Source organism: Silene latifolia, chromosome Y, assembly GCF_048544455.1.
Source record: "Silene latifolia isolate original U9 population chromosome Y, ASM4854445v1, whole genome shotgun sequence".
In the NCBI taxonomy this organism is placed as follows: domain Eukaryota; kingdom Viridiplantae; phylum Streptophyta; class Magnoliopsida; order Caryophyllales; family Caryophyllaceae; genus Silene; species Silene latifolia.
Genome location: NC_133538.1, coordinates 306924765 through 306996853, shown reverse-complemented (window position 1 = coordinate 306996853; position 72089 = coordinate 306924765). Strand labels below are relative to the sequence as shown.

Here is a 72089-nt window from a genome sequence, read left to right as displayed (position 1 = left end):
CATCTTTGCAATGGAAACCAATTTGGAGAGACACTTCATTGCCCAAGGTGCGAACAAGATTTTCACCTCGCTCACTAACGAGTTCTCAAAAGCACCGAGAATCGTTACTTATGAGCATACCTGTCGCTTCTTTGATGCGAAACTCAAGAAGGGCCAACCGGTTAGCCCACACATTCTTAACATGATTGATAATGTCGAGAAATTTGAGGCACTTGATTGCAAAATCAGTGAGAGCATTGTCATTGACCGAATGCTTCATTCTCTTCACGATGGTTTTGCCCTTTTCAGGGCGAACTACTACATGAATGACTTAAAGACAAGTCCTCAAGAGCTATACTCACTTCTCGTACAGGCCGAGAAGGATATGACATTGAGTGGGAGCATGAAACAGGATGTTCTCACGATTACCAACAAGGGTAAAGGTAAGGGCAAAGCTCCAGGCGACCTAACTGTAGGTAAGCCAAAATTCAAGAAGTCAGGAAACAGTAAGAGTGGGCCTGGTGAGACTAGTGGCTCACAGGGCAAGGCAAAGAGCAAGGGCGGTGACATTGAGTGCCACCATTGTCACAAGACTGGACATAAGAGGAGGAACTGTCCCATGTACCGTGAGGACATTAAAGCAGGCCGCGTCATTCCTGTTGGTATGTCATCTTATATTTATATGATTGAGATTAACCATGCAAGTTTCGGAACTTGGGTACTTGATACTGGTTGTGGTTCTCATCTGTGTAATCATTTGTAGGGCCTAAGAAACATCACACCTCTCGGAAAGGGTGATGTGGACCTGCGAGTCGGGAATGGAGCTAGAGTTGTTGCTGTCTCGAAGGGAACATATGTAATCCAACTCCCTAGTGGTTTTGAGTTATTTTTAAATAACTGTTACTATGTACCTAGTTTGTCTTAGAACATTATTTCAGTTTCCGTACTTGATAAAGACGGATTTTCATTTTTAATAAAGGATAATAGCTGTATTTTCTCTTTCAATGAAATGATTTATGGCAAAGCACATGAATGGAATTTACATCTTAGATCAAACCACGGAAGTATTACACGTGAATAATAAGAAATTAAAGGTTGGTGACAATGATCAAACCTATCTATGGCATTGTCGAATGGGACACATAAATGAGAAACACGTAAAGAAACTCGTCGATAATGGGACTATTCCCGCATTCGAATTTTCTACATATGGCACGTGTGAATCATGTCTCATTGGCAAAATGACTCGAATTTCCTTCAAAGGTGTTGGAATGCGCGCTAGTGACCTATTAGGACTCATACATACTGATGTTTGTGGACCTATGTCAATTACCGCTAGAGATGGCTATAGATATTTTATCACTCTCATGGACGATTTGAGTAGATACGGATATGTCTACTTAATGAAGCATAAAAGTGAGTCCTTTAAGAAATTCAAGGAATTAAACCGTTGAATTTTGAGTAGATACAAGATAGCTTCGGATGATAACATCGCGGACCCTTTCACTAAACCGTTGAATTTTGATAAGCATGAAGGGCACATTATTTCCATAGGAATTAAACGTGTTCCTGAGTTGTAGTAGTTGATTATGGATTTGATACATTATCTTTTTCATATACTATTTATAACTTCATCGTTTTTATAATATTTTGTTTTTCATGTGGATTGTACTGACAACATTGAACGCCACAAAGTGAACTAAATTACATTATATTTTGTTTGGTCCGTAATCGCCTTATTGAGCTGATAACTCTGGCTATTATATTGTGCAGTCGATTGATGGTGGGTTCAACGAGCCATAAGTCAATCGGTTGACTGATCGATCACAGATGCGAGATTATAACGATACCTCGCAGGACAAATTTTTGTGACAACGTGATGGAGTTCTAAATGTCTAAAAACATTCGGTGCCAGGTCGTGGATAGGACATCCATTGTGTTCCTAGAGTCGATTCTTTTGACTGTCGACTGTCTCTTGAGATTAAGGCAGTTTTTGGGTGACTTTGGTTTCTTTCTCACGGTCTGCCGTAACTGGAGGCTAAGTAGATTTTTTATGGGTCATTTCATACTGTGCTTACATCTGCAGGATTCGAGTTAAGGAAAATATCCAACCTTTATCAGGTATAGTTATTTCTCAGGGCCACTCGAGGAGTTGTAACTGAAATGCATGGCCATGCTCGAATGATGATTCGTTTATCAGTTAAGTTACTCTCTTGTCGGGAAAACCACTCTTGATACAGATCACTTGTAAAATACGACCTTTGTGAATACAGATTTTGCAAATTGTTTTATATTGAGTGGGAGAAAATTTAGGATATGAGAATACGATTATCGCACATACACTTGTGAGGACATAGTGGGAGTTTGTTGGAGCTTGTGTCCTCCAAAAATTAGTGTGATAACATTTGTAAATCTCTTAAAGGTTCACAAGGGTATACTTCGTATTTAATCAGTTGATTAACGATAACCTAATAACGGTTGGCTTGCTAGAAAGTTTGACGTTATTATCATACTGATGGCGGTGATCAACTGGTCCCTAAAAGTCACACCTAATGGATGTGTTTGAAAGATGTGGTTATGGAAATGTAATCACATTGATGCCTTATATGACTTAACAGTTAGTCAACGTGTTGATGAGACGATTATTTAATGCCGATTAAATAATATTAGCTGAGACGAATTAACTGTCAATTCGTAAATTGAATATAATAAGTTATATTTAATTAATGTATATAATGTTAGCTTAGACGAATTAATATGTTAATTCGTAATTAAATTTAATCGGTTATATTTAATTAACTAATTGTAAACATGCGATATTTATAATTAAAGTATATATTATACGATATTGTCATTATAAATTATTACGATGAGCATTAATATATCGATTGCAAAGTCGTTGTATGTAGACTTATTAATCCGGAATAATATAAATAGCAATTTATAAATAATACACTAATTGTATACATTTTGTAAACTACCAAATTATTTTGGTAGGTTGACAAAACCGAAATAAGAAGAAAGCTCCTCTTATCATTCGGTGATATGGGCCGGAAAAATAAAAAGAAAAATCGACCCTCATCACTCCTTATACACGGTTTAAAGGGAGTGAAGGGGAGAATTTTTCTAACCTAATTTTCTAACTCATTCTTGCCTCTCTCATCAAAACACAAAAACACAAAACCCTAATTAATTTTACAGAAAATTTGGGGATCGATTCTAGCAAGAAGCAAAGGGCATATCTCATATCATCTTGGGTGCAACTGATAGGTGAATATCATTGCGATATTGTTCTTAGGCCGATTTTGCTAGGACCGAAGGTTGTTTCTTCATTCTCTACTTTTGTTTATGCAATTTATTTTATGACTAGTTTCCATCATTATAAATTTCGTTATAATCCTTAAAGTTAAAGGGATGCATACAGATAAATCCCACAGTATTCAGTGCATCCAGATGGTGACAAGTTTTATAGGGATCTTAAGAACACGTTTTGGTGGCCTGTGATGAAGAGGGAGAAAGCTGAGTTTGTGGCTAGATGTTTGACTTTCCAGAGAGTCAAAAGGGAGCACCGAAGACCGCAAGGTAAGATTCAATCTCTTGAGGTACCTGAGTGGAAATGGGAATCTATCTCCATGGATTTCATTGTGGGGTTACCGAGGATCCAGCAAGGTAATAACATGAAATGGGTGATCGTTAATCGTTTGACCAAGTTAGCTCATTTTATTCCCATGAAAGATACGTGAAGTAAGGTGCAGTTGGCAAATGGCTACAAGAAGAATGTAGTGAGGTTACATGGAGTGCCAAAGGAGAGTGTGTCAGATCGAGATGCGAGGTTCATTTCTCGGTTTTGGCAAGAGTTGCAGGAATTGATGGGGACTACCTTGAAGATGAGTACTGCATTTCATCCTACAACAGATGGATAGACAGAGAGAATAATCAAAACCTTGGAAGACATGTTGAGGGCTTGTGTGATGGAGTTTGGTGGTAGCTGGGAAGATAGGTTGGATCTGATAGAGTTTTCTTATAACAACAGCTATCACACGAGTATTGGGATGGCTCCGTTTGAGGCTTTGTATGGGAGGAGATGCAAGAGTCCGATTTGTTTGGATGATAACGCTGAGGCAGTGATTTAGGTCCACAGATGGTACAGGATATGGTTGAACATGTGAAGTTGATTCGGCAAAATATGAAAGCGGCACAAGACCGACAAAAGAGTTATGCGGACTTACATCGTCGGGACATTGAGTTCCAAATTGGGGACAAGGTTCTTTTGAAAGTGTCACCTATCTGTTGGGTGATGCGATTTGGTAATAAAGGGAAGCTAAGCCAAAAGTTTATTGGCCCTTATGAGATTTTGGATCGTGTGGGAGAGGTTGCTTATCGGTTAGCTTTGCCACCAGCTTTGAATCGCGTACATAATGTGTTTCATGTGTCACAACTACGGAAGTATGCGAGTGACCCTTCTCATGTGCTAGACATTGAGAACATTGAGTTTAATGAATCCTTATATTACCTTGAAGTGCCAAAAGATATCCTAGATCATAAGGTTTGCAAGACTAGAACTGGGGAGACATTGTTGCTAAAGGTTTTATGGTCCAATCACAACATTGAGGAAGCAACTTGGGAGGCGGAGGAAGCTATAAAGGAAAGCTACCCGTCTCTTTTTAATTAGGTATGTGTGGTGATGGGGAGGTAACCATGTTTCTTTTATGGGGGTAGGAGATGATCGCATAAGGTTTTGGTACGGTTTTATGTCAGTTTTGATAAAGCTAGTGTTTGTTTTGAGTCATAATAAGTTGTGTTTGAGTTTTGTTTTTTAGTTTTAGTTGTGTCGTTATATTATAGTTGAGTTAGTAAGTTTGTTTTTCAGTATGGGTTTGAAATTCGGGGACGAAATTCATTTTTAAGGAGGGAAGTCTGTAATACCTCATATTTATGAGCTGTTGGGTACTCTATCAAGTATGGCTCACTCTGTCGAGTAAGTTAGCTTTGCATTCTGGTACGTTCTACCTGATGGGTACTCGATCGAGTAAGGGCAACTCGATCAAGTAGGCGGTACTTGATTGAGTACCTTAGTTACTCGATCGAGTATGTCAGGTTATACGAGTTTTTAGCCGGGTTTGATAGCAACACGTGAAAAGTTATATAAAGTGAATTCGTCGGTTCTTTTACCTTTTTCTCTTATTTCTATACTTTTTACAAAAGAAAACAAACAACGTCAGTTTTTCTTCTCGCATTGCTATTAAATCAAGGGGCTAGGGTTGTCGGATTTCAGAGTTCTTTATACCGTTGAGATCATCGTATTGTGGGTAAGATCCTTGTACCATTTTTATATCAATTCGTTAATATTGTTTAAACCCTAACTGGGTGAATTAGGGATTATTGGGATTGTTCATGATTATAGATTGTAATTATATGATAATTTGATTATAGGAGGTGATTTCATAGAGGAAGTCTTATGATCCGCTGCTTGTGTTTGATAATTAGTGATTTCATTTCAGGTAGGGTTTCCCTACTCAGTTATTGTGTAAATGTTATACGATGGTTATTTGGTTGATTGGCATGTTGATTATATCGTAATTGGTTTTGGTATTGTTTACATTGGTATTATGATTAGTTTTTGTTTGTCTTTGGTTCGCGAGGTGCACCCTCAGCTAAGTGGAGTCACTTACAGGAGTGGCTTCACGCCCTTGATTCGCCCCTTGTGTTTCCCGTCACAAGAGGGATGTGCACATTAATGGACATGTGTTATTCGTTCGATGGAGATGAGCGGGGCTTAGGTGGGAACGGCTGCGGTCCCCCGCTGGCGATGTGGAATATCTGTTGCGATGGATATTCTGGGAGGGCTATGCACTTTAGTGTGTAGCCAGATGTTTGGTGATGTGATGGAGTTGGGGAATGGTGATTATGTACATGTCTGTTGTATTGTCTTATATTGTTTATGCAGTAACTGACACCGTTTAAATGTTTTGAAAACTGTGGTAATCCGTTCAGGGATGGTGAGCGGTTGTTTAGCAGGTATAACTTGGATATGCACGGGATCTAGCTGGGGATGAGTCACCATGAGTCAGAGTAGTAGTCTTCCGCTATTGTGTCATAACATTTTGTTACTTTGGTTGGATTTTGGTTTTGGAACAGTTGTATCTTGTTTTACAGTTGGTTTTGATGTATTCGCTTTAAACTTATTTACTTAAAGTACGTTTCTGAAAGATCTAATTTCATTACTATGCCTCGGGTAACCGAGATTATAGCATTCTCATGCGCTGGGTGGTTTTGGTAAGGCACCTTGGTGAATGAGAGTGTTACCAGAAAACACACGACACTTTACTCGGCCGAGTTAGCCCTATTCGGCCGAGTAACAAGTCCCAGAAAACCGTGGTATTACAGTCCTAGCCTGATTATAGCTGCCCCTCTTCTGACTCGACTGATTACCGCCCTCACTTTCAGCCTTTCTCTTCTCTGCACTCTTTTCCTTGGCCTCCTTGGTCAAGTCCACTAGCCTCTCAGCTTGACCCGTCCTTGCATAAACCACTTTCAGATCTGTGAGTACCTGAACTGGTAGTCTATCCATGATCTTCGGTGCCAACCCTTTCTCAAAACGAAGAGTTAAACTCCATTGACATGGTTGCATATCTCCACATATCGTGACAGCTCGATAAACCGGTGATAGTACTCTGTGACGGTCATGTTATCAGCCATTGAAAAGGAATCGAACTCAACTCTCAACTTATGGCGAATGTGCTACGGAACGAAGTGATATCTTATAGCACTCTTGAAACCTGCCCATGGGATCGCAGGTTGACCCCAGTTCCTGTAGTTTACCCGAGCCTCTTCTCTCACATTCTGCCACCAAACTCTAGCCTCACCCTTAGGTAGAACACAGCCTGTTCTATCATCATCTCCTCCGGACACTTAACTACCTATAACACACTCTCCATCTCCCGATGCCAATTATCAAGCAGCTTTGTCTCACCAATGCCCTCGTAAGTAGTGGGGTGTAAGCAAGAGATGGTGGTGCTCTGCCGGGATGCATCCACCGGTTTCTCTTCTCCCTTACCCACATTCTTGAGTGCTTCTATGAGCGCGTCTTGCTGCTCAATCATTCTGTCAACCTAATCCAGAGTCATCTCAGATGCTTGAATGTACGTGGCTGATCTCCTTGGCGGCATTTTGAGGTGATATAACCAAGATATTTGTAATCATATAGCCTACGTCTCAAATTAAACAGAACACCCGCCAAAGAAGTACTCGGCCGAGTACCTGGCAGTACTCGGTCGAGTAAGAACTACTCGGTCGAGTACTGAGACTACTCGACCGAGTATCCTACTCCAGTAGGTGACCTCCAAAACACATAAAGCATACTCGGTCGAGTACACAAGGTACTCAGTCGAGTACGCCCCGCTCGATCGAGTGCCCCTCTTACTAGGCGGAGTGGTCATAACCAGCAGCTACTGTTTAAACTCATATACCCACACTCGGTCGAGTGCTTGGCTACTCGGCCGAGTGTCCCCAACTCGGCCGAGTAACCGCCGTGCTCGGTCGAATCATGCCAAACGGACTACCCTTCGACTGAAAAACGCATATAGCTAATCATATATCCTTCCTAAACATATAACTATGAATCGAAAGCCAGGTAATAACATTCCAACATGCTTCATATCATCCACATTGCTCAATATAGATGAAATCATATACTCCATTCCATCCAACAACCTTACAAGAAACATTATATATAACACATGTATTGATTTCCTAAGACACTCCATAGTGACCGGTTCAAAGTTGTGAGGGCCAAAATACGGCTTTGGGACGTCTCCCAAGCCTTTGCGGTAGCTCCACACAACTCATCCCCGAGTTCATTTTAGTTAGACACCCTATGTTCATTTTGTTCATTGGTTTAAGTTTCCAAAATCGTCGCTCTGATACCACTTTGTAACACCCCCATATACCAAGGTTCCTTACCAAGGACCACCCTAACATATAAAGGTGCTACCATCTCGGTTACCGAGGTAAGTATATCAAAAGGGACCATCAAAGAACAGTCAAATAACTGTAAAGTTAACTTATTACATTATCTCAAAACTATAAACCAAAGTATAAAGAATGTAAACCAAATACAACTCAAAAGTATCTAAGGACTCACGACAGTGGAAGTTAAGACTCTAGGTGATGACACTCCCTTTCTCGATCCCGCGGCTATCATACATCATCACCTGTCAATAAATTGCTCACCAACTCCGAATGGATCACCATAGTTTTTTAAAACATAAACGGGGTCAGTTCACTGAATAATCAAGATAGGAAATCGCAAATACAACCAATACAATCCAATCCAATCATAGAATCATCCTCCAAACTCCATTGGTAACCAGTAACAGACTACACAGCAAAGTGTGTATGTAATACTACGGTTTTCTATGTCTATGGGTACTCTATCGAGTGGGCTTACTCTATCGAGTAATTATGTTTTTATACGAAATAGTAGGCTACCTGCTGGGTACTCGATCGAGTATGTTGGGCACTCGATCGAGTAAGTGACATACTCGATCGAGTGAGTGAGTCTTACGGGTTATTTTAACCGGGTTTTGTTAATAACGGGTGATTAGTATAAAAAGACTCCGTCATTCTTTTTAATCACTTTTCACCTTTTCTAAAACCTTTAAAGATAAAAAAAAAGTTACGTAGCTTTCATTCATCGCGTTATTAGCAAATCCTAAGGGCTAGAGTCGTCGGATCGTTCTGTTCTTTACGCCGTTGAGACCGTCGTATTGTGGGTAAGCTTCTAGTGTGATTTTTATATCGTTTCATTGATTTTAGTTGAAACCCTAATTGGGTAATTTGGGGGTTTTGGGGAGTATTATTGATGTTAGATTGTGATTGTATGATTTTGTGTTTATAGGAGGTGATTTCATTGAAGAACAATTTTAATTAGCTGATTGTGACAATCTTGGTGGTTGCTTTTCGAGGTAGGATTTTCCTACTCAGTTATTGTATAAATGATTATAAGATGGTTGATTGGCTGATTGGCATGATGATTATAACGTAATTGGTGTTGGCATAGTTTTGAATTGATATTGTGATTGGTTTTTGGTTTATGTCATATTGGATTTGGAGTTGGTGATTGTTGATTGTATGGTGTGGTTGTTTTATAATTGTCTGTGGTTTGCGAGGTGCGTCCTCGGCAGAGTGGAGTCACTTACGGGAGTGGCTTCATGCCCTTGATTTACCCTCTATGGAACCCGCCATGGGAGGGGATGTGCACATTAAGGAACATGGTTTATTCGCTCGATGGAGATGAGCGGGGCTTAGGTGGGAACAGATGCGGTCCCCCACTGGCGATGAGGAATATCTATTGCGATGGATATTTCGGCAGGGCTACACACTTTAGTGTGTAGTCAGATGATTGGTGATGTGACGGTGTTAGAGATTGTGATTGTGTGCCTGTTGTTGTTTATCTTATATTGTTTATACAGTAACTGACCCCGTTTAAATGTTTTAAAAACTGTGGTGATCCATTCGGGGGTGGTGAGCAGTTGTCTAGCAGGTATACTTTGGATGCGCAAGGGATAGCTGGGCATGTGTCACCACGAGTCTATTAGAAGTCTTCCGTTGTTATATTGAACATTGTATTTACATTAGTTAGTTTTGGTTTTGGAACGGTTGTATCATACTTTACAGTTTTGGGTTTTGATGTATTCACTTAAAATATTTTATTAAAGTACGTTCTTTTATGGTCTATTTGATATTCATTGCCTCGAGTAACCGAGTTGGTAGCATTCTCATTCTTTTGGTGGTCCTGGTAAGGCACTTGGAGTATGGGAGTGTTACAAAGTGGTATCAGAACGACAATTTTGGAACCTGTAACCAATGAACCCAATGAATATAGAGAGTCAAATTAAAATGAATCCGGGTAGGAGTTGTAAGGAGCTAATGCAAAGACTCAGGAGACGTCCTAAAGTCGCGAACTCGCCCTACAAATTTAAACTGGTCACAATGGGGTGCCATGGGATCTCTATGTGCTTGTTAATATTCTATTGCATACATATTAAATGATGTGTTGCATGAATATGTTGGATGGATGAGTGCTATGTGGTTGAATGGAGGTGTGGTGGAAAAGATGAAGGTAATTGTTTATGCTAACATGAACTGTGGTTGGGGTCGCTATGTTTTTACTAATGTTTATATGTATATGATGGATGATATTTTATTTGGAATTGTTGGAAAAGTATATGAGAAGGATGAATGATGTGGTGGAAAAGGGAAGTAGTTCATATATGATAATATGTGATGAATAATGATGTTGCATGATGGATGATTTATAATGTGGCTATACTAGTAACATGTGATTAGGGGATGTGATATGATTATACATGATTTTGTTTGCGTAAAGTTATATAATAAGTTCATATACTTGTCTACTATTGTATCATATGCACTTGTTAGATGAAGAATGTGATTGAAATTGAAGAATTGATTAGAAAAGATGGAGTGGCAATTGCATGAGAATATGAATTTTGTGATTAAGAATATGTTTAGGTGATGAAGTGGATTTGTACTATTGTTGTATTAGTAACATGGAAATAGGATTTGTAAGGTATGAGTATGTTTTGTTTTACGAAAAGTTATAAAGTTAAAGCATGCGGGTAGTACATGATTGATAAGTTGAATGTTGTATGAGCATGATAGATGTTATTGTTTGGCTTTTGGTGGATAGTAACATGTGGTTAGGGATAGCGGTTTTACAAGTATCGAGTCGCTTTTATTCCCTTTGTTGATAATTAAGTTGTTTTAAAGAGAAAATCAAATAGTTATGTTGTTTAATTATAGAGGAGTTGTCTTTAAAATGTTATAACTTGAGATGTAAATATGATTTTGATGTGAATAAAATTGGAAGTGATAGCTTGTTCTTTTACGATTCTAGCGATAGGTCACACGCCCAAAATGACCAAGAAACGAGTGAAATATGACCGTTTTACGAAAATTGGGCAATGCTGAGAAATGCGTAGGGTACTCGATCGAGTGGCCCTTACTCGATCGAGTGTACCTCTTGTTACTCAACCGAGTACACCTTACTCGATCGAGTAGCCCTGGTACTCGATCGAGTAGGGTGTACTCGATCTAGTGACCCCTGTTTTGGGTCATATGCTTATCTTTTGACTTCGTCGCATGTTATGTTTAATTCAAGGGTGTTATTTTGTTTCTTTATGCATTGTTTTACACATGTGTTGGTCTTGATGCGTAAGTTACCCAATCTTATGATGTAAGAGTAGCACCTTATGGTGGTATGAGTTTGGTGGGGAGGACATGCGTTATATGTGGTCGTGATGGATAGTGGAAAAAGGAAAGGGAAGATTGATGAGTTTATCGAGGCAAGGACCACGTTTTGTGTGATGGGGTGAGTGGTATAGTCGTGTATTGAGTAATGTAAAATTAAATAAAGATGGGTAAGGGGGTGATGTAAGTTTATGGAACGTGAGAATGAAAAGATTGAAATGAGGGATGCGAATGGTGGTAACTAGAGATGTTTAAGGATTATGAAGGGAGAGAGTTATAACCGGGTTGGTTAAGAATATATGTAATGGAAAAGTTGTTGTAGATAGATGGAAAAGAATGGTGTATAAAGAGCTTAGATTGAGTTATGCAGCAATGTGGATCTGTAGATAGAGATTTAGTTTGGGGAATTTGGTTTATCAAGAGATGGAACTAGTGTGTGATTTCCTTGGGCAATTAACGGTACGAAATGAGTTTTGATTCCTAAAAAAATGGAGAGTAAACTTTGCTTGTGTAGACGGATTGGTGACAAGTGTGAGTGAGTAGAATGATGAGAGAGGACCCATGGTAAGAAAGAGTGAGAAGGTACCGAAATAAAGTAATGGAATTTGAGTTTTGGAGAACGAAAAGGTAACCAGATTACCAGAGAGTTAGGAACAAGGAGTAAGGAGATGAACTAATAATTGGTATTGTTGAGTGTAAAGGGAAGAGAATGATGAAAGTAAGCTGAGAAAATGTCGACCAGAGTTAAGGAACATGAAAGTAAGGAGTCATGGAAATGTGTGATAGCATCATGAGAGGGTGTGAGTTAATGGTTATATAGGAGTTTCAGGACAACATGTTAGCCATAAGATTCGAGGAAGTAAGGGGAGTAAAATTTGGTAGAGTATTTGCACAATATGAGATTTTGGTGGTGAGTTAGGTGGCGATACAATTAAAGACAGAATTGGGATGAATGTTCAGGTAAATTTTGTTGATGGGTTTGATGTTCGTTATTTGGGATGTTAACCGAAGATGGGAAAGAAACCGTGATATTTAGAGATGAGTGTAAGAGGTTTGATATACGAATAGTGGTAGTGTTGAGGTGTTGTCACTAGTGGTTAAGGGTGATGATAAATAGGAAAGATAGCCATTCTAAAGAGGTTGATTTTGTAGAGACCAGATTGATATGTATGGTTGTGAGGAAGTATAAGATGTGGTTATATGAGGCGGGTGCTAGTAGTTGAGTATTGGCGGCATGGTTATATTTGGCAGGAGGTGATGGTTATGCGAATGGGAGAATGTGTTATGAGGGGCATACGAGTTAAGCTCGGGTGAGAGGTAACCTTTATCAGGTGGTAACTTACGTGATCAGGATTGACTAGTTGGATGTGTTTACGGGTCTAGGATGTGTATAAATGTTTGTGTGAGGTTCTGACCTCACGAGAAGTGGTATGATGTGATAGTTATAAAGTTGTCATCTGAATGTTTTGTAATATATGTTGAGTAAGGTAACCTCGTGGAATGATATTCAAAATGTAATAATTTGAGTGATCTGGCATGTCTAGTTAAATTTCCAAGCGTATTCATGATATATGTTTATTCCGTGAAAAGGCATAGATGATATTCATGAGGTTCTTATCTGTTTATTCCGTGTAATATGTTGCGTTGTGATCTAGTAAAGCGGTTTTGAGTAGTTTTATTGTCCGAAGAGTTATACTGAGTTAGTGTTTATCGGAATTGTGTAAGTTGCGATGACTATCGATGTGGCTGTTGTACCTCGGGTGGTGATCCGGGCACGGTACTTCGTGTTGTGATGCGGATATTTTCGCGTTGCGATTCGGCTGTTGTGGCGGTGTTGCAATGCCGTAATCGGTTGTGGTGGAGTAGGAGGGATGATTACGATACGAGTTTTCAAAAGTCCAGACCAGTTATATAGATTGTTAATTTGTTTGCTGCTGCTTCTTGTGAGTTTCGGTTGGACATATAGACGGTTGTTTTGTTTATTGATGTTTCTTACTAGTTTTGGCTTGGGAGTGAGGGTAGTATATGATATGGAAGAGAGTTGCGCATGTGGTCGTGGCTGTCATGGTATTGTGATATTCTGTTAATGGGGCATAGTTGTGAGAGGTTGTTAGATTACTTGTAATCTTCTTTTAGAGGAGGCATTGGTTGACATAGTCGTGGTAAGTGATTTGTAGAACATGTGTTATACTGATCTGGATGTTGCAGGTGATTCACAATCTTTTATTGAGACAGTGAGTATAGAGTGTTGGGAATTAGTATCATGTTCAGTTATGGATGAGTTTTGCGACAATAAAAGGAAAGAACTTGAGGATCTAGTGTGAGTGTGTATAACAATTGTGGACCGTGAGTATGCTTTTGGTGATAGGTGCTTTCTATAGTGAGGTATGTCGTTTTGCGATAATGTGAAAGAGTTGGAGTATTGGTTATGCTAAGGATTTTGAAGTATAGGTTATGTGGTGTGCCGAATGAATTGAGGTATGGGAACTGTTAGAGGAAGAGAGACCTAGATATGGGAATGGTTGTAGGTGTTGAGGTCATAGTCAGTTATCGTTGACATGCGGTGGTAATGAGGATTTTGGGAAGTATAGCAAAGGATTTAGTATTATTGAGTTACGAGGACGTAAAATTTATCTTAAGAGGAGTAGGATACGACAAGGAGAGTTTAATGGTTGTACATGTTGTAGTAGATTTGGAAGTTTGAGTCTTGATGGAGAAAAAAGAATGGATTTGTATTGTGCTGGATATTGTTAAAAGGTCATGGTCGTGCTTGTAGTAGTGTGATGTTTAGGAGTGTGAGAATACTTCGATAGTGTTAAAAGTTGGATGACGATGTTTATGAGTTCGATAGTGTTGAAAGTTGGATGATGATATTATGAGTGGGAGTAAACTTCGAGGACAAAGTTCTTTTTAAGGGTGGTAGAATGTAACATTCCGTTTGATGTTTATGAGTGTCTTGATAATGGATTTTTCTAGTGGATAATATGTTAATGAGACGAAGTTAGCGGCTTTGGTGGATGGTATTTGGTAGTGTATGGAGTTAGTGTCGACAGCCTATAATATGGTGGATACGATAGCGTGAGCGATGTTGCGGAGGTAGGTTGTTTTGAGTCGATATAAGTTGTGGTTGAGGTTTTGTTTTGTGTCATTGTTGCGTTGTTGCATCATGGTCGAGTGGGTCTGTTTGTTTTTGATTACGGGTGGAACTTCGGGGACGAAGTTCTTTCTAAGGAAAGAAGACTTTAATACTACGGTTTTCTATGTCTATGGGTACTCTATCGAGTGGGGCTTACTCTGTCGAGTAAGTATTTTTTTATACGAAACAGTAGGCTAGCTGATGGGTACTCGATCGAGTATTTTGGGCACTCGATCGAGTAAGGGGCACTCGATCGAGTAAATGAGTTTTACGGGTTATTTTAACCGGGTTTTGTTAATAACGCGTGATTAGTATAAAAGGACTACGTCATTCTTTTTAATCACTTTTCACCTTTTCTAAAACCTTTCAAGAGAAAAAGAAGTTACGTAGCTTTCATTCATCGTGTTATTAGCAAATCCCAAGGGCTAGAGTCGTCGGATCGTTGTGTTCTCTACGCCATTGAGACCGTCGTTTTGTGGGTAAGCTTCTAGTGTGATTTCTATATCGTTTCATTGATTTTAGTTGAAACCCTAATGGGTAATTTGGGAGTTTTGGGGACTATTGTTGATGTTAGATTGTGATTGTATGATTGTGTATTTAAAGGAGGTGATTTCATTTAAGAACGATTTTGATTAGCTGATTGTGACGATCTTGGTGGTTGCTTTTCCAAGTAGGGTTTCCCTACTCAGTTATTGTATAAATGATTATAAGATGGTTGATTGGTTGATTGGCTGATTGGCATGATGATTATATTGTAATTGGTGTTGGCATTGTTTTGAATTGATATTGTGATTGGTTGTTGGTTTATATCATATTGGATTTGGACTTGGTGATTATTGATTGTATGGTGTAGTTGTTTTATAATTGTCTGTGGTTTACGAGGTGCGTCCTCGGATGACTGGAGTCACTTGCAGGAGTGGCTTCACGCCCTTGATTCGCCCTCTGTAGAACCCGCCACGGGAGGCGATGTGCACATTAAGGAACATGGGTTATTCGCTCGATGGAGATGAACGGGGCTTAGGTGGGAACGGTTGTGGTCCCCCACTGCCGGTAAGGAATATCTGTTGCGATGGATATTCTGGCAGGACTACACACTTTAGTGTGTAGTCAGATGATTGGTGATGTGACGGTGTTAGAGATTGTGATTGTGTGTCTGTTGTTGTTTATCTTATATTGTTTATACAGTAACTGACCCCGTTTAAATGTTTTAAAAACCGTGGTGATCCATTCGGGGGTGGTGAGCAGCTGTCTAGCCGGTATACTTTGGATGCGCAATGGATAGCTGGGCATGTGTCACCACGAGTCTATTAGAAGTCTTCCGATGTTATGTCGAACATTGTATTTACATTAGTTAGTTTTTGTTTTGGAACGGTTGTATCATACTTACATTTTTGGGTTTTGATGTATTCACTGAAACTATTTTATTAAAGTACGTTATTTTATGGTCTATTTGATATTCAATGCCTTGGGTAACCGAGATGGTAGCATTCTCATTCTTTAGGTGGTCCTGGTAAGGCACTTAGAGTATGGGGGTGTTTCGGTGTACCCCTGCCAGGTTCCCATCGCAACAGGAGACCCTCACCGCCAGTGGGGGACCGCTGCCTTACCCACCTAAGCCCCGCTCATCGCAACGAGCAATAACCCATGTCCATTAATGTGCACATCCCCCTTGTGACGGGAACCACAAGGGGTGAATCAAGGGCGTGAATCCATTTGCGAAGATGACTCCACTCAGCCAAGGACGCACCTCGAAAACCATATACAATTAAACAACCAAGCCAATCATCCAAGAATCACAAATTCAATAACAATGTTAATCGTGCCAACACATCAATCACTATTGTCTTAAATCAATTAAACAGGCAACTGAGTAGGAAAACCTACTTTATTACGAATCCGAATCACAAGCAAACAACGGAAGCTAGAATCGTTCCTCTACGAATCCTTCACCTAGCAACAATCACAATCACAAAACCCCCTTTTTCCCCAAACTAACAATTAGGGCAAAACCCTAAAGACAACATACTAACGATTAACAAAATACAAGAAACTTACCAACGAGATCGGAACCAAAGACGGATGTGTAGCCTCACTATGGATCAATTTGTGACACCCCCATACTCCAAGTACCTTACCAGGACCACTCATATATAAAGATGTCACCATCTCGGTTTCCCGAGGCAATGATAATCATAAGACAATAACGAAACAATGTTTAAATAGTATAAGTTTAGTGAATAAATACAATCCAAAACCAAATACCCAAAATACGGGTTACAAGTTCCCAAAACAACTGTCGAATCAATTAAATGAAATGTCTGACAAACTACTCAAGCTACAGCGGAAGACTCTATCATCTGAATGTGACACATCCCAGCTATCCCATGTATCTCGACTCATATCTGCTCAACAACTGCTCACCATCCCCGAATGGATCACCACAGTTTTTAAAACAATAAATCGGGTCAGTACTAATCACGCAATTTATATAACTCAACAATACAACAAACAGCACAACTCAATCGTCACAGATATACTCCGAACTCCATCATCAACTCCACAACACTGACTACACACTAAAGTGGGTAGCCCTGCCAGAGTACCCATCGCAACAGGTTACTTCTCGCCGCCAGTGGGGGACCGCAGCCGTTCCCACCTAAGCCCCGCTCATCTCCGTCGAGCGATAAACCCAAATCCATTAATGTGCACATCCCTTCTGTGGCGGGTTCCATAGAAGGCGAATAATGGGCGTGAAGCCACTCCCGCAAGTGACTCAACTCAGCTAGGGACGCACCCCGAAGAACATAGACAAATACAATCAACCACAACTACTATCAACAATCAAAACCAACAACCGTCACAATACTCGTATGATAATATTCAACAATCACAAAACACAACCAACACATCATGTGACTAATACTGAGTAGGGAAACCCTACCTGGAATGCAATACAGTCAGACGGTCTCAACAGCTGTTATCAAAAGGCCTCCGCTACGAATCCTCCTCCTAACATATGATCATACAATTACTAACAATCATAAAAGACAACAAAACCCCCAAACCCCTAAATTAGGGTTTAAACAACCTTAACGAAATACCATAAAAACAGTATGTAGATCTTACCCTCGACGCAAGGAACACAAGAGTGTAAAGAACGATGAATTCCGACCTCCCAAGCTTCGGGATTTGTCAATAATGCGACGGATGTGAAGTACGTAGGTTGCAATCTTTTTTAAAAGTAATTAAGTTTGTAAAAGCGTTTTATGAAAGTGACGGAAAGGTTTAAATACTAAATCGCATTATTAACAAAACCCGACAAAACACTACCCGTGAACCGGGCTACTCGATCGAGTAACTGACGTACTCGATCGAGTGCCGCCTACTCGATCGAGTACCAAGGCTACTCGATCGAGTACCCTACAGGTCAGAAACTATTTTAAAATGCAAAACACCCTTACTCAACCGAGTAAGGTCCACTCGATAGAGTACCCAGAGACTCATAAAACCGTAGTATTACAGTCTTCCCTCCTTATAAAGAACTTTGTCCCCGAAGTTCAAACCACAACAAAACAAAGACATACTACTATACTTCCGACACAACAACCAAAACAAAACTCCACATAAAAGCATGCTACTAACCAAACTCAACCCGACTCAACCACAACAAAACATACCGACACAACACAAAAAGGGTGTAAAAACTCTTAAAAACTCTTTGCGATCATCTCCTACCCCCCTAAAAGAAACAAGGTTACGTCCCCGTAACCATACATACCCGATCAAAAAGAAAAGGGTAACGCTCTTTCATGGCCTCCTCTGCCTCCCATGTAGCTTCCTCAACCTCGTGGTTACCAAAGGATCTTAAGAAAACTGTCTCACCACTCCTAGTCTTCCTAACCTTCCGCTCAAGAATCTGTTTAGTTACCTCAAGATAAGAGAAGGACTCATCTAGCTCTATGCTCTCTGCCTCTAACACATGTGACGGATCGCTCACATACTTGTGCAACTGAGATACATGAAACACATTATGCACTCTCTCCAACACAGCTGGTAAAGCCAAACGATAAGCAACCTCTCCAACCCGGACTAAGATCTCATAAGGTCCGATGAACTTCTGACTCAACTTGCCTTTCTTCCCAAATCTCATAACCCCATGCATAGGAGACACTTTCAGAAGAACCTTGTCCCCAACCTGAAACTCTATATCCCGGCGATGTAGATCTGCATAACTCTTTTGCCGATCCTGAGCCGCTCTCATCCTTTCCATGATCATCTTAATCTGCTCAACCATCTCATGTACCATCTCTGGTCCTAGAACCACTGCCTCAGCACCGTCGTCCCAACAAATCGGACTCCTACATCTCCTCCCATATAAGGCCTCAAACGGTGTCATGCTAATACTGGTGTGATAGCTGTTGTTGTAAGAAAACTCAATCAAATCTAATCTCTGTTCCTAGCTACCACCAAAGTCTATCACACAAGCTCGTAACATATCCTCAAGAGTCTTGATTATTCTCTCAGTCTGACCATCTGTCGCAGGATGAAATGTTGTACTCATCTTCAAAGTCGTTCCCAAAGATTCCTGCAACTCTTTCCAAAACTTTGAGATAAACCTCGCATCTCTGTCAGATACTATGTCCTTAGGGACCCCATGTAACTTTAGCACATTCTTCCGATAAGCCATAGCTAATTGTTCCTTAGTCCATATATCTTTCATTGGTACAAAATGAGCTGACTTGGTCAGTCGATCCACTATTACCCATATCATGTTGTTACCCTGTTGACTCTTCGGCAAACCCACGATAAAATCCATAGAAATGGATTCCCACTTCCACTCAGGTACCTCTAAAGACTGAATCTTACCTTGTGGTCGTCGTTATTCCCCTTTAACTCTCTGGCATGTCAAACAACGGGCCACAAACTCAGCTGTCTCTTTCTTCATCCCAGGCCACCAGAACGTATTCTTTAAATCCTTGTATAGCTTGTCACCACGTGGATGTACTGAATATGGTGTACAATGTGCCTCTGTCATGATTGTCTTTTTCAGGTCCTCATCATTAGGGACACACCACCTCCCATCAAACCTCAAACTACCATCTACATGAATAGAGAATCTAGACACTGTCCCTTTCTCTACTCCAGCTCTCCACTCTACCATCTTAGGATCCAACACCTGTTTACCTCGAATATCATCATAAAGATCAGGCTATACTGTCAAATCTCCCATGGCATCCCCTCTCTGCATCATATGTATCCCAAACTTCCCCACCTCATCTCTCAACCTCATCAAAGATAAAGTTGTACACAAAGAATGTACACTCTTCCTGCTCAAAGCATCTGCAACAACATTGGCTTTCCCTTCATGGTAGATAATATCCATGTCATAATCGCCAATCAGCTCCATCCACCTCCTCTGTCTCATATTCAACTCCTTTTTAGTGAATATGTACTTGAGACTCTTGTGATCAGAAAATACCTTAAAGGTCGCCCCATAAAGGTAATGTCTCCAAATATTGAGAGCAAACACTACTGCACCCAACTCTAGATCGTGTGTAGGATAATTCTCCTCATAAGGCTTCAATTGCCTAGAAGCATAGGCAATCACTTTATCGTTCTGCATCAACACACATCCCAACCCATTCTTTGAGGCATCTGTATAAACCTCAAAGTTCTCACTCCCTTCAGGCAATGCTAAGATAGGAGTTGTGGTCAAACGCTCCTTTAATGTTTGGAACGCCGTCTCACAACTCTCATCCCAACGAAACCTGTTCTCTTTCCACATCAAAGCTGTCATAGGTCTAGCAATCTTGGAGAAATCTTTCACGAACCGTCTGTAATATCCAGCTAAACCCAAGAAACTTCTGATCTCAGCCACATTCTTTGGTGCTTCCCACTTGGTCACTGCCTCAATCTTTGCCAGATCCACAGCTACCCCATCCTTAGAGATCAGATGCCCCAGAAAAGCAACTCTCTCTAACCAGAGCTCACACTTGGACAACTTAGCATTTAACTCATGCTCCCTCAAGGTCTGCAACACAATCCTCAGATGCTCCTCATGCTCCTCCTTAGTCTTGGAATAGACTAAGATATCATCAATGAACACCACCAAAAACGTGTCCAAAATCTGACTGAAGATTCTGTTCATCAAATCCATAAACACAACCGGTGCATTAGATAACCCAAAAGGCATCACCACATACTCATAATGGCCATACCTCGACGTGAAAGTTGTCTTTGGTATGTCCATCTCTCTAATATTCACCTGATGGTACCCCGACCTCAAATCAATCTTAGAAAAGACTGATGCACCACTTAACTGATCAAACAGGTCATCTATCCTTGGCAAAGGATACTTGTTCTTCACCGTCACTCGGTTCAGCTCCCTGTAATCTATACACAACCTCAAGCTCCCATCTTTCTTCTTCACAAAAAGAACTGGTGCTCCCCACGGTGATACACTAGGTCTAATGTATCCCTTCTCTATCAGATAATCTAACTGCCTCCTGAGCTCCTCCAACTCTTTAGGACTCATCAGGTACGGTGCCTTGGAGATTGGCCACGTCATCGGTTTCAACTCAACCGTGAAATCTATCTCCCTCTTCGGTGGCAACCCCGGAATCTCCTCTGGAAAAACATCTGCAAACTTATCCACCACTGGTATCTGATCAACTGTCGGACTCTCTATCCGGTCATCTTTCACATGGCACAAGATCAAAGGACATCCCTTCCTCAGATAGGACTTCAAGGTTGGGTTTGACCACAAACCCACGATAAGACACACTAACGCCTTTAGGACCTCTCAAAGACACTTTCTTTTGATGACAGTCTATCTTAGCTTTGTACTTTCCCAACCAATCCATCGCGATTATCATCTCAAAACCGTCTAAAGGAAACTCTAGCAAGTCCACTGGTAGATCAACATGTCCAACTATCATAGATACATCCCTATACAACCTCCCACATGATACAGACTCACCCAAAGGTATAAAAACTTGCTCACTTTTAGACTCATATACCCTCAGACCCAACCGTTTAACATTACTCGAAGATACAAATGACTGAGACGCCCTCGAGTCAAACAAAACAAAGGTATGAATACCGTTAACAAGAAAGGTATCAGTGATAACATGCGCGTCGTCCTCAGCTGTTTTCTTGTCCATCATATACAAATTTTCCATCGGTCTTCTCGTCCACCTCCTCGACAAGATCGGGCCGGTGGCCACTTAGCACCCGACCCCTAATTGTTGTTGTTGTTCGTAGCTGGTTTCTGATAAAAATTACCGCCATTGCGGTTACCTCCACCCTGGTTGCTCTGACCTCTCCGGTTAGACCATGACCCAGCCGGTCTGTTACTCGCATAACTCTGTGCCGACCCCTGAGAGCCGATCTCTGAAAAGCTCCTGGTACACTCATGCACTCATGTCTCTTGTGGCCTACACCGCCACAGCCAAATCAGGTCATCCCCCAACTACCACTACCGCTCCCACGACCACGCCCAAAGGAAGCCCCAACACTGAACCCCGAGCAAGAAGAAAACACTCTAGCCTGATTGTGGTTGCCTTTCTTGTAGTTAGATTGGTCACCACCCTCATTCTCAGCCTTTCTTTTCTCACTTCCTCTCTCCCGGGCCATCTCCACCAACCTCTCAGCTCTCCCAGCCCTCTCATAAGCTTCCTTAACATCCGTAAGGACTCCCACGGGTAACTTGTCTATAATCCTGGGGGTCAACCCCCTCTCAAATCTCAGCGCTAGGTTCTCCTCACTCAAACACATGTCCTCAGCATATCTAGACTTCTCATTAAACTCGCTTGTAGTACTCAAAGAATCGACATATCGATGTCATCCTAAACCCATCAAACTCCTCCCTCGCCTTACTCCTCACATGCTCGGTACAAACTCTCTCTTCATAGCCCTCCTAACTCTTCCCAAGGTATAGCAGCGGACCGCCGCATACATCTCTCTAGCACTCGCTTTCACCTTGTCCCACCACTCGCCACCGCTTCCCCAAGTAGAACGCAGCTTGTTCTACTTTCATCTCATCGAGACAATGTACAGTTCTGAATGTTCTCCATCTCACAATGCCAATTGTCAAGAAGAATTGGCTCCCCGGTCCCCTTATACTCTTTTGGGTTAAACCTCGCTATATAAAGACTGATCTTAGAGTGATCAACCTCCTTATCCTTCCCCACTCTCCTTGGGGCCTCCGTAAGAGCATCTTGATGCTCCAACATCTTAACTATATCGTCGATGTTCATGCTCTCAGCTCTCGCATACAAAGCGGTTTTCTTTGGCGGCATCTTGAAACTATATAAGAAAAGGTAGATATAAACATACATACCATAACCCAAAACACGAAAACAACCTGCCCAGAACTCACTCGATCGAGTGCCTAACCCTACTTGATCGAGTAGAGGCTACTCGATCGAATGCCCCACGTACTCGATCGAGTACCCCGACTCCAGACCCAAAACAGACCTTCTGATCTCTGACATACTCGACCGAGCAGCCTAGCCACTCGATCGAGTGACCCCCTACTCGATCGAGTGCCCCTATGTACTCGATCGAGTACCAAAAAACACAATTCTGATCATAAAAACGTCAAATACCCATTCGATCGAGTCAAACCCCCTCGATCGAGTACCTCACCCACTCGATCGAGTACCCCCTACTCGATCGAGTCATGCAGACTCGTGAATACTACCTGTATGTTATCTCACATAACCCAATATACTATGCAGCTTCATAATCTCAACATTACTATATAACTACGCATGCATTTCTACACAATTCCTCATACAATCAACAGAATTAGTCTACTTTATGTTATTAAATGCCACATAATAAACAACCATCATGCTTCTTTATGCAAACCAACATATAAACACATCCCACCAACTTTTCAATCACAATTTCAATCCTCCACTCCCAACATCCAACAACTCACAACATATATCGTTACTTTCACATATAAACTGACAGACACCACATACGACCTTGACATATACCCCCCATGTGACCGGTTCAAAATTGTAGGGCGAGTTCGCGACTTTAGGACGTCTCCCAAGCCTTTGCATTAGCTCCTACAACCTTTACCCCGGTTTCATTTTAATTGACTCCCTATGTTCTTTATATTCATTAGTTACAGGTTTCAGGAACCTGGCTCTGATACCACTTTGTGACACCCCCATACTCCAAGTGCCTTACCAGGACCACTCAGGTATAAAGATGTCACCATCTCTGTTTCTCGAGGCAATGATAATCATAAGACAATAACGAAACAATGTTTAAATAGTATAAGTTTAGTGAATAAATACAATCCAAAACCAAATACCTAAAATACGGGTTACAAGTTCCCAAAACAACTGTCTAATCAATTAAATGAAATGTCTGACAAACTACTCAAGCTACAGCGGAAGACTCTATCATCTGAAGGTGACACATCCCAGCTATCCCATGTATCTCGACTCATACATGCTCAACAACTGCTCACCATCCCCGAATGAATCACCACAGTTTTTAAAACAATAAATCGGGTCAGTACTAATCACACAATTTATATAACTCAACAATACAACAAACAAAGACAAACCAATCGTCACGGATATACTCCGAACTCCATCATCAACTCCACAACACGACTACACACTAAAGTGTGTAGCCCTGCTAGAGTACCCATCGCAACAGGTTACTCCTCGCCGCCAGTGGGGGACCAAAGCCGTTCCCACCTAAGCCCCGCTCATCTCCGTCGAGCGATAAACCCAATTCCATTAATGTGCACATCCCTCTGTGGCGGGTTCCACAGAAGGCGAATAATGGGCGTGAAGCCACTCCCGCAAGTGACTCCATTCAGCCAGGTACGCACCCCGAAGAACACAGACAAATACAATCAACCACAACTACTATCAACAATCAAAACCAACAACCGTAACAATACTCGTATGATAATATTCAACAATCACAAAACACAACCAACACATCATGTGACTAATACCGAGTAGGAAACCCTACCCGAATGCAATACTGATCGGACGGTCTCAACAATTGTTATCAAAAGGCCTCCTCTACGAATCCTCCTCCTAACATATGATCATACAATTACTAACAATCATAAAAGACAACAAAACCCCCAAACCCCTAAATTAGGGTTTAAACAACCTTAACGAAATACCATAAAAACAGTATGTAGATCTTACCCTCGACGCAAGGAACACAAGAGTGTAAAGAACGATGTATTCCGACCTCCCAAGCTCCGGGATTTGTCAATAATGCGACGGATTCGAAGTACGTAGGTTGCAATCTCTTTTCAAAGTAATTAAGTTTGTAAAAGCGTTTTATGAAAGTGATGGAAAGGTTTAAATACTAAATCGCATTATTAACAAAACCCGACAAAACACTACCCGTAAATCGGGCTACTCGATCGAGTAACTGTCGTACTCGATCGAGTGCCGCCTACTCGCTCGAGTACCAAGGCTACTCGATCGAGTACCCTACAGGTCAGAAACTATTTTAAAATGCAAAACACCCTTACTCGACAGAGTAAGGCCCACTCGATAGAGTACCCAGAGACTCATAAAACCGTAGTATTACACAATTAACCTTGAGAGTGATTAGGGTGATTAGAGAGATGATGAACGTCATTAGGTTTTGTAAAAGTGATTCGTAAACTGTTAAAACGTAATTTATAATCTCCAATCACCTTAATTAAAACCGCGGAAATTAATCTCGTCAGACCGGATACTCGGTCGAGTTCCAGTGGTACTCGACCGAGGACACCCTACTCGGCCGAGTATCACACTACACGGCCGAGTGTTCCTGGACAGTAACCTGACCATAAAACACACGACACCTTACTCGGCCGAGTTAGCCCTATTCGGCCGAGTAAACTAGACTCAGAAAACTGTGGTATTACAGTAATTTCTGCAGAATCGACCTCCAAGAGCCTTTGCTCAGTCCAATTTAGACTCGAATTTCGGAATCCATACAACAATTCCGATTTCGCCCGCATCGAGGAGTGGTCATCATTGAGTGTTGGTGTCGGCAACAGTGGTGGAAACTGGAAACCCAATTAATGCAATGTCGTTTCTTACCTCAAGTGCACGTGGTCGCTAGAATTCGTCAGATTGCAAGTTCAATCTCATATAGCCAAATCAGTAGCTCTCTTTATTTAATTTTTGGTTTATTTTTGAAAATACTCTTTTTCAGATCTTGAAACTCTCTTTTTTAATTTTGGAATCAATCTACTGTTTTGCACTTTTCTGAATTTTCGAATGGTTTTTTTGTCAGAAATTACCTTATATTTAGGGGTATTTGTAAAAATACTACCTTACATTATTTTTTCTGTTTTCGACTACCTTTGGTTTCTTTATTTTTGGTCAATAACTACCTATGATAAGAGTCTAGACAAATTGGTCGGTTTAAGCTTTAACCTATCTCGCATAAGTCCTTTATGTTTCAAACTTGCTTAGACCCTATTTTGGAAAGTCATGATGTACTTACGCTTAACTTTAAGAGATGTTCGTAGTTACTATTAAAATGTGAAAACATAAATTATGCTTATTTGAAGTTAAATTGTGGTTTGAACGCACTTGATCATTGTTGTTAGGTGTTAAGAGAGTAATGTGAGATAGGTTAATGTCGTTAAATCGACCAAATTTTGCCATATTTTGAGCATAGGTAGTTTTTGACCAAAAAAAGAGAAAACAAAGGTATTCTAAAACAAGAAAAATAATATAAGGTAGTTCTTTTTACAAATACCCCTAAATATAAGGTAGTTTTTAAAAAAAAAACCCTTTTCAAATTCAAAAATGCAATTTCTGGTAAAAACACAAACACTTTCGAAGTCAAAGATGGGATACAAACCTGTAATGTAAGATGAGCTGTAAGGGTGGGGTTGGTGGTGATCATAAGATTTGCTCAATTGAATGGTTTTTCTTACACAAAAGACGTTTTATTCTAGAATTTGTGATTTTTTAATTAAAATATAATATTTGATATTCCTAAATTAAACTTTATCATAAAGTAAAAGGGACTTTGTAATAGTTTTATTTCATTTGAATGAGTTTGTAACTTTTTTTTTTATTTTTTGTGTGAAGAAAATGAGTGGTGATTGCGGGAAGTGAAGGACGGAGTGAGAAGAATATATTGAGAAGATTATAACTTGTAACCGATAGGTGGAGAAATTGAAACCATTTTGGGAATAACAGAAATTAAAATTACTTTGTTCAACACGTTTTTTTTTTTGGGAATAGTAGTGTTCTTTAGTATGTTCAGCAGTTTTAGCACGCCTATTTTTGGGAATAGCAAGTAATTGACAAATTTACCCCTTTATTTTAGAATGAATAATAAACTACATAACTTTGTGGACAATATTGCCCAAATTAATAAGAGAGCTGGAAACTCATTTTTCTTAAACCTCATGCTGCCACGTCAGCTGTTTTGGTGCCTTCTTTTAGTAATATAATGATAATAATGGTCACATTCCTCCATTATAACCCGTGACGCGTCACAAAAAAAAAAAAAAATAGGTTTTCTGTATGTTATTGTTGGTTCAAGATTGTGTTTCTAAATGTAAGTTAAGCCATCACTGCCACAAACTTGTAATGGTTCATGGTTTGCCACTTTGCCCCCTCTTGCAAACTTGCATTGTCAAAGCAACACTTAAATCACTTTCATGAACATTTCATAAGAGTCCATTTTTGTTAGGGTGCAAATCCATATTACATATGAGATTTGTTCAAAGCGAACACTATTATATTATTGTGGACAATGAATACCGACGCAGCAGAGGCCCAACAAAAGATATTGACGCTTTCGCACAATAATTTTAAATATCAACTGTTACATGTACAATCCATTCATTACCAACGAAAAATCCATCGATATTTTTGATATAATCTTTTTCCTAAATATTTGATAATTTTGAGTCTAATACAAATTATGAGTCCACACCATGATGGGTACTATAAATATAATATAATGAGTACAAAAAATCTCACTTTAGACGGACACTATCCGTCTAAAGTTGTAGACGGGTCAAATATGTTACCACTTTCATAATAAGACAAACAACAAGTGGGATGGTGAAGGTTGTCTTATTAGGAAAGTGTCTACATCTTTATGCGGATATACCCGTCTATAATGAGAAGACTTATAGAGAAGTCAAGAAAACTTATTGGATAAGTTGAATAGACTTGGGAAATCTAGTTTACAATAAGACTTTGGGGAACTAGAGTTTGACTATTCTTTCACTATAAATAGGGGAGTCATTGGATCTCCTAAGATAAGTCATTGTGAGAATACAAAAATATTCACATAAGAGAGAAGGAGAGCTACCGTACAGTGGGAGTACTTGGACGGTGAATAAGTGCGCTTTCCATTGTGATTCTGTGCGTGACCTGATACGTGTAATCAACGGTGGTTCAGCTCCTAAGATCTTGAATTCAGGTATTCCTTTCTACATGTTTTATATGTACCAGGACCATCATTGGTATTAGAGCTAGATGAGCCGATCTCTGTTTTTTTTCTTATCATCATACTTGATTATCATGTGCTTGATATCTATGTATGTGATTCACCTCTATATGGCTTATATGTATGAGATCGTTGTTTGATGCTTGAGTTTAAGTAAATAGATTATCAAACTTTTATACATACAAGCCCAAATTTATAGATCTCTATCAATATAACTTTGTTTACTTGTTGAGATCATATCAATGTATTAATTTTCTTTATGAAAGGTTGATTGAATCTTTTGAGCAAGATTAGACTATACTTAGATTGATAACTATCACATATGCATAAATATTGTTGGAGTAATTAGCAGTATTGGTATTAATACTAATTTCTTTATCAATTTATTTCAATCTATTATGTAATGTATCATGTGTCAGAATCAATTGCCACCATTAGTCCTTTACTTAACTATGCTGCCATACTACATGATTTTGCTAAAAATTTTAGTTTTTGGGATGCATCAATTATGTTTTAGAAGTCGTCCAAGTGTAATGATTCATTTTTTTATTATCTTTTGGATCAATATGGCCAAGGTAGTTTTTTTTATTATTATGACTGATTTTTCCAAATTCAGTTTTTTTTCTTAAGTGTTCTTATTTTAACCAAAATCAAATAAACTGAGCCTCACATCTATCAGATGATTAATAGTTGCAATTATTTTTCGATGTCGTTGTGAGATATCCATTTATTTAATCTTAGTTATTGTTAAAAAACTTTCTTCATGCAGTGTATTAGTGCAAAATCACTGATTCTTTTCCATATAAAATTCAGCTTATTTGGACACCATGACTACTACTACCAAAATTATTGTGGCCAAATTGAACAAGGATGATAAGTTGGATGGCGACAATTATGATATGTGGCGTCGCAAGGTACAATACATCCTTGAAGAGCAGGAGGTCTTGAGGCCATCCAAAATACCATGGAGGAACCTCCTCAAGGAAACACAAATCAACATAGGAGAGATCTTGAAGCATACCAGGTATGGAAAAGAAAAAATAGCAGAGCGTGAGCCACGCTGCTCTGTACTATGCAAGATGATCTCATGGTTGAGTTTGAGGAGCATGAGACAGCTCATGCCATGTGGGAAGCCCTCAAAGATAAGTTTGAAGGTACATCAACCACTAAGCTTAGGATGCTGAAAATGAAGTTTGATAGCTATCAAAAGCGCCCTAATCACACTATGAGGCAGCATTTGAGAGCGATATCAAACATGGCAAGAGAGCTTAAATCTGCAGGGTAAACCCTTTCTGAGGAAGAGCAAATTCACGCTACTGTTAGGTCTCTCCCTAAGACTCCTACATGGCAGGATATCAAGAGGACTTTGGCTCAAAATGACAATACTGTTACTTTTGATAATATTGCTCGCCACTTATTGCTTGAGGAGGAGCGCTTGCAGACTGAGAAGCTCTCTGGTCAAGCCTATGTGGTTGGGACAAGTTCGGGCAAAACATCTGGTTTTAAACGCAAATGGGGTGGAGCACCAAAGAAAAAAGATCAAGAGCCTGATTCAAAGAAAGCTAAAACAAAGCCTCGCAAACGTGGCAAGCGTGGTAGAGTAAAGAAGGACAAAAGCAAGGTTACTTGCTTTAATTGTGGCCAGCTTGGCACTGAGCCGAAAAAGGAAAAGGTAATGCCTAACTCTGAATATTCTACTTTTGATTATGTTACTAGTTGTGCCATGCTAATTGAATCTCATCCTTTGTGGGTTGTAGACTCAGGAGCAACCGAGCACCTAACTAAAGACGGTGGAGCATTTGTGGAGTTGTGGACATAGGTCACCCGCAACGACAATCCAATCTGTGGACGTGCGTCGGTCGAAAAGCCACGCTCGGTGGTGTATTGAATGTTTTCGACCGGATTGTTTTAGATCGGTCGGTTTTGTCTCGGCAAGGATCTCGAAACGATGTTAGATATGTTCGGAGTCGCCACCAAGCAATTGTGGGATGCTTGAAAACCGTTCGAATCCACTTTGTACCTAGGTCAACCAAGGCAAAAAACTGTGTTTGACATAGATACTAAAGATAAGGAGTCATCCCTCTTTACCATCCTATCTCTAGAATGACTCTCGTTCGCCCTGAATAAGGTCGCCCACTATCCAAAGTTTCTGAGTAAGAGATGAAGGTACATATTGGGAAGCCCTTTAATCGGACACCTAATTCCGCCCGCGGTAGCGGCCTGTACTCATCGATCTTGGTTGGTTGAATGTAAAAGTTGATAAAACGAATGCATAGATGCGCATCCATAAGTTTAAACCTAACATGTGATTTTACTATGTCGGTTGTTTATCCAAATATCAAGTGACTGATGTCAAGTTGGATTTAGTGTTTATTTTCACGCAAGACGGAAATTAAACATCCATTTACCGAGATAGGTTTATGGTGCATAACGTGATCCATTTGTCTTAGAAAGGCGTTTTTCAAATACAAAGTAAAAGGAGGACTTTGTCAATCTGATCCGTCCTGTATTTGGGTTAACCGAAGTCAGGATCATTCTAGATAAGTGCTGGAAAGAAAGCAGGACCTGCATCAGGGAGCCTATAGACACTACAAGAAAAACGCGGCATAGTGACGGTCATACCGACGGAAAAAACAAGCCGTCAGAAAACTCGGGATATTGACGGATTTTTTACGGAATTTCCGTCGGTATCAATTACTGACGGATTTCCCGTCACGAGTAATTGGCGCGTTGACAAAGTCAATGGCGCTAAAAACATGTGACGGAAATTCCGTCATTGGCTGCCACACCCAACAGTGCATGACAGCTGTATGGCAATTGGGAAAACTGACGGAAATTTCGTCAGTAAAACACAAAAACTGACGGAATTTCCGTCGTGTTATTTTTTTGAAAACAGGTGTGTGACAACCTGTCACAATAATTGACCCAGTGACGGAATTTCCGTCAGGAGTTTGAAAACACTGACGGAAATTCCGTCAGTAGCCCAAATTATATGACGTGTAAAGTTGATGCATTATTGGTCTGATAAAGTGGGCCTATGACGGATTTTCCGTCCGTATTTTTGAAATACAGACGGAATTTCCGTCAGGAATCCTATTTAACTGACGGGATTTCCGTCAGTCCTTCCTTTTATCTCAAACACGGGTTCCATTTAATATCACTTTACCAATTTTCACCCAAATTACAAATCGCCAAACCCTCCTCCACCACCTTAAAACCCGACACCACCACCACCCTCCTCCACTTCCGGCGCCGCCACCACCACCAACAACACCACCACGCCGTCGCCATCATTATAAGGTAATTTTTTTTGTGTTTTTCTTCTTTTCTCCTTTCTCTTTTTCCTTTTTCTTTAATTGTTTTTAATTTTTTTTTCTCCATAGCTTCCCGCCGCCACCTCCTGCCGCCGCCACCCCTGCCGCTGCCGCGCCACCCCTGTCGCCGCCCCTCCTGCCGCCGTCACCTTTCCTCTTTCTCATCCTTCTTTTTCATTTTTTTTCTTTGTGGAGCTAATTAGGTATTTGTCTTTTAATTTTTTTTTGTTTAATTATCTTAATTGAATTAGAATATTAGTTATTGTTTTAATTATTGTTGAATTATTGTTGATGTTGATGCATGTTGACTTAGGATAGAAGCCAATTTTGTTTAAATGTATGTTGTGACAGTTTTAATGTATGCATCTAATTTTTTTGTTAATTAGATTATTGTTAAATTTTGTGAAATGTTAATGTTTTTAAAATGATAATTAGACTAGATATGTAAATTGAAAAATTATTGATGTTAGTTTTTAAAATGATAATTAGACTAGATGATATATAAAATGAAAAATAAATCATGTTAGTTTATGTTAATTGAAAAAGTAGTCATTGTTGTATGTTTTGTTTTTAATATTGTTAAAATTATTGTTCATATTGACCTAGTACCCGTTCAAAAATTACTCACTAGGAGTAATTTTTGAATAGTCCCCGTTTTGGGACTGTCTTTGTACGTTTTAAGTCACTTAGGTAGTAAACATGTGCTTGTGATTTGTTAATGAGAAAAGAGTTTGGTGACAATTCCTTTAATGTTCTCTAAATGTATATGTAGAGTAATTATTTATTGGATTATTTAACAACAATAATTCAAACTATTAGGTGTCTTCTCTTAATAATCCGTCCTCCATTTTAACTCACAATAAAACCTACCATCACCTCTTCTTCCCTCAATAGACTATAGTGACCGACTACCTGCTAAACTGATTAACCTGCCCCACCCTCAACCATTAAGTGACCTTTCACAAACCAGTCACACATGACCCATTTCCTTTGGCTTTCCCTCACCATATCACCAACTCCACAACCGCCATTATCCACCCACAACAAACTGCACCCATCTCACAAACACCCTAAATCCACCCCACGGCCACCAAACCAACAATACCCCACAACTACCCCGAAGATTAACATTTACCCCCAAATTGAAATGGATATCAAGTTTTTTTTTTTTTTTTTTTTAAATTATCGACCGCTGGTGGAGAAATTGTAGGACGCCGCTAAAAATAGATGGCGACTACTGATGACGGCAACACAAGGATACTTGAAGGAAACCCAATTGAATCAACCATTATCTATTGATGCACCTATAAAACCCAGAGATGTCTAACAATCCTATCAAAATATGGGTAGAAATGAACGGGAAAGTGAAATCCAAGGGATGGAATTAGTCAGATGATACACACTTAATACGAAAGTACTTAAAATAGTAGACTTTGGTGTTGTGAAGGGTGGTGTTTTGGTTTTGTGGGCAAAAGATGAATTTGGTATTTGCTCGATGGTTGAGAATGGCGTGAGGCTGGTGTTTGATGAGTGTTCTTAAGGTTTGTTGTTGATGATGGTGGTGTAATGAAGGGTGGTGCGAGTGGGTTGTGGATGGTCGTGGTGGTAAACAGTAGTGGAGAGGATGGTTGTTTACTTGTTTCGATGGTGGTACCTCTGAGGATGTTGTTTAACTATGGTTGCCAACGGGGGATTAATTAAAAAAATGGGACCCACATGAGTGTTTTAACTGGAATTAACAGGTAAAAAATGATGTAAGTGCAGTACAAGAAGGGAGGGGTAATAGTAAGGTCTATTTTGGGTTAAACTGATGTTCGGGTTATTTTAAGAAGACAACCAAAAATTTGGATTATTCATGTTAATTAATCCTTATTTATTCTATATTGTGTATTTGGAGAACGGATGGGAATTGCTGCCGAATTTTTTTTTCTCATTAATAAATCACAAGTACATGTTTGCTAGTGACTTAAAACGTACATTGATGGGTTTAGGTTGGAGTGATAAGGACCCAATTCAAAGAAATACAATATTTATATTATCTTTTTTAATGACATATATAAATGTGTAGATATATAATAACATGAAAAGATTAGAACGGCAGTGGATGTATGAAAGATTAGACGAAAAAAAGAAACCCAAGAAAGCATATGCAGAGGGGGTGAAAGAGTTTATTAAATTCGCGGAAGGAAGTAGTGAGTACAAGAATTTAGGTGAAATGAGGTGTCCGTGTAAGAAATGCAAAAACCTAGGTTTTAAAAGGAAAGCAGATGTTCAAATTCATCTTTGGTCGTATGGTTTCGCCGATAATTATTATGTATGGACATATCACGGTGAGAAACTACCTAGTACAAATGCTAGTGAGAATCCTTACCGTGAGTTCGTGGAAAATGCATTGCGTGATACTGTTGACCAAATTTTGGAGGATCGACTTAATCCTGATGACCTTAACGATGAAGAAGTGCGTTATGAAACCCCAAACCCCCAAGTTTCTTCGTTCTTTAAAATGTTAGAGCAAGCCGAACAACCGGTGTTTGAGGGAAGTGATATGAGTTTGTTGCAAGCAGCTTCTAGGTTGTTATCACTCAAATGTGAGAACAACATATCTCTTAGATGCGCTAATGGTTTTGTGTCGTTCGTTGGTGACATAATTCCAAAGGAAAATCAAATGGCGCGCAATTTTAATGAGATTAAAAAAGTTCTGAAGGGACTCCAACTTCCCCATGAAAAGATTGATGCATGTATCAATGGATGCATGCTTTTCTGGGAGGAAAATTCTAATCTTGAAAAATGTACAAAGTGTCGTGCATCTCGGTATAAAGGTAAAAATAATTCAAGTGGGAGGCGAATTCCATGTAAACCAATAACTTATTTCCCGCTTGCGCCAAGGTTACAACGACTATATGCAACCAAGCACATAGCAGGTGAGATGAGTTGGCACTACAAAAACTCTCGATTAAGAGAAAGGGGGACAATGGCACATCCAAATGATGGAGAAACGTGGAAGCATTTCGATAGAGAGCATCCAGATTTTGCAAGTGAACCCCGGAATGTTAGGCTAGGTTTGTGTACGGATGGATTTCAACCTTTTGGGCAGTTTGGGACGAAATACTCTTGTTGGCCCGTGATTGTGACTCCGTACAACTTACCTCCTTGGTTATGCATGAAGAGACAATTTATGTTCTTATATGTACTAGTTCCCGGTCCTAAGAACCCGAAGTCAAATTTAGATGTTTTCCTCCAACCGTTGATCAAAGAGTTGAAACAACTTTGGGAAACCGGCGTGGACACCTATGATGTCTCTAAGAAACAAAATTTTCAATTAAAGGCTGCATTAATGTGGACGATCAACGATTTCCCGGCATATGGCATGCTTTCTGGTTGGTCCACAAGTGGATATCGTGCTTGTCCTTATTGCCAGAAAATGATCATAGATCTTTTTGGCTTAAAAATAGCAAAAAGGTTTGTTGGTTTGATTGTCACCGTGAGTTCTTAACACCTGATCATCCTTTCCGCGACAATTGTAAGCATTTTCCTAAAAACAGAAAAACTGAGAATCGCATAGCCGCATCGAAACTAACGGGTGATGAAGTGTGGGAATCCGTAAAAGACTTGTCTAAAATAGTTGATGCTTCTAATAAAGAATTGAAAAGATTGAAAGATCAGAATGAAGGTTGGTGGAAACAAAGCATATTCTGGGAACTTCCCTACTAGAAAACGTTGCTGATTCGACACAACTTGGATGTTATGCACATTGAGAAAATTTTTTTTTGAACAACTTATCAACACCATCATGGATGTACCAGGTAAAAATAAATTTGACACTAAGGGTAAAGAAGACTTTAATGAACTTTGCTATAAACGGACCACATCATCTAGGTTTGTTTTATCAAACGCGAGAGAAAGGCTCTATGTGATCAAGGGTTGCTAACTTAAAATTCCCGGATGGTTATGCTTCAGATTTGAGTCGGTGTGTTGACCATAAAAGATGGTGTTACATTCCATGAAAAGTCATGATTGTCATGTCTTTATGGAACGACTACTCCCGTTGCCTTGAAAGAGTTGCTCCCGAGGTCCTTGGAATGCAATAACCGAGATAAGCCAATTTTTTAGAGACCGTGTACTTCTACGATTAGAGTTGATTGTATGGAACGCGTCCGGAGTCAAACATTGCGGAGATAATATGCAAGTTAGAGAAGATATTTCCCCGTCTTTTTTCAATTCCATGGAGCATTTGCCTCTTCACCTACCTTATGAAGCGAAAGTTGGAGGACCTGTTCAATATCGATGGATGTATCCATTTGAAAGATTTCTTAATCATATAAAAAAAAAAGATTGGCAACAAAGCTCGGGTGGAGGGTTCAATATGCAACGCTTTTTTGTTAGAGGAAATTTCAAATTTACATTCTTTTTATTTCTAAGATCACATTGACACAAAAGCAAAAGACTTAGATGTTGGTGTAAATTCCGATGACCAGTTGAAATCTAAGTTACCCGAGTTATTCAATGATGACATGGGAACTACAACCGAAAAATGTATACGAGAGGTACTTAATCGAGAAAGAGTATGAAGAAGCTCATTTTTATGTGCTAAGGAACTGGAGATTTTTAGATACTTATGAAAAGTAAGTTAATACTTCATCATTACTCAATTGTTTTTTAATTATCAAATTAGATCGAATTTATAGGTAATTAATACATAACTAAAACATGCTTTCCTTACTTATAGGGAATTTGAGGCACATATCAAAATCAATTTTCCTGATATCACATCCTCTGATGATGTTTGGGCATCACATGAGAAAAGTTTTCCGAAATCAAGTAAGTGATGATACATTTTCTTTGAAATTGAACTATACATTTAGATTTCTTATTAGATATTGAAAAAAATATAACAACTTAATTAACATTTTTTTATTCATAGGTTCATAGATTGAAGGATCGTCTAATAATAGCTTTAGCATTGGGTCCTAGTAACATGGTGAAGTCTTGGAGACGGTATTCCATCAACGGCTATAAGTTTCGAGCTTATAAGGAGGGAGTTGATGTTTGAAGTCTACGTTAAGCAATGAGGTTTCGTGAATTCAATCAAGGGTTGGACTACTATGGAACCCTAAATAAAGTAATTGAGCTTTCTTATTATGCCGAGCAAAGGGTTTATAGGGTTATATTGTTTAAATGTGATTGGCTTGATAATTCCCCACAAGGACTTAGTATCCATAAGGTTTATGGACTTGTAGATGTAAACGAGAAAAAGAAATTTCGTGGACATAACCCATTTGTGGCAGCTTTTCAAGTCGATCAAGTTTGTTATGCTCCTTATCCAACCATTAAGAAATGTAATCAAGGTATTCAGTGGTCCGCGGTTTTTAAAACCAAGGCAAGATTACAAGTTGATGCTCCTATTGAAGAAAGTGTCTTTCAAGAAGATGTGGTTGTGAATGATCACTCAATTTCACCGATTTTGTTGGAAGATATAGAGGATGAAGATGTATACGAAGTGACAGTGGAAAGAGGTCAAGGGGAATATGACAGAGACGTCGGAGAAGAAGGAGATGAAGATGAAGTTGAAGAACTTATTAGATGCGAAAATGAGGAATCAGAGGAAGAAGTAGGAGTGCTTTTTTCAGAAGATGAACCTGTTTTGATTTGTAGTGATAGTGATAGTGAGGAGGACTAGTTGTAATTGTACAATTATTAAACATTCAATAAAATTTGCTCTCCGTTTTTTATTACTTGTCGTTCTAGCCTATTTGGTTTTTTGTTTTATACATGTCGTTTTAGCTTAACATCAATAGTGTGTTTCAATTTCCAAGGTTTGGTCATAAGAAACCTCTCAATTTAGCAAATAAAATGCATTAAAGAAGAGGCAAGTGGTAATTAGTTCACAGTTTTCCATAGTTAGTGTTTGTTTCAATTGTTTATATATATCCTGCAGACGATTTTTTCTTTGAACTAACAATTTGAATTGTTTTCATGCAGTGATTATGCCGAACATTTTTCGTCGTTTGATTGGGAGCAATAGTAAGGCAAATGCATCTCAACAGAATCGGGAGGACGACGAGGTTGAGGATGAGGAAGATCCTGAACCTCCATCACGAAGACAGGAGAACATGCAGGTGACTCTCTCAGCGGCCCGTGCTCGGCCAGATCATTTTTGGTAAGTTTATGTTAATTTTTTAATTTTTAAAAACTTAACATTTACGATTTAATTTCAAATATTTGTGTATTTTTCAGGTGGGATGACGAACCAATCAAGAAATATGTTACTTGGTCGTTCACCCGTAACACAGGAGATGAGTACTTCACTAGGTGGGGTGAAGCGAGTAACACACAGCGTCAGAAGATGTGGAGTTACTTTGCGGTAATTATCTTTTTCAATAATAATTTTCTTAAGTTTATAATAATTTTCTTAAGTTTATAAGAATTTTCATAAGTTTTATATAACTAATTTCACATTTGTTTTTGAAAGCAGTCATGTAAGATCCATCGATCCTGAGTATGATCCTATTCCTGAGTGGCAGGCGAGGGTAACGAGGCGGATTACCACTCTTATTAATGGACTAAAATATAACAAGAAACCGCCAAAGTGGGTGCCTGCTACTTGGTTGGAGAACCTTAGGAATAGGCCAAATGACCCTACTTTTGCCAAACATTCGAAAATCAACACGGCAAATAGGAAGTCGGGTGGGAAAGATGGGAAAGCATTGGGCACCCACACTCTTGGTCGGAAGAGTTGCTCCGATGCTTTCAAGGAATTGGTAAGTATTGTTTATATTGCTTTTAAAAAGTGGTTAATATATATGATTGACAAATATATACTTGATTTTACTTGTTTCCATACTAATTTCAGGGTCAAGAGGCAACCCCCCACAAGATGTTCATGAAGACGAAGAAAAATAAGAAGGGCGAGTGGGTTAACCCTCGAGCGGCTGATATTGAGGTAAATTCTTGTATTTAATTTAATATTTATTTTTATTACAAAGAACGATAATCTCTTTCTTATAAAGATAGGTATATATATATATATATATCATTTCTGACGATTTTCTATTTTTTCAGCGTGATTTCCAAGCGGAGATGAGTCTGCCATTGCCTTCTGGACAGTCTCCCGACGAGATTCAGGCCTACTACAAGGCTGTAGGTGGCTTTGACGAGAAGAACCGGATGTTTGGGACCGGAGATACAGGGGCCCAAATATGGTATAATATTCCTCCTAACAAAGCTGGCCGACGGTCTTTGTCTTATGCTCATAGCATGATTTCACAGCTTTCCACTTAAATGAATGATGAGCGAGCCGCTCGAGTTGCTCTTGAAAGACAGGTTCGTGAACAGGCTGAAGAAATGGCGGCAATGAGAAAGGCTTGGGCTGATATACAAGCATCTCAACCCCCAAACATGTGTTCACAATTTCCTACTCCACATAGACGGGATGACTTTGGGGGTGGTGATGACGGGTTTGGAGGTACTGGTAGTTTTATGAAGCCTATAATAACTTAGAGCCTTTAAGTTAGAGCCTTTAGGTTAGAGCCTTTAGGTTAGAGCCTTTAGGTTAGAACTTTAGTTTAGTTAGTATTGTCGTCTAGTAGGGAGTATGAAAGACATGGTAAGACAATTCTCTTTCGTGTTTAATTTGTAAGACAATGTACAAATTTGACTATGTTTTTATGTAAAACAATTTGCGTCCCCTTCTCTTTTGTTGTCTATTGATTCCCGCATTAGAGGTCGACGTGAAAATGGATTCCCGCTTGGCGGTCGACGATTGGATGTGTTTTGCAGGTTTTGGTTATATTGTAAACGATGCAAATAGGCATCGTGTCTGTATTTGAAACGATGCAAAAAACGCATCGTGGCTGGGCAGCAGGATGTTGTTTCCATGCCTGTTTTTTAATACCACCGACGGAATTTCCGTCAATAATTTAAAAAAACTGACGGAATTTCCGTCACTGCTCTTCCCCTTCATTTTCCCAGAATTGACACAAAAGTGCCACGTGTCTAGCAACTGACGGAATTTCCGTCAGTAAAATGGAAATCCTGACGGAAATTCCGTCACTACCTTCTTTTAATGTGACTTCAGAATATTACGTGGAATGCCACGTGTCAGATAACACTGACGGAATTTCCGTCAGTAATGGAAAACACTGACGGATTTTCCGTCACTTTTGACCTGGAAATAAAGACGGATTTTCCGTCAAATATCCGTCAGTATTTTGGAAGACTGACGAAAATTCCGTCAGTACAGGTATTTTACTGACGAAATAAGCTGACCCTGATTCCTGACGGAATTTCCGTCAGGAAATTGAAATACTGACGGAAATGCCGTCAGTATGGCCTTAATTTTTCTGTCAGTTTCCCGCATTTTCGTTGTAGTGAGAGGCGCGAGCCTTATGGCGATGCAAAAGGACATGTACAGATTTGAAAACTAGAAATCAGTGGGCCTGTTTAGGCGCGAGGCAACAGACGACCCAAAGGGGTGTCTCCTGGTTGTTGAAGATGTTTATGAAGTTGTTTGTAAAAGGGTATTTGAACTCGTCTTTGTTGAAAAGGTCGTTTAGACCGCTTTTGTGCTAATATAAAGAACGGGACTTGAATAATCATCATTGTGTTGACAATATTCGATGTCGGGTTCGGTTTTACAAGCTTGACATGAATAGTTTTGAAAAATATTTATTATGAACTAATTGTGTTAAGTTCATTGTTTTGTAATTAGTCAGTGTTCATCATCGTACTCGGATTTAAACCGACATGGTATGTGGAACCAAGGATGATTATGCATGTATGACTAATATGGTTATTTTTGAAAATGTAAACAAATGAATAAAAGGTTTTAAAATACCTTTTAAAATGTAATTAACCAAATATTATCACCGAAAGACGGATTAAACCGTCATGGTATAAAGAACCAAGGGTGGACATAACTTATGGTTAAAAAGATTTATCATAAAAATTATTTGAAACGGTAAAAACCGATTGTAAATATAAAATGAAAATGGAATGAATGAACTCAAACACGTTTGAGTTGTGACCTGGACAGCCCATTTAGGCGCGAGCCACCTAGTTGTGACTAGGGGCTTCTGTTTCAGGTCTAAACTCGGTTTTGGCTCATTCGATCCGTATTTTGGACCATGTTATGTATGTTTTAGCATGTTAAGGTCATAAAAATAGATAAAAAGAAATGGATTAACTACACCCTCATACTTACATGCTAGGTCGTAGGCGAGAAATCGACGGAAGTCTAAAAACTTGTTAGGTCGGAAAACAGGGTTGAAAACTGTTTTAGCAATGTAAAGAGTGTTGTTTTGTTTAGTGATTGTGTAGTTGGTCGAAATGGTCAGTCAAGTGATTTAATGCACGATGACGGTACCAAACAATGTGTATGGCTCGTATTTTCGACCGGTAGGTCGAAAATACGTGTCGGTTTGTGACTTAAGAAGTCAAGTCTAGAATTTTAAGGGAGAAATGAGGGGGCAGACACTCGTGTACCTTCGAATGGTGGCATTTGAGGGGTATTTATAGAGGATTGTGTGGTTGTATGCGTTTTGAGTGATGTGGCCGTATAGGCTACTCGAAGAGGCGCGAGCCATTTCGCGGGTCTTCGAGCTGTCTTGTCACTATCACGCATTTGAAATCATAATTTGTTCTATCCTAGGTTTTGGATGGCATGATTGTTGTACTTGACCATCAAGTATACTGATACGTGTCGTTTAGCGTATACAAATTAATAATTTATAAACCTTACTCTTGTCTAAGTTTCATATCAGATTTAGGTAGTATAGAACAAGTAAGGGTCGATCCCACGGAGAGACTGGAAAACTAATTAACTATGGAGTAATATTTACAAACTAACTTACATATATACCATGCTATTAACATATTTATGGAATTGGGGGGTTTCATTTGGTGATTTTAAGCAACCTAACACTAACTAATTCTATTCTAGTAAGTGAAACAAGCAACTCAATTAAGCTCATAATATTCCAGTTACATGTCGATTCGTCTAGCAAATATTCAGTTTAACAATAGGTTAACTAGAGAGAATTTAGCCACTAAATTCACCTTATCAATCCTTAGTTTCAATCGGTAGTGAGCCACTCGAATACCAATACTAACTAACCAATTACACGCAAGTTTCAAAGTTCCGCAGATTAACTAGCCGCATTAAGAATAAGAAAGACCTCATTACCCATATTAATTACCTAAGTGTTGTCAATACTCAATCGATTAACGCATCCAATTATACTCCTAGCTTAATTTAGCGACATCATTGCAGTCCTAAAATAAACTAGTTGCTACTCGGTTAATTAATCTAACGCCGCGCCAAATTAATCAACTAGCAATAGCTTTTTACCATCCACGATTAAAACGAGTATAATGAGAATACCATCAAACGAATTAGCTAAAATGAAATACGATTTATAACTGAAAGATTAGTTCAACAAGGTTCCAAAATTCACAACAACAACTGAAATTAACTTGTAATTAAGAGGAGAACAAATAAATTGAGCACAGAAAACCGTCCCTTGTTCCGATTGCAACGCCTCCGCAAGTCAGGCCTCCAATCCTCCTCCGGGTTGGAGCCTCTCCACCCATCGGACCGCTCCATCTTGAATTACATCATCGTCGATTCTCCTCGCCGGATTTTGGGTTTATTATGCGTGTACTTGCTTTCCCCATTCTGATGGAGAACTCGGGTATTTATACTCGAACAAGGCCGGTGCTTGGGACATACAGGATTGATTTTGGAGCATATAGGATAGATTTTGTGAGTAGAATAAGGGAAGGGATCAAATTTGATGCGGAATCGGAGTTCATTGTTGAGTTTCATGTTTCCAGTAGCTCCCGTCTTTATCTATTTTTCTGTTTTTAGTTTAATTCCCAAACACTCCTAATTTCTTAAGACATGGCGACATGGGCTGGGTTGCGTGATTAATTAAAGATTACGTACGTGCCTGCTTGCGTGCTTCTTTATTTTCTTTGTTTCGCTTCTTATTTTGCTCCTTGGTCCGTTCTGTTCCGTCTTGTAATCTGTTTCACCAAAACACACTAAATAAGTCCATTTGCATTTAAAATAATAATAATAGTAATTATATCTCGAAATTAACGAATATATAATAATTTAGCTCAAATAATGCGAAAGACGACACTAACAATATACGGATATGGGATAAAAACATATATAATTATGGGCTCATCAAATGCCCCCACACTTTGCTTATTGTCGCCCTCGACAATGACAAAACATGAGTTATGAAGAATCATCCTCCTCAAAGATTTTAGACTTAACCAAACAAGTTTATCAACGACAAACAAAAATATTTTTAGAAATCATTTTGTCCAAGTTAGTGAGTCAATGGAAAACATTTGTAGTTAGATTAGAAAGTAACATATACCAAATTTTCCCTCCATTACAAACTATACAACCAACTAATTAGCCAACATAAATATTGTAAACCGCTTCTAAATTATAATGATAAATAAATGCATTAGCAATGCACTCGGTCCAACTGTCTTCGTGCACATGTGCAAGTGTATTGACTCGTAGAGAAGGGGTTAGGCAATTTAAGGTCCTAGGGGTAGGGGATTTACTTTCTTGTACATAGTACGAGGGTCGTTCTTCCGAGCATTCAAGTGTATCCGTCATACCTCAATTAACTTACCACCAAAATTCCACAACCACATCACATTGTCCACGTCCTTCTCTTTCTTCTTTCATTCATTTTCTTTTCATTTTTTTCTCTATTTTTTTCTTCTGTTTTTTTCCTCTGTTTTGACTTTTTTCTTTTTCTTTTTTTTTTTCTTTTTCCATTTTTTTTTCTTTTGAATCTCCACCATCCATATTCCGTTCCCGTGGATATATTCACTGTCCCTTGTAGCGAGCTTTCGACCAATGGATCCTACCCATCCGGACAAGTCATTAGGGATTCTCCCAATACATTGATTGGGTTCCCCTAAGGGTCTAATCACTCGGGCACCGGCTAGAATTGAGGTCAAGAACTTAAAGCGAGAGTCACCTATGAAAGTAAATTGGTTAATAAGACCGGCTTACGCTCCCACACTCTAGAGTCAATGAAAAGTGTAATAAAGGTAGCCAAATTGAGTGCTTTATAATTCTAATTTAAAGGAGACTTAAAATATGTATGTCACTTAATTAATCAATCCAAGTTCAAAATGGAGGAAAAACTCATGTATACACGACTTCAAAACGTTTTTAATAGTGTACCAATATTAGTGAAATTATTTTTAAAAGTTAGTATTTTGAAAAGTTGTTAGATTACAGCTTGTCGTCGACTCGCTAGTCTAGATAGTCCAATAAGCATAAGGTTGTAATACGTTCAAACTTTATTTTAACAAACAACCAGCAGCATTAATTTTACACGTGAGTGAACTAAACTATCCATGTTCACCACTAACAGCTCAAAAGTTGTATCAAATCCCATACACAGGAGCTGGAAATTTTAAAAGTGAATCCATTTATCACAATATTCAGCTTGCCTCTCCCCCAGACTCAAACTCGACATTATCCTCGATGTCGACATGGACATCGAGATAAACAGTTAAACACATACAAAATAACAAGAAGGACGGAGACACTTAGCGGATTCATGTATAGGCAGAGTAGGTGATATAGAGTAGGTGATATGGCTGCAGCTACATAACTTGATGAAATCGCACAACTCTCTTAATCTAGTACTTCTGCCAACAGCTATGGGGTAAATAAATCTAGCATGTCCAGCCTCCAGTATGATCCCATAATCTGTGTCGCTCCCCTTTCTACAGCTAGCAGCATGGCCTCTGTTTTTTTATTCCATCATCAACTCATAAGTAGTCCGATAATAGCATTCCTGCAAAATATAAGAGCTCGACCAAGATTCGTGAAATATGGAAGCGGCAAAATACCCAAAATACCAGCAACAATGTTTATTCTTTATCTAAACTATTTTTTTTGTGTGCAACCGACACTATGAACATCCCCCTACAAAGGTTGCAAAACTCAGGGAGACACTTAAGCCGACTCGACAAGACAACAAAGAAAGCATATAAATATTAAACACACGTGAAATCAGTAAATAATTAAGCTTGGGTTGCCTCCCAAGAAGCGCCTTGGTTTTTGTCGTGGCTCGACACAGTTCTATATAATCCTCATGCAACAGTCCACTCCTCAACAACCAACTAACAAGTCTTTTTGAGTAATAGTCTGTATGCGCCTTTCCAATAATACTTTAGATCTTCAACAATTTCTAGCTAGCCTCCAAATTATTAGGTAAATAAGTCCATTTCCTTAAACATTCATCTTTATTAGCTAGCCAAGCAACACATGACAGCATCATGTCCTGAACATCTGTCTTTCATTCAGATTGGAGGGAGATTTTCGTGCAAGCAAAAGAGACAACAAGTAGCAGCATCCATTCAAATTTATCAAATAAGTACCTTACTAGGGTTCAACAAAGAAATATTAGTAACATAAGAATAAGCAGCCAATTAATCCAATTCTGGAATATAGTCTCTCCCCCACACTTAGACTCAACTTAATTCACATTATTTTTTAGTCAGGGAATATTAATGGAAGAGGAAAGGGACAGACGATTAGCTATGGTGAGTTAAGTGTCAAGAAAACGTAAACGAGACTACAAGTGGTTGGCCAAACTACGAGTTCTCTACAAAAAAATGTTCCTCATCCCATCATTCATCCACCTACACACTATCCTAAATTATCAAATTATACCATATGTGAGACTGCTCTGCGGCTCTGCGCTTAATGTCAAATTTCCAACTGTAGTTGTGTCAACCCACAAGAACCATTAGTATGATATCGAATCAAGTTAAACATAAAAAGGGAGGCAGGTAGGTAACTAGACTACAAGTTCTCAAAAAAAAAAAAAACGCCACTCGATTATTTGTTCATTCGCGTTCTTACCGCCAAATACCATGTACTCTTTTCTGCCAATAATTCACGTTGTCCAGACCGCCATATATGTCTCATGTTACCGCATAAACCCAACAAAAGCAACAGTAATTTCATAAATCACCTAGATATCTCACCCAAACTCATCTCAATACTTTCAATTTAGCCTGTGGTCGATAATAACATTTTTGGCAAACCATTCATAGTAATTTGTTTCTTTAACAGCTACCTCATACTATAGCCACATAAGCATCATCAACTATACTCTTTGACCAAGCTCTATGATCACCCCCATATTTACTCATTCTCATAACATGATTAACCATACTGACCACAAAATATTAAGGGCTTACAAGTTTACTCTAAGAAGGTATGCGCATTTAACAAGTGTAGCTTACAAGTTTACTCCCTTTAGTCATTCTGCAAACAAAAGAGTCCATTATAGTGACAACTTTCTATTCAGGATCAATATACTCCCTCCATTCAACTCCACTTTACATGTATTCCTTTTTCGTCCATTCAACTTCACTTTACATGTTTCCTTTTTGGGCGAAGAAAATGTCCATTCTATCCTTATTCACACTCCATATTTACAAAAAATGTCATTCATACCCCACACTAATCCACTATAAAATCCCACCTTTACAATTTTTTAACATTTTTAACCAACCATTCTCTTTCCTTATGTACTTTTTATAGTTTTTTTAATTTGTTTCTTAATACTCGTTGATCCGCCTAAAATGTCGCACTAAAAGACGGCCAAATTAACAATTTATATACCACTAAACACACTAATTAGCACTAATTATAAACTAGTAAAATAGCAAGCAAGGGATCGAACCCAAGAGAAGATGGGTTTTGCAATAGTGAAATTAAAAGAGTAATAATTAGAATAATTAAGACAAAGTAACAACAATTATATAAAAAGGGGGGGGGGGGCGGTTTGGGTTGAGTTCAATTGTAACAAAAGCAACGAAATTCAAACAAGAGTGCAAAGCAAGTAATCAATCAAGAGTTTTAAAAGATGGAAATTAATCAATTTGAGAAAGACTTAACCCGATCCAAAGTTTGGCACTTTAGTTGACAAAACCCTTCAATCAATCCTTCAATTATATATTATCACTCTATTGTGAAGATTAATCTTCTAAATCTCCTAAATAATGGCCAAATGACAAGGAAATCACACTTAATCAAATAACCCAACTTATCAATTCTACCAAGTAGAAATCATATACATTGGTCAAATTAACAAGAAGATATGAGCACAAGAGATTCAATAGAGGTAGTTAGACACAATGAAATCACAATTAATGCCTAATTACAAGTTAATCCTTTACTTGCTAATTAAGCCAAGAAGAAATCACATTCATTAGCATAATAACAAGGTGTTGCAAAGATGGAATTACAAGGAAATCACACTTAATAATCCCAACAACAATAAATTAAGGAACTTGATTAATTAAGCAACAAGGAAATCACACTTAATTACTCAATATAAACAAGGATTCCAAAATTCAAACAATAAACACAAAAGGATTAACAATGATAATGAAATTAAAAGAAGGATTAAAGAGTCTTACAACCAAAAGATTAAACCTTGAGTCGGATTAAGAGAGGAGATTAGTTCTCCATAATTAGATCTAAAACTCAATTCAAAAGATGAAAATATTTCCAAATTACAACCTTGATTAATTAAAGTGAACAAAGATCCAAACCTAATTGCAAAACATTGTATTTATAACATCCCGTAACCTAAAACTTATGGGCTTAACAAAAGACAGGCCCGTATTACAAACGCTAATCAAAAACTGTCAAACCCAGAAAAATCGCACCATGCGAGTTCTGAGTCTGGAAAACTCGCACGGTGCGAGTTTGCTCATGTAGTCCGCCTTTCTTTCTTGATTCCTTTGCTCCTTTGGAAGGCCTCCTTGGTGCGTTTCTTCAAGCCTATCCTTGGCTCTTCCTCGGACATTCCTCTTCTATCTATTGGCTTCTTGATCTCCACTTGAATCATGCTAAATGGCAAAGCACTCGGAATTGGTCAAACAATGTAAAAATCGTCACAAACCACCCCTAAATGTTACCAAATGAGCTCAAAATAGTGCCAATAAGTAGTAGAAATGGGAGCTCATCAAACACCCCACACTTAGCCCTTTGCTCGTCCCGAGCAAACTAGAATAAAACTACTCACCACCTAGGCCAAGAAGTATGGGCACTCCTAATCCCCTCTCTTCACCTCACTTCTTCCTTCTTATATCATCCCTCAACTAAGCTCATGGTCACTTTCCTTCATAGCTCCAATAAATGACTAAGTGACCCAAAAACCACCAATATGAACCTCTCTTCTCTCACGCCCCTTCCTTATGTCATCCCTCAACTAAGATGGTCCTAAGTCCACCAATTTCACCAATACATCATTCCCAAAACTCAACACTTCCTCCTTATTACTCCCCCTTATCACTCCACTTGGTAAAACTAGGCCACCATGGTCACTATAGCATCTCCTTTCAACCAATTTGGCAACCTCAAAACACCTCCATTCTTCAACAATTCACAACAACTCCACAACTCATCAATCAAAACACAACTTCCCAACAAAGTACAATACAAGTCAACACAATCCCATGCTTCAAGTATACCAAGCACTAGTAACAAAGTAAGCTTCCAAATCCCCCTCCTAGTCTTGGCATATCACTATCCTACCCTTCCGGCCTTCTAGAGCTCCACCACTTATGTCACCAACTTCAATGGAAATAGTCAAGTATGTGACATGATTTCAAGGCTTCAAAGAGGTCACATGATTTTTTAATTTTTCCTAATTCTCTCATTTTGCCTAAACCGCTCTTTCAGGTTTTCGGTTTAGCTCTTTTCCTCACCTCTACTCTCGTGGCTCGCACTCTTTTCTTCATTTTGCCCGGAGCGCCCTTTCGGGTTTTCACTCCGACCTCGGCCACTTTCCCATTTTTGCCTAGGATGCCCTTTCGGGTTTTCATCCTAGCCGGGTTTTCTTTTCTTTCTTTTTCTTTTCGTTTTTCTGTTTTTTTTTTTTTTTTTTTTTTTTTTTTTTTTTTTTTTTTTTTTGAATTGAAATACAATGCATGGAATTGAAATATATCACAAAATATACATGATACCAACTCATGCCCACCCCACACATTGATCTTCACTTTGTCCCCAAAGTGTGAGGTGAACACCCTAAACTCACTCAAGAGTGTGAGCTTGAGGCACCTCCAAAGTCGGGAGGTCCTCCTCTTCTTCTTGCTTCTCTTCTACTTCTCATCCTAGCCCTTTCGGCTCTTGTTTCCGCAACCCGAGTCGCACTATACCCTTGGTATTGGGTGGGGAATTGTTGCATGAATTGAGCGTTCATCGCGGCCACCATATCAAAAGTTGCATTTGAAGTATAACGCAACTCATCCAAATCTTCCTGATAATGGTGGTAGCGGTTTTCAGTGATTCCCCACCGAGCATTCTCCGTTAATTGCATTTGGGAGAGGGTAGATTCAATGCTTGAGACTCGGTTGGTAATGTTGGTTTGCCATGATTGAAAACCCGGGTAGTCGAATTGGTGGCCCGGAAAAGGATATTGTGGTTGTTGTTGTTGTTGTTGTTGCATATGGGGAGGAGTAAAATGTGGCTCATCATAGGGGGCATTAGGCATGGGTTCATCAAATGGTGCATCACGATGAGGCATGTCACCAAAAGTTAAAGCCCCCCCACTTGCGGTTGCTCTCCTCCCTCGTCCTCTTCCGGTTCAACTACTTGGGCTCTATCAACCCAAAGGTACACAAAATCATCATCGGGGGGCATGTAGAAATCTTTCGCACTCCCCCAACCCAAAGGTGGTGAGTCGGAGGGATGGGGTAGATACATGTAGTGCTTGGAATTTAGTCCACCCATGCACCAAATGACCAAGGGAGCGGTCTTGTCAACCACCTCAATCACTTTTGAGTGCTTCAAGTAATGATAGTCTATGAGACCACTACCATCAAGAGGGTAAGCATTGTGTGGAAATGACACACCCGTCTTTTGCACGATTAAGTCGATCATACCACCAATAAAAATGGTACCCTTGGGGTTCTTTTGCAATTCAAGGCACCCACTCACAAACAATTCCACCCAATCCGGCACTCCCCTCCCTTCCGGGGTCATTGACCAAAGAATTTGTATTTGTTGATATTGCATTTTGGTGGGTTCGGTCATGACCAAGAAATTTGTGTTGATGTGACGGCTAAGGAGGCGTAGGACCGGGTTGGGGATGGTGGTATTCTTTGAGTTCCCGTGGCGTAAGTCACCCGTCATATCGTTCCAAAAAGTACTCATCAATGCTTTATCAAGTTTTTCCTTCACGGGGGCCTTGGTGATATGTAAGGCCTCACGAACCTCATCATATGACAATGTATGGGTGAGGCGGCATGCCCGGAATTTGATTCTCGGGACCTTGTCCCTCCCCAATTTTACTTTTTCCAACGATGACAAAAACTCATAGGTGACACCCCTTCGGGTGGGTGCGGCAACATGAATATAGGCCTCAAGTCCGACCTTTTCTAAAAGCATACGAGTTATGGGAAGCATTCCCAACTCGATAAGAAGGTTCTCATCAAGAAATTTGGTTTGTGCCACGGTAGACACCGAGGCAAACTTTCTCCAATTTGAGAGGGCCTTGTCTCGGAGGCCTTCCTTACCCGAATACTCACTTTCATCATGATCCACGGCTCCCTTGGATCCTTTCGAGGAGGAAGCCGCAGTTTCTTTTCCTTTTCCCATTATAGAACAAGTAGAATCTCAGAAAAACACAATTTTTGAACAAAATTTTGGGTGAGGCAATTGATCAAACACCTAATATGCACTACAAGAATTGTTGTGCTAATTAGCTATTTGCTAGAAAAGAAACACCTCACAAATTAAAAGGTTGTTTTAAGGACGAATTCAACACAAATAAACAACTAACTTTCGAATTTGAAGTACCCTAATTCGAATTTTAGTTACTAGAAATGACAAGGAGAAGAATAAGGTGTTATACCTCCCTTTGATCCTTGTTCGGGTTGTTTGGTGAAGAATGCTAACCCAAATTGCTCAAAGTCGTCCCTTAAAACTGATTTGCAAACCCAAATCTTCAACTTCTTCAATTCGTTCAAACCCTAGGCTCGAAATTGATGATGATTCCTCGGATTTTTGCAATTTACCTTACCCAAATTGATGTTGGGCGATGAAAGTTGATGAAACTTGAAGGTAAATTGATTGATTTGGGTGATTTGAGAAGGATTTTGATGGTGGAATTTAGGGGTTTAGGGTTAGTGAGGAAGAGAGAGGTTGAATGTTGAATGAATTGGGGAAGAACAAGTGAATATGTCGTGCGAATTTGAGCTGAAAACCGCACTTCCTCAGAAACTCGCACGGTGCGAGTTATGGCTTCAAGAAAGTCGCACCGTGCGACTTTGCTGCTGTATGTTGATTTTTTGTTGCTTAATTCTTCACTTTAGCCAATCCTTTTACCCATCATTCTTCCTTCCTTTCTTCACATATGCCCTTGAGTTGATATCCTAACACTAAAACACACATTAAACCATTCTAATATGCCAAAAACATTAATGAAAATGCAAATGATTTAATTTATTATGCAAGAATTAAAGGATGTAAGGAATTGAAACACGAGAAATGCAATATGAACAATGCAAAATGACAAATGCAATATAAACAATGCAATGCGGAATTTTAAATATGCAAGGGAAAGAAATATTTACAAACTTTTGCCGTTTATTTAACGTCGATGGCTCGACAAAGTTGCACTTTCATCAATTTGAGTAGATTGGATCAACAAGATGGAGTGTCTCCACTTCACCCACTTCAATTCCTTCATGATAATGTTTTAGCCTTTGCCCATTCACTTTCAAAACTTTTCCGGATTTCAAGCATTTGATTTCAATTGCTCCATGTTGAAAAACTTTCACCACTTCATATGGTCCCATCCACCTAGACCTCAATTTCCCGGAGAAAAGTCTAAGTCGATTTTGGAAAAGTAAGACTTTCTCTCCCACTTGGAACACTCTTCTTGAAATCATATTATCATGCCATGCTCTTGTTCTTGCTTTGTAAATGGAAGCATTCTCATAAGCATCATTCCGGATTTCTTCCAACTCTTGTAGTTGAAGTTTTCTATGAAGTCCCGCTTCATCCAATTGCAAATTGAAGGATTTAACCGCCCAATAGGCTCGATGCTCAACCTCCACGGGTAGATGACATGATTTCCCAAAAAGTAAGCGGTAAGGTGACATCCCGATTGGCGTTTTGTAAGCCGTGCGATAGGCCCACAAGGCATCATCTAACCTCAAGCTCCAATCCTTGCGGTCGGGATTCACCGTCTTCTCAAGGATAGACTTAATCTCCCTATTAGAAACCTCGGCTTGACCGTTGGTTTGAGGGTGATAGGCGGTTGAGACTTTATGAAGTACCCCATACTTTTTGAGAAGAGCTCCAATGGCTTTGTTGCAAAAGTGAGTACCCCGGTCGCTTATCAAAGCTTTTGGAAAGCCAAATCGAGAAAAGATGTTGGTTTTGATGAATTCTCCAACCACCTTTGCATCATCGGTCTTGGTGGCCTTAGCCTCCACCCACTTGGAGACATAATCCACCGCCAAAAGTATATAAACATTGCCACAAGAGGCGGGAAATGGTCCCATGAAGTCAATACCCCACACATCAAATATTTCACAATATATCATGGGTGTTTGGGGCATTTCTCCTCTTTTTGAAATATTACCAACTCTTTGGCATCTATCACAAGTCTTCACCATGGCATGAGCGTCTCGGAATAATGTGGGCCAAAAGAAACCGCTTTCCAACACCTTTCTAGCCGTTTTCTTGGCTCCAAAATGCCCGCCACAAGCATATTCGTGACTAAACCGGAGAATTGACATGATTTCGGTGTCCGGCACACACCTCCTTATCACTTGATCGGCACAAAATTTCCACAAATAAGGATCATCCCACACATAGTACTTGGAATCACTCTTGATTTTGTCTCTTTGATGTCGAGTCAAACCCGGTGGAAATTTACCCAAGACCAAGTAATTCACGATATGTGCATACCAAGGTTCGGTAGACATCAAGGCAAGAAGGGCTTCATCCGGGAAGGTCTCCTTGATTGAGCTTTGTGGTACCAAGGAGTCTTCTTGGATGATTCTACTAAGATGATCCGCCACCGTGTTGGTGGAGCCTTTCTTGTCCTTGAGTTCAACGTCAAACTCACTCAAGAGTGGTACCCATCTCATCAAACGGGGCTTGGATTCTTTCTTTGAGACAAGATGCCTCAAAGCGGCATGATCCGTGAAGATGATGACCTTGGCTCCAAGAATATAAGATCGGAATTTCTCTAAGGCAAACACCACCGCAAGAAATTCTTTCTCGGTAGTTGTATAGTTCCTTTGAGCTTCATTCATCATTGTCGATGCATATTGAATAACATGAGGTGCTCTTCCCACCCTTTGGCCAAGTACCGCGCCAAGGGCATAATTGCTTGCATCCGACATTATCTCAAACGGTTCATTCCAATTTGGAGGTTGAATTATAGGTGCCGAAATAAGCTTCTCCTTGAGCATATCAAAAGCTCCCTTGCATTCTTCACTCATGACAATTTCACAATCCTTTTGAAGTAGCTTGCATAGAGGAGCGGCGATCTTGGAGAAATCCTTAATGAAACGCCGGTAGAACCCGACATGACCTAGGAAAGACCTCACTTCACGCACATTAGTAGGATAAGGCAAGGTGCGAATGGTATCGACCTTTGCCTTATCAACCTCAATTCCCCTAGAGGAAACAACATGTCCCAACACTATTCCTTCATCAACCATGAAATGACATTTCTCATGGTTGAGAACGAGGTTGGTATCAATACACCTCTGTAAAACCCAAGTAAGATGACTCAAACAATCCTCAAAAGATTGACCATGGACGGTGAAATCATCCATGAATACCTCAATAAATTCCTCAACATGGTCCGAAAAGATACTCATCATACATCTTTGGAACGTCCCCGGGGCATTGCAAAGGCCAAAGGGCATCTTTCTATAGGCAAACGTTCCAAAGGGGCATGTGAAGGTTGTTTTTGTTTGGTCCTCGGGTGCGATTGGGATTTGAAAATACCCCGAGTAGCCATCCAAAAAGCAATAAAAGGCCTTTCCCGCTAACCTCTCCAACATTTGATCCATGAAGGGAAGCGGGAAATGATCTTTTCGGGTCACGGCATTGAGCCTACGGTAGTCGATACATACCCTCCACCCATTTTGAACTCGAGTGGGGGTCAAAACACCTTCATCATTCTCGACTACCGTTAGCCCGGATTTCTTTGGGACAACTTGGGTTGGACTAACCCATTGACTATCGGATATAGGATAGATCATACCTACATGAAGGAGTTTGAGTACCTCTTTCTTCACCACATCCATCATTGGAGGATTCAAACGTCTTTGTGGTTGTCGGACGGGCTTTGCTTCATCTTCAAGAAGAATTCGGTGCATGCATAAGGTGGGACTAATGCCTTTGATGTCGGCCATTGTCCACCCAATTGCTTCCTTGTGTTGCTTAAGAACTTGGATGAGAGCCTCTTCTTGCTCCTTAGTAAGCTTGCTTGAAATAATCACCGGTAAAGTTTCTTCATTTCCTAGAAATGCATACTTCAAGTGGCTTGGTAAGGGCTTCAATTCAACAGTAGGAGGCTTGACAATAGAGGGAACAGGTTTCTCCTTTGGTAGCTCTTCTAACAATTTGGAAGAAAGGAAGAAAAGTTCGTGGATGAGAGAAAACTCGCACGGTGCGAGTTACGCTCTCGGGAAACTCGCACGGTGCGAGTTCCCCTTTTTTCCGGATTTCTTCCTTTTCTTCCCATTCTTCCATTGGGGGATTTTCCTCTAGGTCCTTGATTGTTTCCTGCAAATCACAAGACAAAGCATACCCCTTATCCTCTCCAACCAATCCATTAGTCAAAACAACATTTAATGGATCAACTTTGCACAATTCATACACGGTTTGCACAATTGGCTCAAAAATTTCAAGAAAACACAAAGATGAAGTCTCGGATGGGTATTTCATGGCCTCATGTATGCTATACTCAATCTTTTCCCCCTCAAATTCCATTGTGAGGCGGCCACTAGATACATCAATCTTGGTGTTAGAAGTTCTCATGAAAGGCCTTCCCAATAGAATGGGAGTGGAGCCTTTATCGGGTTCCATTTCAATCACATAGAAGTCGGCGGGAAAAGCATTCCCCCACCTTCACCAAGACATCCTCCACAACCCCTTTAGGATAGATATTGGACCTATCGGCCAAAGAAATGACCGTACGAGTCGGTTTCAAAGGTCCTAACTTAAGTGACTCATAAAGGTAGTTGGGCAAGACATTAATGGATGCACCTAAATCAAGCATAGCATGTTGACAATCCAAATCACCAATTTTACAAGGGATGGTGAACATGCCCGGGTCACTACATTTTTGTGGCAACCGTTTTTGAAACATTGCCGACACATGTTCACTAGCCCTTACCTTTTTCATGCTCTTAGCCTTGTTGGTCCTCTTAGTAGTGCACAACTCTTTCAAAAATTTTGCATGCTTGGGTACACTACTAAGAAGATCAAGAAGAGGAATGTTTACCTCTACTTAACGAAAGATATCATAAAGGCTTGAAGTCTTCTTGTCAACTATCCTTGTATCATTCAAAGCACTTGGAAATGGAGCTTGTGGCTCATATTCCTAGAGGTTCATGTACCCTTACTTGTTGGGGTGAAGATGCTTCCCCTTGTTCCACTACCACTTCAATTTCATCTTCAACCACATCTTCCACTTCATGAACAATAGGAAGTGGTCTTGTCTTCTTAGGAGCTTTGGGTGCCTCTTCCAACTCTCTACCATTCCTCAAAGAGACCGCTTTTGCTTGTTCCTTGTTCGGTGGAGGAATGGTGTGAGAAGGGAGACTCCCTCCTTGATTGGGTTGAGAATTGAGTGTGGTGAGGATTTGACCAACTTGGGTCTCAAGGTTAACAAACCTAGAGTCGGTGAGTCAGTTTTGTTGAAGCACGGCATTTTGAAATTCCTTGGTATTTTGTAGCAAGGCTTGGTTCTCTTTTTGCATTGTCATTTGACTCATAGCAAGTGTTTTCATCATTTCTTCCAAGGAATTTTGAGATTGGTTTTGATTTTGATTTTGGTTTTGATTTTGGTTTCCACCCCACCCCATATTTGGATGAGATCTCCAACCTTCATTGTAAGTGTTAGAATAGGGGTCAAACTTCCTAAAACCAATAGCCTTCACCGCTTCAATTGCTTCCTCCGTTTGCAAAGATGGACACCCATCGGTGGGATGAGTTGGGTCATTACAAAGACCACAAAATTTCACATGAGAAGTACTCCCACCACCTTTTGTAAGTTCCTTCACCAAATTAGTGAGAAAGTCAACTTTCTCCTCCATATGGTTTGAACCTTGCCTTGAAGAGAATGTTCCACTTGTCTTCTTAATTCTCCTCCCAAAATTCCTAGAGCTTCCTACCAACCTTTCAATCAACTCATTTGCTTCTTGGACCGACATGTATTCAATTCCACCTTGGGTGGCGGCTTTAATCATCCTAGCATCATCCTCAAGTAAGCCACCACAAAAGTTCAAGAGAAGGTCGTGGTCGGTATACCCATGGTATGGGCAACTAGCAAGAAGTTGTTTAAACCTCTCCCAATACTCATACAAGTTCTCTCCATCCAATTGCTCAACATTACTTATTTTTTTCTTCAATTGAGATGAGAGACTAGAGGGAAAATACTTTTCTAAGAAAGCCCTCTTCATTTGATTCCAAGTGGTGATGCTCCCGGTAGGGAGATAATAAAGCCAATCATTTGCCGCGTCCTTGAGTGAGAAAGGGAAGGCCCTTAGTTGAAGTTGCTCATCGGTAACCCCATTAGGCTTCATGCTTGAGCAAACAACATGAAATTTGTTGAGATGCTTGTTGGGATCTTCCGTGCTAAGACCATGAAATTGGGGCAATTGGTGAATTAGCCCGGACTTCAACTCAAAGGTGGCATTTTCCGCCAAGGCCGGAAAGGAGATACACAAGGGCACTTGTGTGAGATCCGGGGCGGTAAGTTCCTTAATGGTTCTAGGCCTCGGTGGCCTCTCTCCATCACCATTTGGTTGTTCATCCATGATGATTTGAATGGGTATGGGTTGTTCAAAAGGGATGTTGTTATCTTCTCTTTGGTCTTGTTGAAAACCGGGATCAATTTCTTCAATAAACGGGTTGTCTCTTCTAATACCTCCTCCTATCCAAGCAAGTGATCTTTGAATCTCCGGGTCGAAAGGAAAAAGTGGTTCTCTTGAATTCCTAGTATTGACCATAAACAATTCTACACAAGTGCACACAATCAAAAGGTTCACAAAAGTAACGAACAAGACACTATCAACAAGAAACAAAGACTAACTAACACAACTATCCTAAAAACACAAATAACAAACACTAGCAAAACCGTTACCTTCCCCGGCAACGGCGCCAAAATTTGATCCGCCTAAAATGTCGCACTAAAAGACGGCCAAATTAACAATTTATATACCACTAAACACACTAATTAGCACTAATTATAAACTAGTAAAATAGCAAGCAAGGGATCGAACCCAAGAGAAGATGGGTTTTGCAATAGTGAAATTAAAAGAGTAATAATTAGAATAATTAAGACAAAGTAACAACAATTATATAAAAAGGGGGGGGGGGGGTTGGGTTGAGTTCAATTGTAACAAAAGCAACGAAATTCAAACAAGAGTGCAAAGCAAGTAATCAATCAAGAGTTTTAAAAGATGGAAATTAATCAATTTGAGAAAGACTTAACCCGACCCAAAGTTTGGCACTTTAGTTGACAAAATCCTTCAATCAATCCTTCAATTATATATTATCACTCTATTGTGAAGATTAATCTTCTAAATCTCCTAAATAATGGCCAAATGACAAGGAAATCACACTTAATCAAATAACCCAACTTATCAATTCTACCAAGTAGAAATCATATACATTGGTCAAATTAACAAGAAGATATGAGCACAAGAGATTCAATAGAGGTAGTTAGACACAATGAAATCACAATTAATGCCTAATTACAAGTTAATCCTTTACTTGCTAATTAAGCCAAGAAGAAATCACATTCATTAGCATAATAACAAGGTGTTGCAAAGATGGAATTACAAGGAAATCACACTTAATAATCCCAACAACAATAAATTAAGGAACTTGATTAATTAAGCAACAAGGAAATCAAACTTAATTACTCAATATAAACAAGGATTCCAAAATTCAAACAATAAACACAAAAGGATTAACAATGATAATGAAATTAAAAGAAGGATTAAAGAGTCTTACAACCAAAAGATTAAACCTTGAGTCGGATTAAGAGAGGAGATTAGTTCTCCATAATTAGATCTAAAACTCAATTCAAAAGATGAAAATATTTCCAAATTACAACCTTGATTAATTAAAGTGAACAAAGATCCAAACCTAATTGCAAAACATTGTATTTATAATATCCCGTAACCTAAAACTTATGGGCTTAACAAAAGACAGGCCCGTAATACAAACGCTAATAAAAAACTGTCAAACCCAGAAAAATCGCACCGTGCGAGTTCTGAGTCTGGAAAACTCGCACGGTGCGAGTTTGCTCCTGTAGTCCGCCTTTCTTTCTTGATTCCTTTGCTCCTTTGGAAGGCCTCCTTGGTGCGTTTCTTCAAGCCTATCCTTGGCTCTTCCTCGGACATTCCTCTTCTATCTATTGGCTTCTTGATCTCCACTTGAATCATGCTAAATGGCAAAGCACTCGGAATTGGTCAAACAATGTAAAAATCGTCACAAACCACCCCTAAATGTTACCAAATGAGCTCAAAATAGTGCCAATAAGTAGTAGAAATGGGAGCTCATCACTCGTGCAAAAAGTAAACATGCGAAGTGGAGTTGAACGGAGGGAGTATATGCCAGCATGGATTAGTTTAACAAATTAAAATTTATCAAAACAAGGGGGTTGCAGAATTAGCCTAACCGGATTCAAAAAAAAAAAAAAAAAAGTAGAAAGAACATAAGAAAACAGCATGCAAAAAGTATTAACAAAACATGTCGTCTACTTATGATTTCCACAAACATAAAATCCAACCAAAAGAGAGATAGATACTTAATACAAAACATAGAAAATTAATAATTCATCAATCTCCCTAGCAACGGCGCCAAAATTTGATACGTGTCGTTTAGCGTATACAAATTAATAATTTATAAACCTTACTCTTGTCTAAGTTTCATATCAGATTTAGGTAGTATAGAACAAGTAAGGGCCGATCCCACGGAGAGACTGGAAAACTAATTAACTATGGAGTAATATTTTCAAAATAACTTACATATATACCATGCTATTAACATATTTATGGAATTGGGGGGTTTCATTTGGTGATTTTAAGCACCTTAACACTAACTAATTCTATTCTAGTAAGTGAAACAAGCAACTCAATTAAGCTCATAATATTCCAGTTACATGTCAATTCGTCTAGCAAATATTCAGTTTAACAATAGGTTAACTGTAGAGAATTTAGCCGTTAAATTCTCCCTATCAATCCTTACTTTCAATCGGTAGTGAGCCGCTCGACTACCAATACTAACTAACCAATTACACACAAGTTTCAAAGTTCCGCAGATTGACTAGCCGCATTAAGAATTAGAAAGACCTCATTACACATATTAATTTCCTAAGTGTTGTCAATACTCAAGCGATTAACGCATCAAATTATACTCCTAGCTTAATTTAGCGACATCATTGCAGTCCAAAAGTAAACTACTTTCTACTCGGTTAATTAATCTAACGTCGCGCCAAATTAATCAACTAGCAATAGCTTTTTACCATCCACGATTAAAACGAGTATAATGAGAATACCATCAAACGAATATAGCTAAAATGAAATACGATTTATAACTGAAGGATTAGTTCAACAAGGTTCCAAAATTCACAACAACAACTGAAATTAACTAGTAATTAAGAGGAGAACTAATAAATTGAGCACAAAAAACCGTCCCTTGTTCCGGTTGCAACGCCTCCGCAAGTCAGGCCTCCTATCTTCCTCCGGGTTGGAGCCGCTCCACCATCGGACCGCTCTATCTTGAATTACATCATCGTCGATTCTCGTCGCCGGATTTTGGGTTTATTATGCGTGTACTTGCTTTCCCCATTCTGATGGAGAACTCGGGTATTTATACTCAAACAAGGTCGGTGTTTGGGACATACGGGATTGGTTTTGGAGCATATAGGATAGATTTTGTGAGTAGAATAAGGGAAGGGATGAAATTTGATGCGGAATCGGAGTTCATTGCTGAGTTTCATGTTTTCAGTAGCTCGCATCTTTATCTATTCTTCTGTTCTTAATTTAATTCCCAAACACTCCTAATTTCTTAAGACATGGCGACATGGGCTGGGCGATTAATCAAAGATTACGTACGTGCCTGCTTGCGTGCTTTTTTATTTTCTTTGTTTAGCTTCTTATTTTGCTCTTTGGTCCGTTCTGTTCCGTCTTGTAATCTGCTTCACCAAAACACACTAAATAAGCCCATTTGCATTAATTAATAATAATAACAGTAATTAGATCTCGAAATTGATGAATATATAATAATTTAGCTCAGATAATGCGAAAGACGACACTAACAATATACGGATATGAGATAAAAACATATATAATTATGGGCTCATCATATACCGTGTATACTTAAGATGGAAGCCTTGTGGTGTTTGTTTTTTGTGTTTGACTCGGTTTGACTCGTTCTTGGAGTCGGGATTTGAATTTTGAGTCGGTTTTTGGTACGGTGTCGATTTTGACTCTAGTTAGTGTCATTGTGACCCCGCCGTCGTGCGTAAAATACTCCAGGTACTTTTGAAAATTTTTGTAAGTGTTTTTTTTTTAAAATCGTTTTGAGTTTTCCGACGTAAAGTTATACAAACTGTCGATTAACGTAGCGATTCCTAAGCATGTTGTAGTCTAATAATCATCGGGTGTTTGTTGAGGATTCAACAAATAGTAGGTATCTACAGAGCCCCCACTTTGATTGAGGCTTGGACAGGGCGAAAGTCAAAGGATAGCCCCCAAGTCAATCAAATATTACAACCCGGAGACCGAAGAGACGTCGAGGCGGCCCGAAAGAAATCGGGCCAAGGACCTTCCGTCAGAAAGGGCGACGCCAAGGCGACTTGGGGATACGAGTCAAGGACCTATCGTCGGGAACAGTTTAGAGTATGTCGACTATCCGTGTGGGTCGTTTAAAGTCCGTTAGATTAAGTATAAAGGCTCGCCAGTCGTAGGAAGGAGTTATACCTGAGCCATCTTCGGGATATGTTCTTGAATTGTTTCTTGTTTGCGCCCAAAGGCTCGCCAGCCGTGTTAAAAGTGCATTTTGAGGCTCGCCAGCCATGTTGAAGGTACATTTTGAGGCTCGCCAACCATATTGAAGGTACGTTTTGAGACTCGCCAGCCGTGTTGAATGTACGTTTGAGGCTCGCTAGTCGTGTTGCGGATATGATGAGGCTCACCAGCCACGTTGAATGTACGTTTGAGGCTCGCCAGCCATGTTGCGGATATAATGAGGCTCGCCAGCCGCGTTGCGGATATGATGGGGCTCGCAAGCCGTGTTGAAGGTACGTTTTGAGACTCATCAGCCATGTTGGAGGTACGTTTTGAGGCTCGCCAACCGCAGTGTAGGTCGAATGATTGACTGTGGGAAATAGCCGCGTTGGACGGGCTTATCTCGGTAGGTTGTTGAGTTAGTGGGCTCCGTGGAGAGATCTCTGATATCCTGCTGGGGAATTTTGGTGTTTATATTGGATGTTTGTGGTGTCGGAAAGAGATAGGCTTTTATAGTTTGAGCCTGGCTCCTGTGGATGGTGGTCTCTGTCATTATCATTCGTAATTTCGAATTTCGAAGAGAGGTAACGGTTTTTACTGCCGTTGTTCGGAGTTTTTAGAAATAGCGAATATGAACTTCGCCATTTGATTTTTGTTTGGGATGATAACGCTTTTTAATTTCGTCATCTTGTGATTTGAAATTTGTAAGAAATAGTGAATTTGGACTTCACCACTCGGTTTTTGTTCGAAGAGGACGGTTTTTAATTCCGTCGTTTGAATTTGTGGGGAAATGACGAATTTTGAATCTCGCTATTTCGTTTGTTTTGTGTTTCTTTTTTTTGGAAGGTGACGGTTTTTAATTTCGTCATCTTGTGATTTGAAATTTCTGGGGAAATAGCGAGTTTTGAATTTCACTATTTCGTTTGTTTTTTTTTTTTTGAAGTTGACGGTTTTTAATTCCGTCACTATAGCACATTTGAATTTCACTATTTTGTATTTTGTCTGAAAATGATGGTTTTTAATTCTGTCGTTTTAGTTTTGTGAAAATAGCGAATTTGAATTTCGCTATTTTGTATTTTGTTTGAAAATGACGGTTTTTAATTCCGTCGTTTGGATTTTGTGAAAATAGCGAATTTGAATTTCGCTATTTTGTATTTTGTTTGAAAATGACAGTTTTTAATTCTGTCGTTTGAGTTTTGGGAAAATAGTGAATTTGAATTTCACTATATTGTATTTTGTTTGAAAATGACGGTTTTTAATTTCGTCGTTTGGGTTAAAAATAGCAAGTGTGTGTGAAAATTACACAAATAACATTATACCTCCAGTGGTACAATAGAATCATACAACCAAGTTATATCTTATCGAGCTTACATGTAATTTTATTGAGTTATTTTTTTTTTATGTTTAAGTGGGTGAGTTCAGAAATTTTATGGTATAGCTCGACTTCTTTAAAACAAAGCTCAAAAACTTTATTATATAGCTCGGATGCTAGAGCATACAACTGGGTACAACTGGTTGTAGGATCTATTAACTGTGAAAATTGGGCCAAAGCCTAAAGTTTCGCTGAACAAGCTGAGAGTACCTCAAATTGGCGCGAGCAGTTTTGCGATACAAGGGGCTTCCCCTTTTTTCTGTAAAAAGACGCGAGGAAGGCTTGCTCCTCATTAACTTCATCTTCTCCATCAAAATACCCGACATCAACCAAAAATCGCCATTTTTGATCTCTTTCCTTGCTTGCTTTTGTGCTACAAACATCATGTCATCTCAAGGTATGCAAATCCTCTTTAATCCATTTGAATTTGTTTGTCTTTTTGTTGATTGAATTAGGGCGAAACCCTAACCCCATTGAAATCGATTTGGGCGTTTTTACTTGTCCCATTTTCGAGTGAAATTGATTATTGCATTAGGTTAGATACCTGTTTAGGAGTATAGGGGTGCTTTTAGTTTGCATTTTGGCCCTCATTCCCGCTCCCTAGGAGCAAAAAACGTGAGTAGACAAAAGATCGTCCTATTTCACAATGTCGTGTTCTTTTGGTTGAGTTGTGTGCCCCACTAGGTTGCATTGTAGTCGGGGAAGGCCATATTTGTCATGTTGGACCTTTGTTGGGCGTTGAGAGACAAAATTTTGAATTTTGCCTTTGTCAGACGATCTTATGCTGACGAAATAAGCGTCTGTTTGAGCTCAAACAGAGCCGTTTTGCTTTGAAATGGACCTTAACGGTAGTTTAGGTCACTTTGAGACGTGATCAAATCATGTTGTTTTGTTGTGGTCATAATTTTAATTTTTGACCTGTTTGTGTCCAAATTGGCGTAAAATTGCCTTATTCGAGCCGTGAGAAAAAAAAAAAAAGCCCCCAGTTGTGTTGGGAATTTCTGTTGCATATTTTGATGGACCTTGTGTGGGTCCGAGGTGTTGGGTTGTTTTCCTCTTTTGTCGTTGTTTTGACTCGTCTTTTGCTTGAAAAGAAGAGCGAGTCGTTTTTTTTTTTTTTTTTTTTTATGAAATGTTTTGCTGGTTGGGTTTGGACTGGTTTGCCCTTGCTTTTGTTTTGCATTTGCAGGTGATTTTGTTTTTTTGGATTTTGTCCATTTTGTGTTGTCGTAATGCCGAAATTTCGGCTGACGTTATTTTGTTTTGCCCTGATTTTAGGTGAGTGTTCTGGGGCTTCTGGGCCTACTGAGTCCGTGGCCGAGGCATGGGGGAAGAGGATGATCCAGGGGGAGGAGTAACGGTTGTTGTCTTGTCCTTGTCCAGTTGTGTTTTTCCCTGTTGGCCTTTGTCCAGCCTTTGATCACGTGTTGATCATTGACTGTTGTCTGCAGAAATTTGGTCGTCTGATGGTTGAGGGCTAACACCAGCGCGTCGTTCTACGTTGCCGTTTCCAATCGTCATTGAATTCTGATGATTGAGGGTCAACATTGGGGTGGCACCTTATGTCGTGGCTCTTTCTTATCGCTAAATTCTGATGATTGGGGGTTAACGTCGGGGCGATGCACTGTGTCACAATTCCCGATCGTTACGTTGTCCAAAGTCTGCCAGACAATTTTTCCTTTTTTTGTCACGGAGTAGGAAAGAGGGATTACCGTCATGGTAACCACCTCTACTTCCGCTGTTACTCTTTTCTTTTCATGTTGTTCCCTTTCTTGTCTGTATGATAAATACTTGTACCAGATCCTGTTTGTATGGTCATTCGTTTGTATCAAACGTGTGTTGATGTATTTTGCTTGAGGCGGTTTGTATATATGTGTTTTTGGTTTGTAGTTTGTTTGTGTATGGATTTTTTGGATTGTGTTTCGGAGAAGCACGGTCAATGGTTGATTCCCCATTTGCTTAGACTTTTGTTCCCCCATCATTAGTGTGGAAACAGGCAACAGGTAGCACATACGCGTACACGTAAACACACAAAAGTATTTGATGAAAACAAAAATAACCACGATGACTCGAAGTTAAAATTGAAATTGGAAAGAAATTTTGAAAATTCCGCGACTTGTTTGGATTTTTCAAACATTAGTTGTTTTGAAATTTCGAGAAATTAATTCGTGTTTGAATAAATTGCATCGAATTTTGTCGAAATTGATTTGTGACTCGAAAATTAAAACCCAAACCGTCATGGTTGAATTTCAAAAGAGATTTTTGCGAGTTAATTTTAATTTTTTGCGAGATCAAAACTCGGATTTGCAAGGGTTTGAATTTTGAGAAAAGTTGACGTCGTGTTATCAATTTTGATTTTTGTGGAAATGCGAAAATGAAAAAAAATTCGGGATTTTCGACTGACATGGAAACGATCCGTCGTGGATCGGGGCAACTAGCCCTTCCCCTTTAAAAAAAAGAGAAAACTCGTATGTTTACAGCTACGTCATGGAAACCGTGTCGGATTTCGTCAAACGTGAAATCAAGGAAATGTGAGTATGAGAAAACACAAAAATTTCCGGATAAGCCTGAAGAGGCGCGAGCCTTAAGGCGAGAAAAACAATGTGTCAGGAAAAAGCACAACTTGACAGGGACAAGTCAAGGTGCATTTTCTTAGAATCAGCCCAAAGAGGCGCGAGCCCCTGGGCGATGCAAGGGAGCTTCCCCTTTTTTTTGGAAAAAAGGCGCTGATTGTTTTGTATAAATAGGGATGTTTGTGCTTCATTGTTTCATCATCCGGAACATGAAAAATATCTCTACGAAAACCTTTCTTCTTCTTCCACAAAAAAAAAATCATGGATGCTTTCGAAAATAGGTTGCGACATCGGTGTCGGGATTTATCGCCTCCTGAGAAGTATCAACTCTTTGTAATGGGGGTTGGTCAATTTTTGGTGCTTCGTCAAGTTAAGGTGCAATTCTCGTTCCTAGAAGCATGCTCTCGGTTTTGGAATTCGAAACATCATGTTTTCGTTTTCCCGAAAGGTGAAATTTGCCCTCTTGCCGAAGAAGTGGGTGCCATTGGAGGGTGGCCAGGTTGTACTCCGGTTCTTCCTTCGACTCGGTTGTGTTACAAAGAGAAGTTTCGATCCATGTTGGGCTTGTCGACGAGCCAAGTGAACTTCCTCCTTGCTCTCCATGGTTTGGATATGTTGGCTCTAATCAACATCTTCTCAAATCGGTTGGATGTTAATGTCTCGGAGGTGGCTAGGAGAAGGACTCTTGCCTTTTGCCTAGTACATGTCTACCGTCTTGTTGATGCCTTGAAGAAGGAGGGGTCAAGATGGTATGGTAGCATGACCCTTGTGTATGTTGTTGAGCAAATGGAGCACAGGTGGGATCTGTCGTGGTTGGTGTTTGGCGAGATCATCCAAGCTTTGGACAAGAAGGGCTCTTGTGGAGAAGCTCCTTCGTTTAGATCTCCAAGGATCCTCCAAGTGTGGCTCATGGAGAGGTTAAGGTATGTTGAGCCTTTGGTTGATACTTCTTCTTACTCCTTCCATCATCTTACTATGAGGAAGAAGTTGTATTCGGATAGTTTTGCGTCCACTGTGGCCTATTGGGCTTCGAAATTGGTGGAGGAGGGTGGTCCTCAGATCCGTTGGGTGGTGCCGTGGTGGCACTTGAGGTCCTTCACGGGGTTGCCCGCTCCGGTCGCTTGTTCTTGCTCCTTGATGGTGGTGGGCTTGAAGGTTGCTTCCTTCATTTATCCCGAAAGGCTTATGAGGCAAATGAGCCGCCAACAAAAGGTGCCCGCTCAAGATACTCTCGTCCAAGAGAGCGTTTTTCAAAATTCTGAGCTTGTAGAGATTTTCGAGAGGTGGTGGGCCACTCGGCCGACTTGCGAGGTACCAAACCCCGTTTCAACGACATGGGTGACTCCCGCTTATGTCAAGTGGTCAAGAGTTCAAACCTTGAAAGTAAGGTCAAAGTTCCGTAAAGACGAAGTCGTTGACTTGAAGTATCGGGAGGTCGGCAAGGCCAACTGCGCCTTCTTTTACGACTTTGCCGATGACGTTAGCCCGGACGTGGTGATGCCGCCGAAGAGGAGGATCTTGGGTCCCAAAGAGATGGTGGGCCGTGTGTGGACTCGAGTTGGGCCGAGTATGGGGTCTTGCAGGTTACTGGATGTTGTCACCGTTGTAGATCCGTTGAGGATCCGTTCCGAAGAGGAAGTCCATGCTAGGCGGGCTAACAAGAAGAGCAAGGGGAAGATTTACCCCGAAAGAAAAGGCAAGGGTAGAATGGAAGAATGAAGACCTCCATTACCCGCTTTATTATTATGTTGTATTAGTGTTTGTGTATTTTTATTATGTTGTACTAGCTATATATTGTGTATTTTTGTGCTAGTATTACTATGTGAGATGTCTTAGTCGACATCTAGTTTGGCAAGAGGTGTACTTTCTTAACTTTATTTGTTGTCAAGTTTGTAATCCTTCTCATTATTAATTAAATAAGAGGATCTCTTGTGTTAAAAGAAGTTGTGAACGCTTGTTGTTTCTTCCATCAATCCTGTAAAGGCAATTCGGTTTGAATTATCCTAAACATTGCACCTGTGAAAGGGGATTTTTGTGGGAAGGGAGAAAGGCTATTTTTTTGTTCTTTTTTTTGTGGAAAAGGGAATGCTTCTCCTTATTTGGAATTTGTATAGGTGATTGTTTTTTTGTGGGGATGATTGTATCCTTCTTGTGTAAGAAAGGATTGCCTACGTACTTACCTGAAGAGGTGAAATCAAACCATGCTCGTAGTTCAAATGTCTTGTTAATTTTGTTTGGGTGTTGTGGTTGTATCCTTCTTGTGTAAGAAAGGACTGGCTACGTATCCACCTGAAGAGATGAAATCAAACCATGCTCGTAGTTCAGGTGTTTTGTTTTGAGTGCAAATGGATGTTGCATTTGACAGATCAAAGGCTATTTGAAACATGGCAAGGTGTCGTAACTTAGACTCTATGAAACATGCAATTTCAAATCAGAACGCTTTGAGAAATCGAGTTGAAAGGGGGATTGCGGTCCCTAGTTATGAAACTAGGGTAAGGTTTGTTGGTTACTAGGGTTCAAGGGTAGTATTTCTTGAGTTGGTCTAGGTTGGTCGGGTTTGTAAAATCCTCCCCGTCTAGGTCACTCAGTCTCACTGCGCCTCCCGAAAGTATTTTCTTAACCAGGTATGGCCCAGCCCAATTGGGTTTGAATTTACCCCTCGGATCGACGGGAAATGGTGCTCGAACCGACTTGAGGACCAATTCGCCTTCTTTGATATTCCTGGGTTTACCTTTTTTGTTAAATACCCGTTGTATACGTCGTTGGTATAGCTGGACGTTGTGCAAGGCGTTGAGTCACCGTTCGTCAAGGAGTGTGAGTTGTTCGAACCTTCGACGGGTTCATTCCGCCTCAGGAACTTGACTTTCCAATAGGATGCGTAGAGATGGGACCTTCAACTCTACTGGTTGTACACCGTATGCTAGGTAGAAGGGTGTTGCTCCTGTTGGAGTTCGAATGGAGGTTTGGTATCCCCAGGGTGCGAATGGGAGTTTGCTCGGCCAATCGTGGTAACTGTCTTGCATCTTTTTGATGATGGTGACAAAAGTTTTGTTTGCTGCCTCTACCGCTCCGTTAGTTTGGGGACAATAGGGGGATGATCGATGCCGTTTGATTTTGTATTTGTCCAGCAAGGCTTGTGTTTCCTCCCGGAAGTGGGAGCCTTGGTCGCTGATGATTTTATATGGTACCCCATATCTGTAGATGATGTTGTCCTGGATGAACTTGGCCACTTGTTTGGCGGTCAAGACTGCATAGGATTGTGCTTCCACCCATTTAGTGAAGTAGTCGATTGCGACGAGGAGGAAGCAATGTCTTTTGGTGCCTATCGGGGTTGACTTTTTCGATGATGTTGATGCCCCAGGTCGAGAAAGGCCAAGGTGATGTCATGGTGTATAAAAGGGATGGTGGTATGTGTTGTATGTTGCCGAAGGTTTGGCAATTGTGGTAATGTTTGATATAGTTTCTGCAACCGGCTTACATGGTGGTCCAGTAGTAGCCCAACCGTATGATTTTTCGGGCCAGCATCAATGCGCTCATGTGAGGGCCGCATTCTCCGTCATGGACCTCTCCCATGAATTTTTTGGCTTTGTGGTGATCAATGCAAAAGAGAAGGATCGCCTAGGGTGCTCTTTGTATAGTTGTTCTTGGTTTATCACGAATTGTGATACAAGTAAACGGATGGCTCTTTGTCCTCTTGTATTAGAGTTGGGAGGGAATTCGTTTTTGGTTTTGTAGTTGACGATGGCTTAGTACCAAGGTTCAAAATTGTTTTCCTCGTCGATGTTGATGGCGCAGATGTGAGTTGGCTCGCTCCTTCTCTCGACGCATAGGGGCATTGATGTCATGTCATCGGGTATGTTGACGAGCGCGGCAAGTCTTGCTAGAGCATCGGCAAATTGATTTTCCTCCCGTGGTAAGTAGAAGTAGTCGTTTTGGTCAAAGAATTCGGCCTCCTGATTTATTTTTGCTTGGTAGGGTGCTAAGCTGTCGCTTTGGATTTTCTATGATCCGGACACCTGATTGATGATGAGTGAGGAATTGCCGTGGACCCTCAATTTCTTGATACCAAGTGTTATGGCTGTTTGTAGGCCGATGAGGCATGCTTCATATTCGGCAGCATTGTTGGTGACGGCGAAGTCTAGCGTGACTGAGATTGGAACATGTTTCCCTTCCCTTCTGGTGATATTAGAAGGATTCCTACCCCGAAGCCTCTCAGGTTTGATGCACCGTCGAAGTATAGGTCCCATGCGTCAGTGTCGGCACAGAGGATGTCTTCGTCAGGAAGTGACCATGTGTCGGTCATCGGATCCTCGTTGACGAGATTTTCTGCTAGGAAATTGGCGACTGCCCTTCCCTTGATAACCTTAAGGGGTACGAATTTGAAGTAAAATTCAGATAGCATGAGTGTCCACCTAGACAGCCTTCCGTTTAGCATGGGCTTTTCGAACATGTATTTGACAGGGTCCATCTTGCAGTAGATGTGAACCGTGTAGATGCGCATATAATGTCGCAGCTTCTTTATCGACCAAACAAGGGCAAGACATGTCTTTTCCAGTTGGGTGTATCTTATTTCTTATTCGATGAACTTTTTACTGATGTAGTAGATGGCTCGTTCTTCGCCGTCGACTGTTTGTGCTAGCATTGCTCCCATGGCTGTGTCGGTGACAGCCAGGTATAGGGATAAGGGAATTCCCTGCTGAGGTGGCATGAGGACAAGAGGTTTGAATAGGATTTCCTTTACCCTGTCGAAGGTCTTTTGACAATCGTCGTCCCAATCGGTGTGATCGGAGGCGCGAAGCTTCTTGAAGATTGGTTCATAAATCATAATGAGCTTGGCTATAAAGCTGCTGATGTATTGGACTTGACCGAGAAATCCCCGAATCTCCTTCTCGTTTATAGGCCGAGGCATTTGTTGAAGAGCTTTGATTTTGGTAGGATCAATTTTGATGCCCCTATTGCTGACGACGTGTCTTAAGAGTTTTTCGGAGCTGACCCCGAATGCACATTTCTGAGGATTTAGTCTCATGTATTTTCGAAGGCGAGCAAAGAATTTCCGAAGGGCGCTGATGTGGTCGTCCCGCCCCTTTGATTTGACGATCATGTCGTCGAAGTATACTTTTATTTCCTTGTGCATCATGTCGTGTAGGAGAGTGGCGGCGGTTCTTTGATAGGTTGCTCCGGCGTTGATTAGACCGAAGGGCATGACAGTGTAGCAATGTGTACCCTACTGTGTAGTGAATGCCGTCTTGTGCATGTCTTCCTCAGCCATTTTGAACTAGTTTTACCCAGCATACCCGTCCATGAATGATAAGAGGGCGTGCTCGACGATGTTATCCACGAAGATGTCAACATGTGGTAGAGGGAAGTCGTCTTTTGGACTTGCCTTGTTCAGGTCCCTGAAGTCGATACAAACCGGAATTCTCCCGTCTTTCTTGGGTACGGGGACTATGTTGGCTACCCAGGCAAAGTATTTGGAAACTTCGATGAATCCGGCTTTGAATTGTTTGTCTACCTCTTCCTTGATTTTCAGGGCCCATTCAGGACGCATACGGCGCAACTTCTGCTTCACGGGTTTAGCTCCGGGTTTAATGGGTATCTTGTGCTCTGCAATCTCTCTGTCGATCCCAGGCATGTCTTTGTAGGACCATGCGAATACGTCCATGTATTCGTGTAAGAGGTCGATGAACTGCTGTCTTTCAGAGGGGTCAAGGGCGGTCCCTATCCTAAGTTCTTGAGATGTATTGTCGGTCCCTATGTTGATGGGTTCGGTCTCCTCAATTATAAGTGTCCTATCCTCTCGTTTATCAAGTTCTTTGGCTAGGTGAGGTGGGTATTCAACCAAGTCAAATTCCTCATATTCGTTCAGAATTGCATTGTAATTAAAAGGAGACGAGTCGTAAGCAAACTTAGCGTTCATTAAGTCGACCTGAGCGAAAAGCTTGGATAGGACAGACATCTCATGGGCAGTCAGAGGCGACGCAGTAGAGGAGGTGACCCCTGGAACAAGCTCCAGGTTGCTACCTTCTGCGGGAGTGGGGGTGACCCTAGTTGACTCAGCCTCTGAGACAGCCACAAGTTTGTGATAAAACAGTGGAAAGGGGAATTTGACCGGGACATCAGGAGTGTTAGGAGCTAAGATAGAATTTGACTCAAGTTTGTCATCAGATTCGGACTCAGACTCAGTCTCGTCTTCACTTCCCTCTTTAAACATGGGGCCTTCTCCAGTTGTGATCTTGAGAATGCGGCCTTGGCGATCGGTCCATTTGACAGTCTTCCTCCAGCCTTGGGTAGCTTTCTCTGGGTCAGCATCAGAGAATAAGGTAGTGGGATCGAGCTGCTTGTCTTTGAGAGTGATGTTAATGATGTCCTCATAGTCGAGGTGATTGATATTGTCTTCTCCGAAGAGGAGACTCACGGCTTGACCGTCTAGGCAAGGGGTTTATTCAGATTTGGTTGACGCAGCTTTGGTGTTGTCGGGGAGAAAGTAGCAGTCTTGAAAGACCTTTACGCTCGAGTGCTTGACCTTTGCTACGGGATCGTAGATTGGCTCAGGACAGCCGTTGTAGAGCTCACACTCTCCCTCGGGGACGAAGTAGCCATTGATAGTCAAGTGGTACCGGTGGAGGATGACTCCTTGCTTTTTGCGCTTTCGTACTAGGAGACCCATTTCCTGGATGTCTTCATCGGTCGGTTTATAGCCTAGCCCGAAGGGGATGTTGGGGACCTTGGCCTGTTTCATGGGAGGCAAGGTGCTCTTCAGCGGGTTGAGAGGTAGGCTCGAGAAATAACCCTGGCGCATGAAGATGCGGTTGACCGTGAGGTTCGAGAGCAGGTCACAATCAAAGGGTGTTGGTTCATCGGTTAGGGCATTCACAGCATGGAATCCCCTCATTTCGTTGTCGTCCTCCTCAATGACTTGAGAGGCTATTCCCTTCTTCATGATAGCCTTGATCGGGGATGCAAGAATTGTGATTATTTTCTCGTTGGGGACCCTGATTTTCTGATGAAGGGTTAAGGTGACGGCATTGGCCGCATGAATCTAGGGGCGTCCTAGAAGCATCTTGAAAGAGGCGTCGATATCGACCACCTGAAAACTGGCTTGTCTTTCCAGGGGTCCTGTTGCAATGGTCAAGGTGATGAGCCCCGCGACCTTACGACGAGTGTCGTCATAAGCGCGTACTCCTTGATTAGTTGGGACCAGGTCAGCTACCTTGATACCCAGTTTATGGGCCGTCTTGAGAGGAATGACGTTGACCGCAGATCCGTCATCCACTAGGATCATAGACACGTTCCTTTTTAGGCACTGCACAGTGATGTACAGGGCCAAGTTATGGTTGGCTCCGAACGGAGGGATATCTTCGTCGGAGAAGATGACCGGGTTGTTGAAGTTAGGGACATCCCTGGTCATGTGTGCTACCACTTCTTCAGGAGAGGAGGTAGAGGGAATTGTCAACTTCCCCAAGGCCTGTAGCAAAGCCCGCCGATGTTTGAAGGATGTGGTGATCAGTTGCCAAATGGATATTTTGGCCTTGGCCTTTTGTAGTTGCATAAGGATGGAGTTCTCAGGAATCTTGGGTTAAACGTCCACGTCCGGGACGACTTGGTCATTTGTTGTTGGATTAGTTGTTGAATTGTTCGAATTCTGGTAGGGGCGTCCGGATCAGGTACGGTGACCGATCTCT

At 40.3% G+C, this 72089-nt stretch overlaps 1 protein-coding gene across 3 annotated transcripts; it reads left to right on the top strand.

Moving 5' to 3' along the window:
• Positions 1–27673: 27673 nt before the first annotated feature.
• LOC141633081 (uncharacterized) lies at positions 27674–38865 on the top strand. Of its 3 annotated transcripts, none has more exons than XM_074445562.1 (9): positions 27674–27835; positions 28676–29534; positions 29620–31162; positions 31246–31379; positions 37156–37333; positions 37411–37537; positions 37649–37934; positions 38027–38116; positions 38236–38865. In XM_074445562.1, exons 6-9 carry the CDS (start codon positions 37416–37418, stop codon positions 38452–38454), a joined length of 717 nt encoding a protein of 238 aa, XP_074301663.1. In that variant the 5' UTR covers positions 27674–27835; positions 28676–29534; positions 29620–31162; positions 31246–31379; positions 37156–37333; positions 37411–37415; the 3' UTR covers positions 38455–38865. The 3 variants fall into 3 exon arrangements, with proteins under 3 accessions (XP_074301663.1, XP_074301664.1, XP_074301665.1); XM_074445563.1 differs by having other exon boundaries at positions 28632–29534; positions 38236–38861; XM_074445564.1 differs by lacking the exons at positions 28676–29534; positions 29620–31162; positions 31246–31379 and having other exon boundaries at positions 38236–38861.
• Positions 38866–72089: the final 33224 nt, after the last annotated feature.

Excerpts from the sequence above, each read along its gene's own strand:
- LOC141633081 (XM_074445562.1), top strand. The coding sequence starts at position 37,416 with ATGACGAACCAATCAAGAAATATGTTACTTGGTCGTTCACCCGTAACA. Across the intron at positions 37,935-38,026 it reads CCGATGCTTTCAAGGAATTG|GGTCAAGAGGCAACCCCCCA; the intron begins GTAAGTATTGTT and ends TACTAATTTCAG. Across the intron at positions 38,117-38,235 it reads CTCGAGCGGCTGATATTGAG|CGTGATTTCCAAGCGGAGAT; the intron begins GTAAATTCTTGT and ends CTATTTTTTCAG.